Here is a 72089-nt window from a genome sequence, read left to right on the forward strand (position 1 = left end):
TATTGGCTGACCTTGTACAGAGCCATTTTGCCTATTTGAGTATTTCTATAAGATAAAAATCCTAGAACTATAACTTTTGGCCTGCATTTTAGATGTATTTTAAGTTTGCATTTTCATTGCCAAATTGCTGTCCATAGAAGTAGTACTAATTTACATTTTCCTAGCTATTTTTGCATTGCTTTTTAAATGAGGCCTTCAAAGCATTGACTTAGTTTATATCATTTGAATGCTGTATAGAATTAACCATAGATAGTCTTTGCCCTCAGGAACTAACATTTAAAAGATTAATTATTTTCTAAGCACATACACATTTTTAATAAGTTGTTTTGCTTATCATAATCCATTTGTCTACATTTCTGTACCTTGCCTTAGAAAAGTCAGGAAGAGTGAGTGTAATGAAGTCAGCATAAAAAGCTTAAAAGCTAGTTAACAAGTGATATTACTCCCTCTCCTTAGGGCCCATCATGTTGTCACAGATGTCTCTTGCCCAGGGATTTAAAGAGGATGCCTATTAATCCATCCACGACACCACACAGGAAATGAGGGTGGAGAGAGAAAATGAGCTGGAAGTCTAGTGTCTAAAAGTGGAAGCTTAAACACACCCTTGCTCAAAAACTCTCCAAACTACAAATTACTTGTAACGTAAAAAAAAAAAAAGCCATAAACAAAAACCAGAACAAACCTGTCCTCATGAGAGATTTCAATGTGAAAAAATAAAAAAGCAATTTACAAATAGCATCTTTTGCATTGTCTGGCAAGACCATAAAGAAGCATCTAGTTCAAAAGGATGGAGCAGCAATTGCTTTTGCCGCCACGTGGCTCTCAACACATTTCTGCCCAACTGACTTTACCTTTGAAATAAAAGGACAAATGTATTTTTCTCTTTGTGAAAATAGCATCACAGACTGATTACTTGTTTTCTTGGGGAATCATACAGTGGAAATGTGGCTAAGATTAAGCAGGAATTTGAAGGAATGAGCGCTGCTCACCCTCATTACAGGACTCAGAATACTGTTTTCACCCTCATTCTGAGAAGCCTGAATTCCACCTTGCAACCCAAGGCCTTTACTCCAAAAGTTGGCCTCATACTATTATTCTGGTTTATTCTCAGATTAATCCTTTTCATAGAACTCAAATCCAACACAAGAGAATTACTCATTCATCTGGAAATACACTATTCTTTCCCAACTCATGCCTTTATGTTTTTCCTGTGTGGGAAGGTTCTTTTCCCTATTACTACATGTCAAAATTCCAGTTATGGAGTGCTTTTGCTAAGTGTTGCTAACCCTGTTTTCATAAACTCCATGTTTTCTCTCCTCTTAGTCATGCCCATAGTACACTTTCTGGTACTTAGTTTGAATTCTGGGCAGTATTATTCTTGTCTATAAATTTGCTTTTCTTATTCTGTCCATTAGGTTGTAAACCCTTTTACAACACACAATTAGTCTTATATCCATTCCAGTGCCTGGCTCACTTCAGACACACACACACACACACACACACACACACACACACACACGCACGCACTTGGCATATGTATAAAAGTAACTATGATTGAAGTACATGAATGAATAAATGTAACTTTCCTCAATAGGTTGAATGGTATAATACATTTATCACAAGTGATATTTGCAACTAGAAGTAATGGTTTCTTTTATGTATAAGAAGCCAGTAGTTTTCAGAGGTATCGGAATCACCTGGATATTTGTTAAAACACAGGTTGCTACCCCTGCCCCTATGATTGATTCAGAAGGGTTGAGGTTGAACAGTTCTAATAAATCCACTGAGCCACAACCCCAGCTCCAGATGATAGTCATTTTTAATACAAACACTTTCCCTACCATCTCTTTAGAGGGTGGAAAGAAACCTGTGTTTCTAAAGAAATGTTGATGTTACAGGTTCAGGTTTTGAGGCCTATTATAGTTGTACAGTAATATCTAGTAATCATGTGTATATAGTAAGAGAACTATACCCCATCCCCTTAGTCCCCTTTACCCTCATTTGCTTACCCAGGAGGATGTTTGGCAGACCCTAAGAACAGTTCTAACTGGACTAGTGTATCAATGGACTGTGACTGAAGGGAGAGCAACCTTTCTAACTGGCACTGTGTTGGAAATTATTGGTTCTTTGAGTCTTCGATGGGATCCAAAGGAATCCCTTTATCATGGTCCTTACCTCACATAGGAGAATTGTTGCACTTGAAGGTCAGTCACTATTTTGTCTTCAGTATGCTTTTATGGTAATGCCTGGGATGAAAATACCTTATGGGAGTTGGACACTGTGCTAATATGGAAACTGTACAATCTTGATCTTAGATTTCAAGAGTCTGAGGCCACAAGAACATCATTTATGATTCCTGTGCAAAATTAAAAAAATGAGAAATCCTTTGTTAAAAATTAACTATTTTCATATGACAGACAGAGGACATTTAACCAAGTATGAGGCCCATTTAAGAGCAGAACTTGTGTCTGTCCAGGTCACATGTCTGTAAAGTTATTTGTGGAAGAGAAAGTAAATTCCAGGAATGAGCATGGGTGAGGTACAAGTTGCCGTGTGATGCATACGTGGATGTTGTGGCAGGTCACTGATGCTAGAAAGAGATGACTTTCCTAGCCATTATTTCTCTATATATTGTTAGAGTGTTGCTTTTACGGGGAGGGGGACATCTGAAAATCTGGTGCCTGAACCTATACCATCAGCATTGCCTGGGAAGTTGGGAGTTTTCTGGAACACAGAAAGCAGAGAATGTCTGGTTTGTTCCTCAGAATGTATATGGACTATGATGGGTTAAAAAAGAATGCCAAGAATTCAGTTAATAATCTTTAATACTCTCTAAAGCAGTGAAGAGCTCTGTAAAGCACCAGGCTGGTGGGAAGCCACCCAGGGAGAGGTACTAGAACTTAGGGTCACTGCTGTTCTCTTCCTTTACAGCATCTCTGTTTTCAGGAGCTTTCCCTTAACTTTTTAAAAACACATGCATTATTTTTCTGTGGAAAAAAATTCTCTCAAGAAAATCTTGTATTTGTTTTTTAAAACAAAGGAATATGTAGGTTTTCCAGTAATTGCTACTAGATGACAAGCTCCTCAGGAGTCTAGATCTGCTTCATTTGTCTTTCTGTCCCAGCACAGTATCAGGAACACAGACAAACCATGATACATGTGTGTGGAAAACGGAATGGAATTATTTTTTATATTTGCTCCAAAGTGTCAACTTTTCTCCATAGTATGAAGCACAGTGTTATTGCTTAAATATTAAAAAAGAAAACAGCTAATTAGAAGCCCACATTTGCATTATGTAATAAGTCATTGCCAGTCTTATTGTAGAATTTTTCTTGTTATAATAAAATTCTTTGCTAGATTATATATTCAAAAAATATTTGAAGGATTTTGGGGAGATTTACTTTGTCACAAAGCAGCTGTTCCAAAGTCAATTAACAAGTCTGGGTCTCACTTTCCTTATGCATTAATTTATCATTTAATTTAGTAATGAATGAATTGATGCCCATTTATTGAGTCAGTATAACAAAGTACCATAGACTGGGTGACTTATGAACAACATAAATTTATTTTGCAAAGTCCTGAGACCTAGAAGGTGAGACCAAGGTGGCAGCATGGTTGCATTTTGGTGAGGGCCCTATTCTGGGTTTCAGATTGCCACCTTCTTCTTGTATGGCAGAAAGAGGGTTAGAGAACTCTTCAGAGTTTTTTTCATAAGGGCACTAATCCCGTTGATGGGAGCTCCACCACAGTGTCCCTGCATCCTTACATGACCACATGGAAGTTAGGATTTCAATGTATGAATTTGGGGGAGAGGATGTAACATATCAGTCCAGTTTAGTACATGAGTATCTGGTTCTTACTTTCTTATCATTTGGTATCCATTTGCATGTAAAGAAATGATATTGCAATTGTGACATGTGCCAACATAGTGGTAGAAAGAGGAGCTCTGTGAACATAATGGAGAGCCCCTCTAGCCCTGCCTGGGCAGTTGAGACAGAGTAGTGTTTGAGGAGCCTCAAACTTGTTCTTGGTGTGTCAGTCAGTCAGAAGAGTCTGTCATCCCCTTCAGAACTAGCATATAAAAATACAGGGATTAAGGGATTGTCTTAAGAAATGTCTGAGAGCAGCACATGTTTCTACTTCCCCTATTTTTTTCCCCTCAGATACTCAGCTATCTCTCATTGCAAGACATAACTGTTCTGGCAAATGGTTCTGTTTTTCATGGATAACAGATTGCTCCTTAATATTTCTATTTAGGAGCACAATTTCTGCACTTACCACTACCATGTACTGATTTCTTCTTTTTCCCCACTTTCTGTTTATTTTTAAACACTCTAGGAAAATTCTTGTTTCACAGAACACTCTTGAAATAGAATTAATTCGCTTTAATTCATGAGCCTTTCCCTAACCCTGATTTCTTGAATTTCTAGTGAAATTCCCTTATCTTCTGAACATGTTTGATGCTAGTCATTTTTTATACCTTTATTTATTGATTTATATGTGGTGCTGAAGATTGAACCCAGGGCCTCACACATGCTAGGCAAGTACTCTACCACTGAGCCACAACCCCAGCTCCAGATGATAGTCATTTTTAATACAAACACTTTCCCTACCATCTCTTTAGAGGGTAGAAAGAAACCTGTGTTTCTAAAGAAATCAAGTAATATGGAATATTTTATGATGATTTTATTTTAGGAAACATTTTAATTTGAGCTGTTTGTTGTTTTTGTTTTTTAAAGAAAAGCTGTAGAGTTTCATCCTATCAATTTTCCAGAACTTGTTGAAGACAGAGGTTCCCTAAGATCCAGAATTTCCACAATAAGCAGGCTAAACCCTGAGCAGCATTCCTATGTTCTGAAAGTCACTGTAAGGAACCTGTAAAGGCTTGAACCTTTGTGGGCTTGAAAAACAACAGCGGTCTCTTAGAACCTTTGTTTCTCTATGTCAAAACATCAATTCCCATCTCATGATGATGTTGCTTCAGTTTTATTTCCTCCACATTGGGGGTGGGTAGGTGGAGGTTGGGAATATCACTGAATGGGTGATTTTGTTTTTTTCTTTTACAGAGTGACACATGTCAGTATTTCATAAGGCTCTCTTGGCATTGCATGTGGCATTATAGAAAAAAGAAGGGAACCTGCTGAGTTTTATTTTTCTCTCTTTGTGCAAAAATTCTTGGACCTTTATGCAAATTTTGTTCTGTTTTTTGAGGATGTGAGTGGGCTGGGCAGACTGTATAGAGATAAGTTTGATGGGGGGCAAGCACTCAAAAGCTTGCTGTCTGTCCTTAGTCTTTATACTATTCTTAGACTGCATACTTCATACTATTTGGTAAAGACTAATTTTTGTCTATTTTATGACATCAGTCTGATTCCCTCCTTCCCTGTTACTTTCCCCTGAAAATTCTGAACTCTATGGTATAAAAAGATGCTGCAACTGGCACTCAGCAGTTTCAGGAATGCTGAGAAGAATGAAATATTTGAGTTTCATTCTCTCCCCAGCATGTTTGTCCATGGATTTAAAAAACAAAACAATCCAATTGCTGAAACAGTATTTATTGGGTAACTATTATAACTGCTAGAACATTATTATTCTCTCAATTTACCTTTCCCTGTGTAGAAATTGTTTCTTTAAAATATTGCTTCAGTTGCTAAATCACAGGCAAATAAAGATGAAATATGATGACAAATTCCTAAGATATGCTCCACTACTTGCTCATTCAGTAGAAGGTACAGCCAATCACTTAGAAAAAATTACCTCCTCAGCAGAATTTGCTTCTGTTTCCTCCCTATAATTTACTACTTGGTTTTAGTTTAATAACAAAATAAACTCTAGTTCACGGTCCTCATAAAACCTGCAGGCAGGGAAACAGCTACATAAGTCAGAAACATTCTGAACTTTGAGAAATGAAGATTTTGAAGTTGGATCTTGGTGGAAATGGAACTGTGAAATTAAAAGGCATACTGAGTTTACCAGTCATTTTTGCTGAGATCAGGATACCAGACTCAACTTGCAAACCTCCTGGGGGCCTGTTTCATCAGCACACTCAACTGCTCTTGCTCAGTTTAATTTCAGAACATTTATTTGTGTTGACTGTTATTGCCAAGTGATATTATATTGCAAGGGTTCTAAGGTGAATTTAATAGTGCTTCTGGAACTTTCCTAAAGAAAAGAAAACACTCTTAAATATCAGATGAGGTTAAATCTACACAAATTTTGGCATATTTTTGATTTCTGTTTTTTTTTTTTTTAGCAAACATTTCATTTAGTAGTGAGGAGAAGGAGATGTAGAATTATTGAACATGGAATGCATCGGTTTAGGTGCCTGTTACACATGGGGATTTTTATGACTCAGGAACAGATATATGAATAGGTATTTGCATAACTGAGGAAATGGCATCTTTGTTTCCTTTTTCTTTTCTTTCTTTTTTTTTCAGTTCTAAGAATGGAACTTAGGGTCTTATATATGGTAGGAATATGCTTTGGCCATTTAATTAACATTGCATAAGAATGGAACTTAGGGTCTTATATATGGTAGGAATATGCTTTGGCCATTTAATTAACATTGCATAACTGTTGGAATGTATAATTTCAGCCTGAGGGTTGTTTGCATGGCAAATTAACCAATGCTTAAAAACCCAAACAAATGGGACAAGTAAAAGGAGACAAGAACAGTATGTTATATAAGTAGAATTTAGTAGAACTAATTGGAGCTAGTGATCAAGAGTCCAGATCTTGTTATCTAGCATGCCTGGTCTCATTTCCCAGCTTTACTACTTATCCCTGTGTAATGTAGTTACTACTTCTTGTGCTCCAGTTTCCTATCTGTAATGTAATAGTATCCACTTCTTAGGTTTATTAACAGGACCTATTTAATACATGTAAAGCAAGAGAACAACTTGTGACACATGGTGATCGCTGTATAATTGTGTTATGACTATTTACTATTATCATTTATTCCAAGTCCTCTGGATTTTAATCCAGTACTTTATTTTTTAATATACTAATATTACCTATAAAATAAGGAAAAGAACCTAATCTGTAGGCTCAAATATATTATTCTAGTAAAAAATTATGTATACACGTATGTGTGAGTGGATCCCTAAATAGTCTATATTTCAAATAATGGTAGAACAAGAAACTTCAAATAAATATCTGTCTTCTTCTAGACTATTGTAGGTGCCTCCTAAGTAGTATCTCTTTAGTCACCACTCTTACATGGAGTTTCTTTTCAAAGAAACATTGGAGCTTCTTATACTTGTAGAATTTTTAAGGTCACCAGTGATAAAGCCAGATGTTTTTTTAAAAGATGTTTCTCAAAGAAACGTTTCAAAAAGCAAGCTTATTATAGACTGTTGACATCAATTATATGTAGGGGACTTTAGATTTGACAGCTTATTAGTAGGAGTCACCGATACAAATATTAGCCCCAAGATCAGGAACATACCTACAAAAGCTATGTATTTTTTTAAGGGATGTCAGGTTTTCATCACTGAGCACAATCAGCATTGAATTTATTGTTTTAGTTTTCAAGAATCTTGCTCTGTTCAGAAAACCAAAAAAAGTGCCTTCACCTAAAGGCCAAAATGTAAATGTGTGACACATATTTCCCCTCAGGCAAGTGACTCACTGCAGATGCAATGACAAGCTATCTTTCTGTTTGATAGTTGATCAGTGACCTGAATGTGTAACTGCAGCAAATCTGCAATGCTAGGAGATTAGATAAGCAAGATTATCTCTAAAATAAACCTCTATTTTTAAAAATGATCTGTTAGTCCAGCCAGTTTAATGGCTATCAAAATTTGGAAAGAGCATATTCATAAATTCACTTCATTCTCTCAGCATTAATTTTATGGCACCCATTAACTACAGTCCCTGTGCAAGGGGTGAGAATATGAAGACCAAGAGATATTGTCCTTGCCTTTAGGGCATTTTCAGTCTTTGACTGAGATGGACCCTAAACAAATATTTGCCAAAATAGAGTTGAAGCAAAGTGTTATAGGAGCATGGAAATTTGGGGAAAACCTTGCCAAGAAGATTACTCACTTAAAATAAGTCTTATAAAGAAAAAGAGAATTTCTGGGGAGAGAAGAGAGGGAAGGGTATTCTATAAACCTCGATAGAGCTTACATAGGAATAGAGAAGGACTAACGGCATGGTTTGAACAAGTACCTAAATATTCATATGTTGGAAACGTAATCCTCAAATCCATATGATAACAGTAAAGGGAGACTTTTGGGAGGTACTAAGGGTTAAATGAAGGCATCAATGTAATGGGACATGATGGTTCTATTGGCTTTATAAAAACAGGAAGAGAGACATGAGCTAGCACCCTTGCTCTGTTCTCTGCTACGTTATGATATAGTAAGAAGGACCTTACCAGATTCCAATGACCATGCTCTTGGACTTCTCAGTCTCCAGAACTGTGAGCTAAATAAACCTCTATACTTTTTACAAATGACCAGGTCTTAGGTATTTTGATATAGCAATGAAAAATGGTTTATGACAGATATATTTGCAGCATTGATTAGAGAGAACATTTCATAGAAAAGTGTGGTCAGAATTGAACATGATGGTACAGAGCTTTGAATACCCTCTGGGAAGTTATGAACCCCATCCTCAGCCAAAAAAGTACCATCACACTTTATTTTATTTTATTTTTGCAGTGCTGGTGATTGAACCCAAGGCATAGTGCATACTAGGCAAATGTAATGCCACTGAGGTACACCTCTACCCCGTACTTTAACTTCTGCCTTACCAGTCTAGTCATAACCCATGTGGTTTTTCAAAGGTGGCCATGAAAAAAATGGAAGCCCCAAGATCATCTACCCTTACTATGTGATTTGTAATGCTCTGGAAGGACATGGAACATCTTTTGAAATAAATCTTGATCTGTCTATTTTGAGCTTCCCATGAGTTAATGAACTTTTGGGGTGGAATTGGGCTTCACTTAGAATAGAGGATCATAGCTGAGTCTAATTTACATTTTTGGTACAATTTAGGATTTTTAAACAAGGTCTGAGAAGTCTTTAGGCTTGCACAAACTCCCTCAACTTGGACCCCCTCCTCTGTGTTGGGCTAAGTTCTTAAATTCTTTGTACCTCACTTTTTTCATCCATAGAATGGGGATAATAATTTTACCTACCTCATGGAAAAATTGTGAAAAGTAAAATGTGATAAGGCATATAAAACACTAGCAGGGGTGCTCTATAAATATTACCCCTTCCCCACCCCCCATGGTTGCCGTCTCTCTCTCTCTCTCTCTCTCTCTCTCTCTCTCTCACTCTCTCTGGATATAGTCTTCATTCTCCCTTGACTGAGTAGCCCTTGGTTTACCTTAAAGGCATCTCTCTCTTTGAGATCACCCCCACTCCCCATTCTCCCTTGAATATATATCTATTTCCCTAAATAAGCCTCTGCCTATGCCTAAAAAAACCCCCAAAAAACAAAAAAACTCGTCTTTCAGTAAAACTCTGAATAAAATACTATCTACAAATAATAAAATAGTATTTTATTACCTATATAATGAATAGTGTGACCAGCAATTTAGAGCTTTTTTCAAATTGTTAACATCTGAAAGTATAGGAATCAATGATTTGTGTTGAAAGCTATTAGGTGATTTTAAAATTTATTTATTTGTTTTTATTCTGTTGTTCTGTATTGAACCCAGGTCCTCTCTCATGCCAGGTAAGTGCTCTACCACAGAGCTTCATCCAAGCTCCATATTTTTATTTATATAGACAGTCATGAGTTTGCCCCATTATCTTTAGTTCCTGATAGACTCATAGGGTTCATTCTAGTTCTCTCCTTTTCTGTATTTGTAACTCTTTGAGGAATGAGAAACCAGGCTTCCATTATCCTTAATATATTTGCTTATCTGATCACCTTCCTGTACATAACCAATCTTTCATGGCCACTTCTGCCCCTTTCCCCTGCACATGCCCTCTTCAGCTCACTGAGGGTCTGACTTAAAAAACCCAGGTCTCTCCATCTCCCTCTGCTGCCCCCAGGGGTGTTCTCTTAATCCCACTCTGGATCTGACATTCTGCATCAGGCCAACCCTCTCACCCCATGGGAGATCTTGTCTCCTTCATTTCTGGTGACCCTTACCAACAGCCCTATCCCCTATACTCCTTTGGATACCTACTTTGTTAGTTGTACCCAATAGCTCTAAGACTGTATTGTTCCAGAAGGAGATGAGCAGCGTAAGTGTTTGGGGTTTTCTTAGGGCATTTTGCTGGTACTATTTCTGACATCTCTTGTAATGACATTTTACCTAGGTCAAGAACTGATCAGAACCACTCAGCACACCCAGCCATGTGGCCAAACTGCAAGATGCATGCAGACATGAATTCTTGCTTAGCAAGAATTCTCTTCCTGTTCATTAGCACAACAGGAAACCAAGCAGTGGGTAATTAGATAGGTTTTCCTTTCACTTCTAATGAGCATTAAGTTAGTGGTAATGACTAAGAGAAGGGCTACTTACCTCAGATTTTCAGTTTGTGTTTTAAAGTTCTATGTATCTAACTGGGTTTCCATTGCAAATTCACTCATGTATAAGATTGGAATTTGGCTTCTTAATGAGCTTCTTTGTTGCTCCAGCTACCTTAAACTTCTTCTCATTAGTTCCAGGGTGCAATATAGAAATATATCATTTCTGCCCAAGAGATGCTTGTATTAATAAAGGACATTTGGGGCTTTTGTACATATCATTGTAATTTCCTTCTGTTGACACAGAAAATCTTAACCACACCATGCACAAGCCTTTGAAAATACAACTACAAGAAATAATGGTTGTAGCTCCTCTGTTTTGAAGACTTAGAAGCAGCAAGGTATGCATTTTCTTTTCTTTTTTTTTCCCTGCTAGGTAATAGCAATGGACATTCATACACTTTGACATTTCCTTGTTATGAATTTTGCTGAGACTGGCTTTTTGATGTAAGGAAGGCACTGCTGTATTCAGGTTCTAATGATTTGACTTGTTCCCATAGTTTTTGCTGTTTGTCTTTTAGAATAAAGACAACTAAGATGATTCTTGATTCAGTACAAAACTTGCACTGCCTCTCTTGGCTATTTCTGTGGTCCATCAGTGTGGAGAAATAGACTACAAGTCCATTAGACAGAAGATCTTGTGTGACAAAAATAAAAACTAGAAACCTAGTTGGAGACGGTCTCATGTCATGGGAGCTCTGGAAATAGAATCAGGAGATTTTGTGATTTTGTCCTTATCTCTGGGACTAACAGTGCAGAATGTTTGAAAGTTTCTTAAGTGACTTAGGCCACCTGAGGTATTAAAGTAGATAAGCAATTTTAAACTGTGCTTTGTAGGCACCCAGGGCGCTGTAGGTCCCTCAGATCTGCCTCAATGGCTTCTGGTGGCAGGTCAGTAAACTGGGAGGATAGTCACTGAGAGGGATATGAAGGGGTCCTTGCCCTAGGAATCTCCCTTGTCTTTTAAATAAAGCAGCAGCTTTGTTTTCATATGTATTATGTATTAGTTGGTCCTGAAGGATGTTCTTTTAAGAAAGGCCTCTGTAATAAGAAAATCAAATTGAACCAGTTCAGAACCACAGACTCTGAAAGACCCCTCTAGCTCTAGTTAGTGGTTTCCTGTGATATTTATATATCTCACATGCTGGTTTATTTTGTCCTATGAGATGAGACCAAAGCGTCAATCTGGAACATGAATTCTTTCCATTTTGATGAAAAGCAGTGGTTCCCTGTAGGATGTGGGAATATTGCCCCATATGTGGTTCACACCAGTTATGAAGATGAGAAGAGACAGAAGCAGCTAAAGAAATGTGGTTTTGCATGTCACTAGTTCTACTCTCCTGCATTTTCTTTTAAGTGTAGCAAACTTCTTTGATCTCTCTGTAGAGTAGCAGCAGCAGCAACAGCAGTACAAGGGGACCCCACATTTTTCTGTTGCTTTTGTGCAGAACAGTTTGGAAGTAAGAGTAGAGGGAAACTTAGCAGGAGGTCCAGATGCTGCCTCTTCTAACTTCAGAGCTATCTAATCAGGACTGCAAGGAACAAACACACCCACAGTGAGACTGCCAGCAGTTTAGTTGTTTACCCAGTGAGACCTGGAGAGTTTTGGAGCTCTTCTAACATCACAGACTACCTACATTTGTTTCAAGGGAATGTGTGCTTTGAGCTGGTGGTGGTGATGAATAGTATCTTTCTGACACAGACTAACTCTCTTATGTATGTCCTTTGTGCGGTGGAGATAAGGAGGAGTAAGAGATGAACATGGCAAACATTCAGTGTGAACAACCTTTGATAATTCACCTAAAATTTTTTGGTATTGAATCTACTTAGAGCAGTATATTCATTACTTTTTATATAAAACTAGAATTCAAATTAATTTAGTATTGAACATGAGAAAAAAAATCAGATAAATGTCTTATTTGTCTTTGTTAATGAAGAACTGTTAAAAAATAACAAGAAGCCCTGTTAGAATATATAAAAAAAATCCAGGGTACTATGAGTCTGTTGAATACATTTCCTTCTTTAAAGATTATAAAGTCTGCTGGAGGGTGTGGGGAGTGCTGCTTAGAGACAGATGTCTAAAATAAATAATGCCAGATCTGTGGTTTACAGACTTGTCAAATTCATGGAGTATTAAAGTTGAAAGGAGAGACTCACTGTCATGGTCAATTTTATGTGTCATGTGGACTATGCTGTGGTGCTGCCTGTTTGGTCAAACACCAGTCTAGATGTGCATGGAAGTATTTTTAAAAGCCATGATTAACATTTAAGTCAGTAGACTTAGTAAAGCAGATTTCCCTCCACAATATATGTGAGCCTCATCTAGTTGGTTGGAGACCTCGAGAGAAAAAAACTGAGGTCCCTAAGCAGGAAGGAATTCTGCCTCCAAACTCTGTTTTGGACTCAGTATTGCAACATTAATGCTTGCTAGAATCTCCATCTTGCCTGCAGATTTGAGACTTGCCATATGAACCTCTCTTCCTCGATATATATGTGTATATATGTATATGGTGTGTGAGTATGTACACACACATACACACACACAAACACACACACACACACACACACACAGTCTGTTTCTTTGAAAATTCCTGACACATAGGATCGTGCTTTTAATTTGACCAAGGACTTAAAATTTAAAAAAAATCTAAAACACCAAATAATAAACCAAATAAAAAAATATGAAGACCTATCATCCATTGTCATCTTCCCCTTAATAGGAAAGATGTAATCTCAGAATAAAGGAAAACTCTGATTAAATAAAGTATGTTCTAGTAAACAGCTTACCACACCACCTTCACACTTCTCATTTTCCGTGCACAGGTGGAAATGTCACTGTCATTAGGAATTGTGTTCTTGGGTACCCATCTTCTGATGGTGTGTCAGAACCATCCATGCCACTGTTACTCCTGAGAGAGCATCACTCCAAATAGTTTCCCCTGATATAAGAATGTGGAAGAATAACAAGTTGTCAAAACTTTTATAGTGCTTTTCCTTCCCTTTCTGCAACCTACGTGCTCAAAAATAGTATGTGGAGAATTGTGTAGCTTATGTACTAGGTTGACCCAGCTGTCTTTTTTGCTATAGCTGATAATAGAAAGATCTTGCTGTAACAAGCTTCTTCAAGGAAACCACACTTCCTTTGTGCCTTAGTGGCTCAGTACTGCTGTTTCTGCAGGTGCTGGGGTGATTTTCCACTGCAAATTTCTTAACCTTCATATTATCTGTAGAATGTGATTGCCGGAAGTTCCCCTAAGGATCAAGTTCACTTCCATTTTCAGTAGATGAGAGCACAGAAGTGAAAAGAGGTAGAAAGGTGCCCAGTGTGGCAGAGAAGGACTAGAACTGAACTTCCTGAGTGTGAGGCTGGCAATCCCCTTGCTCATTAGAACTTCCTCTTCTGCCTTCCTTACTTTTCAATTCAATTGCTCTTTTCCCCTAAAATGGCTTGCCTCCTTTTACATTGCCTTTTCTTTGCTTTGAAGTTATAGATCTGAAACTCTGAGGTTGGCTGTGTCTTGGCTTTCATCCACATTCTGTATGCTGACCTATAATCTTCTCCAATTTAGGTCAAGTTTTTCCAGAATTTATTTTGGTAAATCTTGATACTTAACTAACCTATAAGGGCTTGGCCTTTGAAACAGTCTTAGTTCACTTTTGTCTCTATAGCGGGCAAATGAAATTATTACTTGAAAAGAATTAAGTTAAAGCTACAGAATTCTAATTTTTCTCCACACACCATTTATACTAGCTCTTCAAATTTCTTATTTTTCCAGCACTTGCAATTTCATCTATTGAGTAGGGTTTCTGTGGATATTCTTGAGCCACACATTTATCTGAGTTTCAGTTTGTTTTCAGTAGCACTCTCAGTTTAGTTTACTCCAGTTAAAAATATACAACAAAATATGAATGCAAATTTAGAGAACTTCATCCATTGGTGATTCATAGACCTCAGTTCCCACCTTTTCTGAACAGTCCAGCAAACTTCCTGTGGTAATCTGGGCTCCTCTCACTACTCTGGAAGAAACTGTGAAGCCCTTCACCATTTCCCTGAGCCTCTGACTCCATTAGCTCTTTCTTTTCTGCCACAGAAAATAAAGGCAATCAAGTAAGGATTTTCTCAACCTTCTCTCCAATGAATTTCCTTCAAATACACTCATCTGCAGTTTTACCTTTTTCTCAATGTCAAAGCCTGAGGTGATCTTAAACCTCATTCAAAGACAAGTCATTCTAGGGGGGGATGTCCTACTCCGGCTCTTCAGGTCTTGATTCTTTTTAACTATTGCGACCTCTTCATCTTTCTACTATATCTGTCATCTTAGTATTTACTCATGCTTAAGTACTTTCCAACTTAAACAAACAAACAAAAAACTTGGACCCACATCCTGACTGCCTGAACTTTACTTTGGCTAAACTTCTTAAAAGAGATCCTACCCCAAATCCAGAGAGATCACCTGTACCCACAATTAAAAAAAAAATAAGTAGTTGTAGATGAACAGCATGCCTTTATTTTATTTCCTTAGTTTTGGTGCTAAGGATTGAACCCAGTGCCTCACACTTGCTAGGCAAGTGTTCTGCTTTTGAATCCCAGCCCCAGCACCCACACTTCTATCCATTGTGATCCAATTTTGTTCCCAGAGATCTTTTAAACTGTTCTTAGTAAATTCTTGGTTGATAAATCCAATGTACATTTTTCAATTTTGATTTTTTTTATTTGTAATTTTTTGGCGGGATCCTTTAGTTGACCAACAGTCTTATTGGCTTCTATGTCCCCTGGATCCAAAGTTTGTAGGGTTTGGTGGAGTTCCTGGCACATAATGTTTTGATGAATCGAAATGGAAAAAAAAAATGGATCAGATGGCATAGGCTATAATATCTTGTTTGAAAGATCTTTGAATAGAAAAGCAGTATCACATTCTTTTGGAAAGTGAACTATAGGGCAATGGATGGTTTGAAGCACTGGTTTGCTAAGTGCTGTGTGGAACCAATTAAAGGAAAAATTCTTGGGCTTCACTCCTGATCTACTGATTCAGAAAATCTGGAGGTGAGGCCCACTAATGTGCGTATTTGATGAAACACAAAATTTAGGGAAACACTGGTTTAGAGGAGAAATGAAAACAGCTATCAAAAGCTATAAAGTCTGGAAGGTGAAATAGAGTGAGGTACGTGCAGAGAATATGTAGTAGTTAACCACTTACTGAATAGGGGGCTCAGACATTTTGGGGGATTAGGGTTGGGGAGCTACTGATTTAGAGGACAGACAGCCCCGGTACTGTCCATGAAATCTGTCATTCACTCATTCATTCAATAGATGATTACTGGAAGGCTTGGTATTACCAAAAACACAGGCCGACCCCTGCATGATCATCACTGTTCTATTAGACCACTCCTTCCAAGATCCTTGTAGATAGAAACTGAGCCATTTTAGTTATTAGTGGCAGACAGTGGGGTTTCTCTAAGACACATCTCTGTGAACACAGAATACTCAACAATCAAACTTAACATATGCCATTACCAAGAGGTTTAATTTTTCTTCACAAAAAGTTTCAGCTGATCCAATAGGCAGTCATGAGGCCCTGAAGGAGTTTAGATATCCAGTGGCTCTCAGTAGTACAGTTCTACAAACCGGTTTCCTAAGATCTCCGAGGTAGGAGTGTACTAGATATAGAACTCTTGATTGTAAGCTAGAGAAAGCCAACTAGTTGATTTAGGCTGAAAAGAAATGTAATCACGGACAAAAATCAATCAGAAAGCTGGGAAACCACAGGAACAATGGCAACTAATTAGTTAGGTTCATGTCAAATATACACATAGCAATGGCTACTATTCAACACCACATGCCAGCTCACCTATGGCCTCACTGAATGTGGGTAGTGGCTATTGTGCCCTATTGATAATTAGAACTGATGCTTTCAACATGAACTCCCGCTTATCCAGTTTTTTTTTTCTTTCCCTCTTCACTAGACAGAGAAGGATGTCCCGTATGCAAAGGAGGTTGGGATATGAAATTTTTGCTTCTAGAGGTGGTTTGGTGGATTGTGACATCCAAACTCTGGGATGGGATTCATATGTGGAGGAATGATTATTATTATTATTTTTAATTAAGAAAGAAAATCCACTGACGTAAACCTGCAGGTCATAAGCAATTTTCAAGTTAGAAGGAACTTAACACATCATTTAGATTAGACTCCAAAAGTAAACCCCCTTAAAATGTTTTTTAAAAACCAATATCAATAAATTATATAAAAGGGCATTTTTTTCTGTCTATAGCTGCCCCTCCTATTTTATTCAAACTTACACTTGCTTGTCAACCTCTAAGATACCTACAAAAAAATATTGAGTTCTATTGTGACATTAAACAAACAAAAAAAAAACAAACTATTTTAATAGTTTTAAAAATTTCTAGAAGACTGAGCAACTGAGCAGGAACAAAATTTAGTGAATCCAAGATTAGAAAAGTCAAGCTGAATTTACTTTAATGTCACAGAGTAGTTAGAGCTAAACAGGAGAACTTTGTGGTCTGCTATCAACATTTTTTTTTTTTCAAACCAGACTCTTTAGTCTCCATTTCCTGAAAATCAAAGTACTACGACTTAAAAGTTTGAAGAGTTTTTCCAGGGTTAAGATTATTCTAGCAAGAAAACGTAGGGGAAACACTTGATTGGCACAGGTAATGATTAACTGGATAGGAACTTTTGGGCAGGCACAGTGTGTCTGGAGGTGGATCACTGGGGGCATCCCTTTGGGGTTTATATTTTGTCTATGGTGAGCAAAGCTGTTTCTTGGTGGCCATGTCCTGAGCTGCTTTCATCCCCCATGCCCTTCTGCCTTGATCTGTCCCAGAGCAGTGGAGTTGGCCCTCTAGGGACTGAGATCTCTGAAACTATGAGCCCTTAATAAACTTTTCTCCTCTAATTGTTCCTGTCAAGTCTTTTGGTCACAGTAATGAAAAAGCTTACTAAAACATGATCTGAACAGATACTTCTCAAAAGTATAAATGGTCAATAAAAATATATAAAAAAATGCTCCATATTTTTAGCTGTCAGGGAATGTGAGTCAAAAACTGTACTGAGATTCCAACCTACTACAGTTAGAATGGCTATTACCAGAACTAGAACTGCCCCCCAACCCCCAAATCACAAATGCTGATAAGGGTGTGGAGAAAAATGCTTATATACTGTTGGTGAGAATGGGAGTATGATAATTAGTACATGCACTATGGGGAACAGTATTGGGGTTCCTCAAAAACTAAAAGTATAACTACCACATGATCCAGTTATTCTACTACCTGGTTACATATCCAAAGGAAATGAAGTCAGCATATAAAAGCAATACCTATAGGGGCCGGGGATGTGGCTCAAGCAGTAGCGCACTCGCCTGGCATGCGTGCGGCCCGGGTTCGATCCTCAGCACCACATACAAAGATGTTGTGTCCGCCGAAAACTAAAAAATAAATATTAAAAAATTCTCTCTCTCTTAAAAAAAATAAAAATAAAAGCAATACCCATATACCCATGTTTATTGTGTTACTATTCACAGTGGCCAAGATCAGCAATCAGCCTTCTTGCCCATTAGATGAACAAATAAAGAAAATAAGGTATATATAAACAATGATGTACAACTCATCATAAAGAATGAAATCCTGCCATTTGCAGGCAAATGGATAGAATTGGAAGACATATTAAGTGAAATAAACCAGGGCGAGTTTTGCATGTTTTCTTTCCCAAAACAACAATCAATTAATCAAAAAGACCTGAAAGCAGCAAAGGGACTCTTAGGTTAGGAAAGGGGTATAGGAGAGGGTAGAAACGAAAAAAACATGATATATGCTTGTATGGAAATGCCACAGTTAAACCTATTAATTTGTATAATTAATCTGTGTGTTAATTACAAATTATTTTTTCTATTAAATGTTTCAATTCTCAAATATTTATTCATAATCTGCCTCTGATCTTTTGAAGATTTACCTCATTTTAAATTGTTACCACAAACACATCATATAAAAATAACTTTAAGTATTATTAAAAGGGCAATTTGTTATATCCAGATTCATAATGCTAATACCACACAAAGAATATTAAAAATAGATCAAGATCTCAAATATTTTATTTTCCTATTTTTAATATTCTTTAAAAATCCAGTTAAAAAAAATTCCTAACAGTTTTATTCTTAGTAGTTCAAAGTGGAAACAACCCAAACACACCCATGAACTTCAGAGTGGAGAGAGGATAAACAGACTGATTTCAATACATTCATACAAAGGAACACCAGTCAGCAAAAAATGGGAATGCTCTATTGATCTAACATGCACTACACTGAGCTAATATGAATGAATTTCAAAAGCATACAGATGAGCGAAAAAAGTCAGAGGCAAAAGAGTACATACTGTATGAGTACACTTAAAATTCTAAGGCAGGCACAGGAAAATTATGGTGATAGAGATCAGAACTATAGGCGGAGATAGAGTGAAACAATTAGAAAGGGGAGCAAAGGTAGTAATAACTGAATACCTAGATACATTTGTTAAAACTCAAAACAATGTCCTTTAAACAATACACACTAATTTATTTATTTTGCAGTTTGTACTTGCCTAACACATTATTAGGCAAATACTCTCCACTGAACTTCTCCCCTAGCCCTGCACTCCAATTTAAAAAATTACACATATATCCAGTAAGTCACAGGAATCCTTTGAATCTTTAATTCCTGCTTCTGGAATCTTGGGACACAGGGACTATCAAGTATCAAAGACAATGTAGAAAGAAAAAAATAATGTAAGAGTCTCATAAGCCTTATTTTTTGGGCACAGTGTTGGGGATGGAGCCCATGGCCTTGCACATGCCAGACAAGTACTCTAATGTTGAACTATGTCTCCAGCAAGACAATTCTAAGTGAGACTCCCTAAACATGAAACATAACTCTCATTACAAGTCAACTTTTAAAAAAACAGGCACTCTTAAATACATGCGCTGAAGGTAGCAGATAACAAAATATTTATTTTATTGTAAAATTAAAAATAGTAGACAAGCATATATACAGTTCCAAAGCAGAATACAAATATATAAATTATTGCAATTTTCAAAGAAAATATAACAAATAATGTCTAAATAAACTTTTTTGAAACAAACCTAGTTTTGACCATAGCAGTTTCATTTTCTTTTTTCAAATGTCTTAGCACAATTTTGTAAAATATATTTGTAACATCAAGCAAGATTAGCTCAATGATCATAGTATATGTTACTCAGATTTAAAGCAAGATTTATACATACAGACACATTATAAAAGTAGAAATGGCATTCAACAGCAATTACTACCAAATACTTTCTAAATTGCCTCTTTTGAAAGTAGTAGGATAGGGAAAAAAATTAGACAAGTTTAAACGAATCTAAAACACTCTTTAGTGCACTTGGGGGAAATTCAATTAACACTTTTTTGGGGGAAAGGGTAGTATTCATCTCCATGATTTTTTGTTGTTGCACTTTGGTAAGTTTAAAATTCAAAATCAATGAGATGCACTTCTAATATGAACTAAACTAAAAACAGCAGAGAAAGATATGTTATAAACTAGGTGTTAAAAAAAATTAATGGTACCAACTTGCAATAATATGATTCACAGCAAAGTAATCATATAACCATAGCCTGAAGTTACTTAATACGTTAGCCTACACCATAACAATGACAAACGTGAAAAGCAAATATGGAGATGCAAGATGGAACCTCAATATCCCAAACACAGAAATGTAGCCCTCCTCCTTTGTGCCAAATCCCATTATCTTATTACTCTGCTAAATAAATGCTCCTTTAACCCATTACCACTTAACTTCGCAAGCATAACTTTTTGAGAGCTTTATCTCTTACTAATTTTTACCACAGATTTCCTCAAATAATCATTTCCACAAATCTGAAGTGAAAAATGCAATCATATACTGAAATCAAATCAGTTATGTTTGCTTTACAGTCACATCTGAACAGATGGTATCTGAAAATCTTATAGAATATTCAACTTAATATGTACTTAAAATACTCAAATATCTTATTTTAGCATAAGCAATAATAACATGTCTATAAATGAACTGGCAAAAGTCATAAAATATAACACTACAAGGATTTTACACAATATTCCATTTAAAAGTTTTCATGTACATCTAACTTTACAGTTATTAATCTGAACCTAATAGACTATACAAATAGTTTAAAATTTCTACTTAACTTTAGAGCTCAAACATTTTTTATGACATTTTACAATGTTAACAATGAAAGCAGACTTCCTCTAAAATAAAACAATAAAATCAAAATAGGTAAACTTTAACACAAAAATAGATCTAAAAAACTTATTTAAAAAAACTAGCAAAAACTGATAAGTCTCAACAGTGTAAACACCAAGGTAAACAATTATTTAAAAAAACCCAAAACACTTTAAACCATTTTCAATGGCAGAAATACTGTAAAACAAAACCAAGAAATCTATCAAGATGACAATAAAATATATTTCGATTATATTTTTGTAATAATTTTCCAACATGAACTTTCTATTTAAAAATAACTCTTAAATGCATATAAAAATGGGCACTTTATGGTAAAATGAACATGTACTTTGAAAAACTAAGAACATCTCTTTGCTCTGATATCAGCATATGGGAAAGAAACTACATAATGGAATAGAACATCATTTGGCTGCCTGAATCATGTTACTGGTATCTCAAGTGCATGTCTTTTTAAGGACTTAGATATTAATACCAGGATCAATGGATAAGATGATGAATCTCAAAAGTAAATATTACAACAATTTAAACACTTTATTTAGTTACTTATCTTTTTGTGATGCTGGGTATCAAATCCAAGGCCTTACCACATTTGACTTCCAGTTTTCTAAAACTCAATTTGTCTAATTACAAAACTAATACCCCCTCAAAAAAAAGCTCTGAAAATGTCAGTAGTGTCTCACTAGCAGTGTTTTTTTTTTTTTTTGCCATTTTTGAAACTGAAGCCATACGTGAGATATTTTTCTAAACTTTCTCAAAATGTACTAACAACTGTACAAAACAGCCAAATATGGAATTTATGATTTCATGTTCTCTCAAGTTATAATTCAACTCTGTTCCTGAACCTTATTTTAGCATACAATACTTGCATATTCAATCAACAAAGGATGAGAATATATACGTTTACCAAATATTTGGATAGACTGCTATGCAAAATATTTCAAAATTTTTTTCCTAGAAGTTCATCTGAGTAAGTACTAGTGTGAATACCAGCACCATAGACAGTTTAGGAGCACCTTTCCCTTGAAAACAAGCTTAAGCAGAACTATCTAAATGGAATAAATAGAAGTCCTCAATTAAACCTTAGTACATGCACAATCCTACCCAATCATTCTGAACTCATTAGTAAAAGCTATGTATTTGCCAAAAAACTCTAAGGGATAAGCAAACATTTCCTTTGGATAACACTACTGTATTTAGGACTGTACCATATGGCTCATATTCTGGAAATATGCTACTACTGATATGAAATGCAACACATCCCAAACTTTTATGACTGTCCCAAAGTTATCTAAACAGAAGCCCAAATATGTGCAACTACTCAGGCTGGTAACATTCTTAATGAATTATGCTAAAAAAGAGTAAAGTCAAATTTGAAAATGTAACCATAACAACTAAGCACTAAAATACTAACTGGCATAATCAGCACAACTCTTTAGTCAACGTATACATTTGGATATTTTCATATTGCACGTATTCAATTTAAAGCTTATTAAAACTAAGGCAATGCATCCACATTCCTACTCCCTGGATTTTAAATTCATTCTGGATGACTCAAAGAATTGAGAGAAACTGAAAGAATATTTCAAGAGCTCCCTATAAAAAGCTTGACAGTTATGTCATATTTTAAAGAAAAATAAAATCAACGAGATTAGCAATTATTATCCTCAGTCCAGTTTCATACATCTTAGCATTATAGAAAGTTCCCTTCAATGAGACTGAAGAATATCTTTGTGTACTTAAATACTGTTTGTGTTTAAGACTAAAATCTGACCCAACCTAGGATAAGCTGCCAAATTTAAGCAGAAGTCATTCATATCTTTATGTATGAGGCTGCTGAGTGAATAGACAGACTTCTCTGTAGATTCTTTCAACCAAAGGATCTACCTCATAAATACATTCTAAGCACCAGCAGAAAACAGAATTTAGAATCCACTGGTATTTTGCATTGATTATAGTATTTGCTGTAATACATTATTAAAACTATCTAACTGCTTGATAGTTTTAACTTAACATCTATTAGTTAACAACTCTTTGGAAACATCATAGGCAGCTTATAAGCATAACCTTCTAAACATGGGATTATTGAATTAGAAGCTTTATTTTTCTAATGTCAAGCAATGTTATCTTAGATTCTAAAATTTAGAAAAACACCTTACAAAGCTTTCTTGGAACACTAATTTCAATGACACCGATAACAGAATTCGGACAATTTAAGAATTCTTGAAATTATGTGAAGTGGAAAATAAGTTTTTTCCAAAATAGGACACTTTCAAACTGAAGATATTACTTTGACTTGGAAGTGAGGCTTGACTTACTCTATCTAAATTTTAACACAACGAAGTCATTAGAATGAAAGTAATAATAAAGTAGAAAAGGTTTTCACTTCTATGGAGGCAAAATTAGGTTAGTATTTTCTTCCTAAGCCATCTCAGAACTACTTTTGTTAGAAAATAATAATGTATTTTATATACTTGGATATTTACTTTAAAAAGTTATTCTTATTTTCATAAGTTATTAGAAGTTAAAACAACTCAATTAGATAGATTTCTACTCCAAAATACATTTATCTTTGGAAGGAAAGATAACAAATGTAAAAACATCATATTTAAGAGAATAAAATGAAGTGATCTGAAATATAGGTGAGCATATTCACACATATAAGTGTAAATATACAAAGCCATTCAAATACACATTTACAAAGAGAATGAAAAGGTACCTAAAATAGCATTTTTATATATAAAATTTTTTATATTAAAATATTGCTCATAGTAAATAAGAGGTGCTTATTATGAATTCCATTTCCCTTTTAAAATTATCTTTAGTAATTCAGGCTAATATATGGAGTTTGTTAATCTATTGTTTTGACAATAAAATAACACTGTAACAGTATATTTAAACATACACGTGATAAAAGTTAGGAAGAGGCATTTAGTGATTATGAGAAAGATTCCCAAAATGAAGCCAAATGATTATCCTAGAAGACTAGGGTATAATGATCTGCTTTATTAGACAAAGATGTTAAATACTGTGCCTTAAGCTTTGCAAATTTAATGACCATAAAAAAATGGACCGTAACCTTCTTTAAAACTTCTTCAAGTTGCATTCTTGGCAGACTGATAAAAAATAATTAGTTCAGTTGTTTATGGGTAGGTGTGTCTTCATTCCTGTTCGTCCTACTTGTAGGCATGGTAACTTGGAATAGTTCTTGAGAAGCTGTTCAATGGCGACATGACGGACATGGAGCTCTGAAGATAAAGAATCTTTTTCTTGTACTTGATGTGTTAACTCTTCAAATACTTCTGTAGAGATTTTAAAAAATTGCCTTTTTAGTACACAGAAAACTAAAGCTAATCCTATGACTTATATTTTCAAAATATATAAGTACTCTGAAAGGAATGCATTGGGAAAATTTAAGCAATTAAATTGAATTGACTTCCAGGAAAGAGCTGGGTTCTCAAAGATTATTTAGTTCTGATCATCCTTGGAAGTCTCTGTAGTTTGAAATTTAAAAGAGTCACAAGCAATAACTACAGACCCACACAGTAGAAATGGTGGTTACCATTATAGCTGAGCCACTTCTCAATTAGGATCTCTAAATAGGTTTCACCAATACACAATAAAATTTATGTGTGCATAGAAAGTGCCCATTAATGTATACGGGGTAAAAATGGGAGTTCATAACCCACTTGAATCAATCTGTGAAATATGGTATATTAAGAACTATGTAATGTTTTGAACAACCAACAATAAAATAAAAAAAAAAAAAAAAAAAAAAAAAAGAAAGTGCCCATTAATAACCAGGTCTGGAAACTTCTCTAAGAGGCTTTGGAATCAGATTATCTAAATTTTCAAATTCTTAGTCCTACTATTATGTACCTTAAGCAAGTAATTTACAGCTTCTATTCCAAATTTCTTTTATGTTTAAGATTGAAAATAATAGTGCTGGGGCACTGTGGCTTATGCCTGTAATCCTAGCAGCTCAGTAGACTGAGACAGGAACATTGCAAGTTCAAAGCCAGCCTCACCAACTTAGTGAGACCCTGTATCAAAATAAAAAATAAAATGGGCTGGGGATGGTTAAGTGCCCTTGGTTCAATTCCTCATACAAAAAAAGAAAAAAAAAAAAAAAGAAAGTAAACACTAAACAGGGTTACTGCCAGGATGAAATGAGATCATATTTGTAAAATACCCAGAATAAGTACTTGATGAATACAAATTGCTATTACTATCATCATCATCATAATCACTCTCAGTCTATAGTTAAGACTATTAGCTTTGGAGTTAAAAATGGTGTAGAATCCTTGCTCTGTTACTGATTGAATGGCATAACTTTGTAAAAAATGGCTGAAAGTCTCCAAAGTGCAATATCCTCACCTAAATGGGAACAAATTATAAAGAAAAAAAGAGGGAGATAATTGGGTAATTAGAGCTTTATTAACTCTTGGTGTTAACATCATATTTGATGATGGTAAGGAATTATTAGCATTTTAAAAGGTATGAGATAATAAGATTGTAGGGTTTTTCTTCTTTAATAAAAGTCATCTTTTAGGGAAAATCCTGGAGTGTTTATGGACAAAACAATATGTTTTCTGGGACTTGTTTTTAAAATAATCCACGCTGGAGAGGAAGTGGGGCAAGAGGAATGGATACAAGTAGAAATGAAGAAAAATTAGCTATGCATTGATAATACTGAAGCTGGTAAAGATGGGTAAAATTTCACTATGTTGGTGTCACTACATTTATATGTTTTAAAAATTGTTCATAATTAAAATAAAACAAGCAAGGCACTGTGGCACATTTCTGTAATCTCAGGGGCTTGGGAGGCTGAGACAGGAGAATTGCTAGTTCAAAGCCAGCTTAAACAACATAGGAGGGCCCTAAGCAACTTGGTGAGATCCTATCTCCAAAAAAGGGAAGGGGATGTGGCTGAGTGGTTAAGCACCCTGGGTTCAATCCCTGGTATCCAAAACAAAACAAAAATCAGGGCTAATATTATCTGCCTTAAAGAACTATCAGGGAGCACATCCACAATCCCTGGCACAGTAGTTCATAATCAGTAAAATGTTAGTAACAGGTTAACTCTAGTATCCATTTTTAATTAGAAAAGAAAAGGACCTATTTCCCCTGCAGTTCATAAAGAAGTTGTTTTCTTATTCTCTTTGCTCTGTAAACTAAAAAATTCAAATTTCTATTTTCCAAATATAAATGCTGCTAAAGCCAATGGTGTCTTGTCACAGAGGATTTCTGATTCAAAATTTTCATGTGAAAAAACATTTAAGAATGATTCTTTACCCTGGATTTGTTGCCGGAGCTTTGCATTCAGTTGCTCTACCTCACCAAGAGTCATCAAATTCACTGAAACATGAAAATACATTCATTGTTACCACTACAATATAATTTGCCTAATATAATAATATTAGTTGCCTAATAAGGTATCCTATTTTAAAAGATTGCAGTTATCTGCCAACGTAACATTAAAGAGTACCCCAGAATTCATTCATTAGCTCTTATAATATGGAGAACTTTTCAAATACACCTACCAGCAAAAACCACATTTGACATTTCTAGCAGTAACAACCCCTCCAGCAGAAGCAAAAGTTTCACAAAAAATATTTAATAGTAGGTCTGTTGAATTGTGGTATCTCCAATTCTATTTTAGGTTTTAAAAAGTGCTAGTCTTTACCCATCAAGTCCCTTCTGACTCTAAGTATCTGATTCAAAGTCAATTAATATTACCTTAGTTTCTGTGATTTTTATTCATATAAATAGACAGTTACTTTTTCTAAGTTTTAAATAAATGCATACATTATTTTTTAGCCTTTAGTAAAAATGTCAGATTTTTGCTTTTAAATGCCACCCCCAGTCAGTCTGGTATTGATTAGCAATGTGACAATGTGTATTAGCCAATAGTTGAGGCTATATTTCTGAACTATATGAACCCTGAACTTGCCAATTGAGTTTGCTGATTCCATTCAATTTAATCATTAAAATAGCAAAACAAATGATAGAGAACTCCCAAACATCAACACGTGAGACATACACATGATTATTCTAAAACATAGTGTTTTATAAGCTGCTTTAAATACAAATCATTTTTGCTAAGGTGAATCTTTTATTAAATACTAGGCTTAATCAATCTGTGGTTCTAAATCAAAATTCTTGACACATCCCTCATTTATAAAACTGCAAAAACCCAAACAAAACCCCTCCAAAACAACCAAACAATACATCCACCCCAAACTTCTGTTTACCTCTCTTCCCATTTCACTTACATTCCTCTCTGCTGTAATGTAGACTCTGGGTCTGGCCATTAGCGTCTGGACTTGAGAGAGTCTCTTCTTTTTTTTGTGCCTGGTTGTGACTGTGAGGCCATAACACGCTGTCATGGCATAAGGTGGCACCTGAATCTTGTAACACAGCAATGCCAAAGTCTGTATTTTCCCTCTGCTCCAAAATTGTTTGTGTACAGTTTGAGATGGCACCTGTACTTCCATCTATCCATTTTGCAGAATATTTTGGTACTTGAGAGTCAAACTGTGGGAGTAATTTTTTATCTGTTTTATGCCTAAAATTAAACAGATGATGTTGGGGATTTTTAGAACATTCGGAATCTGATTCCAGGTCTTTATTCTGTGCATACTGTACAATCCAGTTTATCTTCTTACTCAAAATAGTTTTAACTCCTTCATAAGTACTTTTGGTAAGTTTAGATCGAGAACAATCCTGGTTTGCAATTAAATGGTATTTTTCAAAGCAGTCTTTATGGCCCCTTAATGACTTGGTGTGCAAAAGATTAGATTTTGGTACTCCTATAGGAAAAAAAGAAAGAAACGTTTATGTTTATAAGCTACTTTAAATACAAATCTTAGTAAAATAGTCCCTTATAGCTTATAAATTAGAGGAAAAATGCTACAGAATATTGGCATTAATAATATAAAATGTGGCCTAATAACTTGTGTTTCAATTTAACTATATATTCAGTAATATTCTTAAAAAAAAAAAACAATGCCTTCCTAAGAACTTAATGATTCAATTTTAATCCTAGTCCATCAAGAGTCATTACAAAAAACATTACTGAACCCAGAAGTTTATTCTTCTTTTGGGTGTAGGGTACTGGAGATTGAACTCAGGGGTACTTAACCACTGAGCCACATCCCTAGCACTTTTCTGTATTTTATTTAGAGATAGGGCCTTGCTGAGTTGCTTAGGGCCTCTTTAAGTTGCTGAGGCTGGTTTTGAACTAGTGATCCTCCTGCCTCAGCCTCCTGAGCTGCTGGGATTACAGGTGTGTGCCACTGTGCATGGCCAGAACTTTATTGACTCCTGGCCTTTTCATCAATGCTTTCCTTATAAATCTTCCTGAAGTGCACACCTGCAAAAGTTTCTTTTATAAGGCTCAATATCAGAAATGCTCAAGCCCCTCCTCCCCCAAACAAAAGGTAAATCATGTTCTTAAATTACTAGTTCTGTTTTTATTGGAGAGATAACCAGATCCAGAAAATATACAATAAAAGTCTTAAAAAGTTAATAAACTGTTTGTCCAGTTAAAAAAAAGAAAGAAAAATGAAAGCATCTAATATTTTCATTTTATAGTAAAACTTTCAAGATAATTTTATCTTCAAGAAGAAATGCATTATACACAATTATTATTTATATAGCTGTAAGCTCAATCAGCCAAGATTGAGTAACCAGTACAATTCAATTCACAAAAATTCATTATATACCATAAATAATGAAATTATTTATATTCCACTTTATATTTCCTGATTTCCTAATAAACTATTCTAACTTGATTTTTTAAAATTTAGAATACATTTTCAAACATATAACAAATACATAATCATATGCTAAATTATCTATCAGTTCCTTCAAAAGTTATCTTAAGCTATGTGAGCATACCTCCTGAACATTAATATTATAGCCACATATGAACAACTGTTCTCATGAGGTACATTCAAACATCCGAACTTTGTTTTTTCCAACGTGCATAAAAATTGTTAAATAATTTCATAAGACTTTCCTACTTACATGGTAAGTACAAGTTTTATTTACTACTTTGCTGGTGACAATGTGGGGAAAAAGATACACTCATACACTGCTGGTAGGACTACAAATTAATACAACCACACTCCATAAAGCTGTATGAGGATTCCTCAAAAGATTAGGAATAGAACCACCATATGATCCAGCTATCCCACTTGTGGGTATTTATCCAAAAGAACTAAAATGAGCATACTACAGTGATACAGGCACATCAATGTTTAAAGCAGTGCAATTCATAATAGCCAAGTCATGGAACCAGCCCATGTATCTATCAACAGATGAATGGATTATGAAAATGTGGCATATATACACAATGGATTTTTATTAGCCATAAAGAAGAATAAAATTATAGCATTTGCTAGTAAATGGATGGAAAAGGAGAACATCATGCAGTGAAACAAACCAGATCCAGAAAGTTAAGGGTTGAATGTTTTCTCTATTATGGGAAAGCTAGAACAAAATAAGGGAAAACAGTGGGGGCAGGAAGGACAGAGCCCAAAGAAATCAGAAGGGAGATCAGTGAGGCAGAGGAAGGGGACCCAAGGGAGGCATGAGGTATAGGAAAAAATGAGCACTTGTGAAATGAAACTGACCAACTTGTTGTACTCTGTTATCTATATGAACGTACCACAGTGAATTCCACGTTATGTCTCTAGAGGAAGAAGAATAGGGTGTGGGAAGTGAGGCAAGTATTGAGGACAGAAATGGAGCAATTATATTCCACAAATACATGATTATGTCCAAATGATCCCCACTATATGACTATAATGCATCAATAAACTTTTTTCTGAGGGAAGATGGGAGGGGAGGAGAGCGGAGGGGGGATAGTAGGGGATAGGAAAGGTAGCAGAATACAACAGTCACTAATATGCCATTATGTAATAATGTGAGTATGTAACAGATGTGATTCTGCAATCTGTATTTGGGGTAAAAATGGGAGTTCAAAACCCAATTGAGTCTAATGTATGAAAGATGATATATCATGAGCTCTGTAATGTTTTGAACAATCAATAAAAAAATATACATGAATTAAAAAAAACTTTTTTCTATTTTTTAAAAATTTTATTTATTCTAATTTTTTATATATGAATGCAATTCAATTCATAGTACACACACATACAGAGGACAATTTTTCATGTCTCTGGTTGTACACAAAGTAGAGTCACACCACTCGTATCTTCATACATGTACTTGGGGTAATGACGTCCATTTCATTCCACCAACTTTCCTACACCCATGCCCCCTCCCTTCTCCTCCTTTCCCTTTGCACTATTTAAAGTTCCTCCATTCCTCTGATCCAACCCCCCCAATCCCATTATGGATCAGTATCCTCATATCAGAGAAAACACTCAGCATTTGGTTTTTTGAGATTGGCTTACTTTACTTGGCATTATATTCTCCAGTTCCACCCATTTATCTGCAAATGCCATGATTTTATTCTTTTAATGCTGAATAATATTCCATTGTGTATAAATACCACATTTTCTTTATCCATTAATCTACTGAAGGGCAATGGTACAGAATAGAGAACACAGAGACTAACCTATATAATTATAGTTATCTTATATTAGACAAAGGCACTAAAAATGCTCATTGGAGAAAAGATAGCCTCTTTAACAAATGGTGCTGGAAAACTGGAAATCCATATGCAACAAAATGAAATTAAGCCCCTGTCTCTCACCATACACAAAACTCAACTCAAACTGGACCAAGGACCTAGGAATTAAACCAGAGATCCTGCATCTAATAGAAGGAAAAGTAGGTCCAAATCTCCATCATGTCGGATTGGGCCCTGACATCCTTAATAAGACTCCTATAGTGCAAGAATTAAAATCAAGAATCAATAAGTGGGATGGATTCAAACTAAAAAGCTTCTCAGAAAAAGAAACAATCAGTGAGGTGAACAGAAAGCCTACAGAATGGGAGCAAATTTTTACCACATGCACATCAGATAGAACACTAATCTCTAGGATATATAAAGAACTCAAAAAACACCAAAAAAAAATCAATAAATGGGCCAAACAATCCCTAAAAAACAAATACCAAATGTCTTCTTTGATATAATGAGAGCAACTATGAACAGAGCAGGGAGGAAGAGCAGGAAGAAAAGATTAACATTAAACAGAGACATGAGATGGGAGGGAAAGGGATAGAAAAGGGAAATTGCATGGAAATGAAGGGAGACCCTCATTGCTATACAAAATTACATATAAGAGGTTGTGAGGGGAATGGGAAAATAAACAAGGAGAGAAATGAATTACAGTAGATGGGGTAGAGAGAGAAGAGGGGAGGGGAGGGGAGGGGAGGGGGGATAGTAGGGGATAGGAAAGGTAGCAGAATACAACAATTACTAATAGGGCATTATGTAAAATTGTGGATGTGTAACCGACGTGATTCTGCAATCTGCATTTGGGGTAAAATTGGGGGTTCATAACCCACTTCAATCTAATGTATGAAATATGATATGTCAAGAGCTTTGTAATGTTGTGAACAACCAATAAAAAAAATTAAAAAAAAATGGGCCAAAGAACTGAACAGACACTTCTCAAAAGATGATATACAATCAACAAATATATGAAAAAATGTTTAACATCTTTAGCAATTAGAGAAACGCAAATCAAAACTACTCTAAGATTTTATTTCACTCCAGTCAGAATGGCAGCTATTAAGAATACGAACAACAATAAGTGTTGGCGAGGATGTGGGGAAAAAGGCACTCTCATACATTGCTGGTGGGACTGCAAACTGGTGCAGCCAATATGGAAAGAAGTATGGAGATTCCTTGGAAAACTGGGAATGGAACCATCATTTGACCCAGCTATCCTACTCCTTGGTCTATACCCAAAGGAGCATACTACAGGGATGCAGTACATCAATGTTTATAGCAGCACAATTCACACTAGCTAAATTGTAGGTCCAATATAAACATTTTAAAAGATGTTTTTCTATCTACCTTAATAGATTTTTCTCCCATAAACCTAGCAATTACAACATCTTAAATCATTCATTTCCCTCCATTCACTGCAAATTGGAGTCATCATCATCATCATCATCTGTCTAGTTCTCACCTTCTCTAAGAATCCTTCTCTAACCAATATATCTTGGATAGTTTATTTAACAATTGCCTCTTTATTAGAGGTTATCTCTTGATACTAGGAAAGCTCTGTTTAAGAGGGGACCATATCTATTTTCCACATATGCATTCTCAGTGTTATTGTGTCTGGCACATAGCAGGTACTCAAGAAAAAGCAACTGTATTAGAAAAAAATTAAAACTATGTCTTAAAAAATCCCAAACAAACCTTATTACCAATTATCATTTACAGTCTACTACAATGAAGTTTTGCCAGTACTAGGAAGAATGTGCAGTTCTACCAGGCTGCTCAGAGAATAATTAAGAGCTTCTTTAAGTAAAGGTACACCTATATTTAATCTGACATATTTTTAAATATAAATTTACAGACAGTGCAAATATAAAGAGGGCTGTTTTACTATGTACACTGTAATTCATTCTTTGAGATTTGCACCTCTAACTTCTTTAGCTATATCAATTATACTAACATTTTCAAACAACTTAATTTTAAAGTTCAATTTGGACATGTTTGTTTTCTAAATATACTTTAAAATATCCCATGCAGTAGAGAAAACAAAAGAAAAAATTTTTAAAATACACTACTTCATATAACAAATTACTTTTTAGTCTAAAAAAAATAATGTAAGTAGTTCAAATTTACAACAGTAATATAAATGTCACTTTTTAAATTGAATTCTTGAAGCTATATTTTTTCCACTTCATCATTTCAAATTAATATGGGAGAAACAACCATTGCTATTATTAGAGATCTCAGTGAGTTTCTCAACTCACTTTTCTATTTTAATTGCATTTACAAGTGTAAATAGCTCTCAGCACTAATTTGTTTCTTAACCAGCTTTTGAAAAGGAATGAATTTAAATGTAATTAAATGAATGGATACTTTTGAGGAACTGAATTATAAGGAATTTCCAAACCAGTTCAAAGATTTCTTTACAATAAAAATTCTGAAGGCCAATGTCACATAGTAATTATTATGAAAATTTCCTTAAAACATGCCTGAAAGATACCCATGTCACTTTTTTGGTGAAAAGGTCATTACTATTAGAGAACCAATACCTTACTTGGCAACCATACTGATGTATTTTTTTTTTTAAAGTACTAGGTTCTTCTGGATAAAAATTTTAGAAATTTCTGTATGAACAGTGGCATTTTACAAAGTTAAGCTGTTCATATTGAACAGTTATTTTTTCTCAGATTTTTTTATATAAACCACTTATATACTTTGAAAACCCTCCCACTAACCCATCTGGCATGCTATCCCCACATTGGTATTCTTTAACTCTTTAAGGTAATTCTTTTATGTAAACTTAGTTAAACCCAGAGAAACTCAAAGGCTACTAAAATGTAAATATTTATCTTTAATTACCACTGTTACTCTTAAAATTAAGAGTATTTCTATACCTATATTTAATATGCCTATTGCAGTAATGCAACTTTTTTTTCCTAATAAAGATGATACTCCAAATAGCACAAAAAAGTCATAAATACCAAAACACTTAAAAACTTTTATCAGATATCCTATTATCCTCTGCCTTTTATCCCTAATCTCCCAAAGATCTTATTTAAAATATGGAGGTAATGAAGTAAGCAAAAGTAATCTTTCCTGATGGTTCACCAGCTAGTCCTATCAATGGCACTCTCAGCACTGTCTCTACACTGATGCTGCATAGTTTTATACTTCACATTCCTGAATCACACCATCTGACTGCCTTATGCATGTTTAGTTGTTATCAACCAGACTTTATTTTGAATTTAATTATTCTATCTTACAATCAAAGGAATGGTCTTATATACTTTGGTGCTCCATAGGTAGACTGAATATGAACAGTAGCTGGTTGTAAAGTTGTAAGATACATGTATCACAGCATGTCAACTTTAACCTCAAACTCTGAGCAGAATTAGAGAATTGGCAGCATGGGTTTTCCAAATGGTGAGTTTGTATGTTCTTCCTTGATGTTTAAACATGGCAAGAAAATTAAGTTATGATTTAAGTTCCAGGTTGTTAACATGCTGTGAAAAAGTTTTAAGTATACTGCCATCAAATATCATACATTTGTACAATTTATGTAGAAATAAACTGCTTCAAAATCTTTTATATGGAAATTCACATTTTACCCAGCTGAAATAATTTCCCAAGATGTGAGGTGTTTTTCTTTTTGTGATAATCTTAGTTCCTAAGAAAGGGAATACAAGCATCTGCATTTATAGGAGTTGCCCATATTAAGAAGTATTATTGTGCTTCTTTAAACAAGCATTGTTTATAAAAATGGGACGAGGGCCAAACAGTTACAGTAGGAAAGACTAAAAGCACTAAAAGATTACTTTATTCTCTTGAGCAAATAACCATTTCTTATAAAAGGAATATAGGAAAAGCACTATTAGGTACAGGTGGCACACTCACAGCCTATGGATTGGATCCATACTGCAGACAAGTTTTGTTTGGCCTCCACGTGTCTTAAAGAAAATAAACATTAGGTTCATATACAATTCTCAGTTTTTTTGTTTTATCTTTATAATCAAAATCAGAGATCTGGCATCCAATAGGTTGTACTAAAGAGCGCTACCAAAAGAAAACAGAGAAGTGTTCTTCAATTCAAAACAGTTCTTATCACTCTCTTAATAAATGTCATATAACTAATTTCATGGGCTCTTGAGCCACGCCAGGCCACCTGTCCTGTACTAGGACTATATACTGATATCTCTATGGATTGCTGCAGTTAAATACTGCTTGTATGAGTGATGCTTTGATACCCAGTTTGACTAAACTACTATGCATCTGATGAGCAAGCAATAGCCATGCCATGATTCAGGAAAAGCTATCACCATCTTATCTATTGCCAATAACTAACTGTTAGTGGGATGATGTTCAAATTGTCTATCCTATCATGGAACTAAATATGGTAGACCAAAAGTGGGAAGGCAAGATTAGAATGCCTACTTCTGAATCCAAAATAGGATAGATTTATGCTTCTTGGAAAAATTTATCAGCTGTTCTATGAAATTTAGAGAGTACTACAGTAAAGGAGTGCCACATTCTTTCCCCTCCAGACCTTTACTAACTCAAGAGCCACTTAAATGACTAAATAGAGTCTGCCATGTTCAAGTACCCAACATACTGTTTGAAAGTAAAAGGTAATTGTTTATTTCTGCCCTAGTAGCAGATGGAATCATTGGCAAGCACACCAAGCCAATAAACAGACGGGTCCAGCAACTGGCTTTTCCACATGTGAGAAGTATTGCCTTAAAGAAAGATATGCCAACAAGTGGTCACTAGACAGAAGATTTCAGCTTAGGGATGTCTGTAGGGATGTTCAAGTTTCTGTATATGTTATGAGAAGGATCAAGTAGTTAATCAAATCAGCTTAATCCAATAAATGAACTGGAAGGGCCACTGTCAGTGAACTAAGAATTCAGACAGATAATATTAAAAAGAAAAACCTTAATCTCAAATAACCAAGAAAGCCGTAGAAATGGGTTGTTTTATTGACAGGATATATAAACTTCAAATGACTTGTTAAAACAATAACAACAAAAAACATCTATCTCAGTGATTTCTACTTTTTCATTCTAACAGTTGGAAAGTTGAGGAAACAAACCTACATAACAACTGTTTATTATTAAAACGGTACAAAAAAATAACAATTCATACTCAAGTCTACTCCCTAAATTTAGCTACCTGTTTTTAAACCAGCAATATCCAAAAGAGCTTTATGTGATGATGGACATGACATATTCTATATCTGAGCTAACCAATAAAGTAGCTGGCAGTCACAAGTGACTATTAGCATTTGAAATACAGTGCATATGACTTAGGAACTCAAGTTTTAATTTAATTTAAATAACCACATCCTGGCTAGGCTACTAAATCGGACAGGGCAGCTCGTATATAGTTAACTGATAAACAAAAGGCTATTGGAAATCGAACATGGATGTAAACCATTACCATGTCTTTAATATAAGATTAATATAAGATACTAAGCTCTTAGCAACACAGAATATAAAAGGCTAAATATTTTTTGCAGTATTAAAATACATCAAATTTAGACTATAATTTTTTAAGTAGCACAATAATTTAAATTATACTACAAAAATTTTAAGCCAATAATTCAATTGACCTAAGTAACCTTCTCCATAATTCACTTTTCCATTACGCAGCTTTAATTCAGTGCACTGACAATTATTCTAAAATAATTTTAACATGAAGTTGTCATAAAAGACTCCTAAAAAAGCTACTCAAATTAACTATGATAGGATTGATTTATTAGTTATAAATATCCACTTAAATGTGACATACAGAGACACTAACTACACTGTAGTCAAAGACAAATGTTATTTAAACAAAACATAGCCCTAAAAATACCTCATAATAATATGATGAATGGAGGTGAACCATTATGACAATGTAAATTTACGGGTTCCAAATCAAGAAATGTAATAATTGGATGAATTCTTTGCCTTTCATCTCCTCAACTGCTATCTGCTCAGTTAATATTCTGAGAAACTGATTTTCTTTAGATAAGAGAAACAAAAGGAAAAGCTGATCCAAAACTATTAATTCAAATTCTTCACATATATTTGAACCACTTATCCTGAAATTCTAGGTAAATGTTCTTCAGGATAAGTATTTTATAACAGCATTTAATAAAGAGACTAGTGAATTTTAGCTAGTGAAGTTGAGGTACTTCTAATTCAATTACTATTCTAGGTAATAAATAGTAAAAATTAAAGCTAATTTGAAAAAAATAATTACAACTTACCAATCACTAGTAAGAAAATTAAAGCTAAAACGAGAAAAAGAAATAACTGAGGAATCATTGCAAAAAGATAAAATAGAAATAAGAAATGGCAGTGCAGGCCAAACTACATAAATGTAATGATATAACAACATACACTTTAGCTGATCTTTATTTCAATCATATTTTTATAAGCATTTCTTTTAATTACACTAACTATACACAAAGACAAGGATTTGAAACTATTATTGGGGCAAGAATATACTGATTCATAACCAGGAATCTGAATTCTACTTTTAATTGGCATTAATATCCTTAAATACTATGACTCTTGTCATAAATATCATAGCAATTCTAGAGTAAAAAGAACTTTGATCTAAATACGGGGATTACAAAAAATTAAGATGAAGTATTTCTGATAACAGAATAGCTTTTTTTTTCTAATTTTTTTACTGTTATATTACAATTATACATAAAAGTGAATTCATTATGCCATACTTGTAAATGCACATAATTTTATCCCTCTCCTTCTCCCTCCCCTATCCACTCTGTTTTCCCTTCTATTATTATTATTATTATTATTATTATTTCAATTAGTGCTTAATTTTATGTGTGTGTATATATATGTATGCATGCAAGATTCATTGTGCTATATTCATATGTGGACAAAGATAATTAATTAGTAGATTTGCAATGAATCCTTTGGTAAACAACAGATTACATGCTATCAATTTAGTAGTAATAGAAGACATTAAAACAAATGATGCTTGTAAAATGGGACATGACTGACCTATAAGCTTAGTTGTGGATAAGCCACAACACAATAGGAATTTAACCAGACAAGCAAAAAAAATACCATGTAAGAAAGTTTTAGTACTGGTAAATTGGAAGTATAAACTAAACAGTCATCACCAATGATATACTGTTAAACGAATTATGAATGAGATTCAACCTTAAAAAAAAAAAACTGATGTAAAATTTTACCTACTGACATGAAAAAGATGTTCCTTAGATATTAAATGAAAAAGCTGGTTATTTCATGGCATAAATGCTTAATTTTATTTTTTAAATACAATTTACCTCCTCTTTACATGCCCTATTGCCAAAAATTTAGAAGCAGAACACACCAAAAATATTGAGATCATTAGTAAGTATGTATGATTAGAAGTCTCTATATTCATTTTGCATCCTATATTTTGATTGTCATGTAATAGGTATACTTTGTGTTTTCAATGAAATAAAGAAACTTTATTTTGGGAAAACAAAATTTTTATCATTTTAAGTAGTGAAAGTGAAAATTTAAAACATTACTAAGGTGCCCATGAAGAAATACATTTTGGTTTGGAAAAAAACAAATTGTTCCTTAGTCCAAGAGAAACTAGACTTTAGGTACTATACTGTATGTTCCAGTGAATTAAGTGAACAAAAAATTAAGAAACTGAATCAGAGAAGATTCACCCTAAAAAAACTTAAAATATCTTAAAAATCTGCATTTTTTTTGATTGTGAAAATTTGTTTAGACTAACAATGTGTCTAGCAAAGAAAAGTATTTAACCCTCAAATGAAAGCTGTCCCCCTCCTTCAAAGTAAACTCATATAAACACAGTAGGGCTTTATTTGCCAATTCTTGTTGGATACACAAATACTGTAGGAGTATTAGAGAACGCTTTTTGCTGTAGTAAAGAAGAAACAGGAAAACTGAGGGAATTTCCCCCATTTAATAAAGTACATCAGTAGCGGCTGATTGAACACACAAACTGGTAATGGTAATCTTTTAAATAAATTCCTCAGTAAAGTCCAGAGTACGCAAGGAACTGAATCTCAAGGGTTTCTCTCATTTGTGGGTATGCCTGTGTAGGGGAAAGATGTTAAATGAACACAATGCATTGTACGATTAAAAAAATGGTGAAAGCACTTGGTAGGTACCTGGTACAGGAGGAAAATGAAGGAAGCCAGAGCAGAAAAACCTACTGAAAACCACAGAAGGGCTAACTCAACATCAATTTAAACCTCCTCAGTGTCTAATACTTGTTAATGGAGAAGTTGTTCAATATATCATCCAAATAATAGCAATACTTTCAGTAATATTTCACCTTTTCAGACAAGATGAAAAGCCTCTGTACTTCGATTTGAATACTAACATTTGCCTCACATCATATATATATATATATATATATATATATATGTATATTTATATAGTTCCTATAGTCATCATTTTTTCTTATCTCTACAGCGGCCCTGTGACATAGGCAATGGTCTTATTTATGATTCTTTCTTTTTCAATAACATACTCCAAAAGCAAGCAGTTGTATATGAGGAGGAAGGAAAAGAGAGGGAACTAGATAATCAAAGTAGAGAAGTCAGAACGAAGGGAAAGGAAAGAGCAGAGCATGAATGGCTTGTAGAGCGTCTTTCTAGGGGATGATAAATAATGAAGATGGTCTCTTTAGGGAGCTAATAGCTTAAACTGAAGAAAATGGTAAGAAAAATAAATGTCATGATTAGATTTTTATTCTAAGACCTTTCTGATTACAGTGAGAGGACCTAAATATGTGACGTAGGGATAAGGGATAGAGGATAAAGTCAGTGAAAGCAATAAGCAGTTTTGTAGGAAGGAATAACCCTGTACTGAGGTATAGCAGAAGGAATAACAAACAAGGAACAGATTGGAGAGAATCAAGAGTCAGAGACAGATTAGATGGAGAGGGTAAGGGGGAAGGAAAGAGTGAGGGTGACAGGGCTGCCGCTAGTCCATATCATTTTGCAAACTGGAAAACTATCCTCTGTCAACGTACACGGCTTGAAAAGCACAGCTTAGACTAGATTTCAGTGCTACTCAACTCATCACTACACCTACACAACTCAACATGTTAAGTCTTTAAGAACCTGGTCCATATATCACCTGCATTTAAGTGTCTGCTGGGATTCCTGTTAAAATGTAAATTCCTAAAGTTAACTCTAGATTTCAAATGAATCAAAATCTCTGGGAGATGGGGCTCCATGTGAACTGATAATAATGGAAATAAAAAATGAGAGCAGGTATAGAAGGAGATACATTTAGTTTAAGAAACTTAAATTTAAGATAACTACAAAATATCTACTTGGAGAGGTCTAGCAGTATGTTGTATATAAAACTCTGGTGCCTAGATGAACTATTTGCCTGGCAAAACAAGTTTGTGGCATTTCAGCTAACTTCACCAAGCTTGCAAATGTATAGTTGAAGACATGACAGTAAAAGAAATATATTACTACAGGATAGGGACAGAATTCAAAGAAGGACCTAAAGTAGGAAATGAATGTAGGAAAACAACAGAAAAGTGAGAAGAAATAGAGTTTAGAGTTATTTTACCATGGAACCCATGGAGTCCAGTATTTCAAGAAAGAGCAAAATGTTAAATGTCAGACTTTGAAAACTGCAAGAACATGAAAAGTATTTATGGTGTTGATAGCTAGGAGATTACCAAAGCAAGAGGCTGGCAAATTATAGGAGGCTGATGACTAAGTTGGAAGGAGAGAAAGAAGATACTGAACAATGCTCTTTCAAGTTTTATGGTTTGAGGGAGGAAAAGGAAGATTTTTTTCTTTTCTTTTAAATATGGGATACGTGAGCATTTTTGCTACTCTAATCATCCTTTTGAGCAACATGCTAGGTTATATAGAAGATTCTCGCAGATAACTGTTTACTTAGATTATAATCTATATGGAAACCACATCACACCACTCTCTTGAGGTCATTCAAAACAAATTTTTTTGGATATTCCATAGAATGTATATTAATTAAATAACTGCACAGGTAGAATTATTTTAAAATTATCTCTAATGATCCAAATTTTGTTCCTTACTTCACTGTAATTCATTTTCAATTTTGCCTAGACTTTATTTCTGAAATTCTTGAGAGTCCATGAAATTTTCTTTGGGAACAGAAATGATTTAAGTCCTTTGGCTTTCTGCAATCAAGAGACTCTGAGTTTGAACATCTAAACTATAATTTTGGACTAGTTCTACATTTTCCTTATTCATGAAACTGGGATAACATAGCACCTGTCTCATACAATTGTATTAAAAATGAAATAAAATAATGCATATAAAGTATATAATACATGGCCAACAATACCTCACTATGATTTGGATAAGGCATTTATCTAAAGTACAAATTCCTTCAGTATTTATTTAGAACAGATTAGAAGTACCTTCTCCCAACTAGAGGGTGGGACCTCACTTCTATAAGAGATAAACCTCTTTGTCTTCTTTCTTCAGGGGCCATTGTCATTTACATGTGCTTGAGAAATTACTTTTTACTCCTGAGCAGCTTATTTCTCTTTGTCAATTCTCCAGGAACAGTATTATAAATCATTTCAATCATGAAAAATGTATCCTTTGCTGGGAATAATTCCGTCTCAAGTATTAAAGCCTTTCAATCTTGATATAATCTGTTTTCATATTTCACAAAACAGTTTTTTTCATTTTCTGTCATTTACTGGGATGAATAAACTGTGACTTTGAACCAGAATGTCATTTTTATACATTCAAATAAATCCTTTATTTAAAATTATGATATTCTTATTAACACCTATCCTGGGTTATATGTTCTGCATACTTATTTTAACTTTATACTACTCTACTGTGGTGTCCAGAAATAGTTACAGTGTATCAAATGAATCTAGAAAACTCATTCTAAAGATAGCCCTGCCAAAATTATTTGCTCTATGTTTGGGGCAAAATGCTGTTTTTTATTCTCCTGATTAAATAAGGTAACCAGATATCACTACTGGTATCATTACTGGCTATTAGTATATTTCTCTTCTGATTATGAGATAAAACTCTTACACTAGTAAAGTTCACAAAACTTAACAGATTCTAGAAAGATCTCATGGGATTTGGTGAATGAATGAAAGAATTTCACAGTGGACAAGTTTAAAGGAAGAAACTCAAAATGGCAGTTCTCTAAAGTCTCCTTTAGATTAATTCATTTATCAAATAGTCTTTCATTACTCTCTGACAGTCCTAGCACCATGGCTGGTCATATACTAGTAAATAAAATAAACTCTAATCCATAGTCTTATGGAACTGCAAACACCAGAGGGGACAGTGTATTAAATGAACATGTAAGAAAATTACTATGTGTTAGATAGCCCTTTACCTTCTCTTCTCCATATATCATTTTTAACCTCAATACGGAATGAGTAGAATAATAATGTCTATTTAGATATGCAGTTTGAAGTACTCATGGACTACACAAGATGTCTACATCTTGATAGCTTGAGAAGGAGATGAAGTAGAAGGTGATCTACTAGATACTATATAGACAGGGTCACAAAAGACCAGGGAGAGTGAGTCTGGAAGACCCAGGACAGAACATGCCATGCCAATATTACCTTTTCTTTCTTTCTTTTTTATTTTATTTTTTTTGGAAACCAGGAGTAATCAGAGGCATTGGGAAAACCAAGGTGGATGCCACCATCATAGAGGGAGTGGTCTACAACTTTATTTTTCTGAGTGCCTTCATTTTACCATATATAAATGAGGATGATAATATTCTTTCTTACTTCTTATCCCTGATGGGAGAGCTCTATATATTAGCTATAATAAATGATCAATTATACTTAAAAATCACTTTATAAGGTAAGGTTTTCAACCTTCCTGTTTATCTCTACAGGCATTTTTGCTATGTTATCATTTCCTGTTGAAAACTTAGATGGGCCAACCTGACTGAATAATACATGTAAGTAACTTGCTCAACATCACACAGTAAATGGGGAACCAAATAGGAGAGCTCTGTATATTAGCTATGAAGAGATTTTCTAATTTTATAAAATATGAGAACTTAATTATGCTTAATTACACAAGTTTCTGACAATAAAGAAAGGGGGTTCTCTTTATGGGCAGTAGCATTAATCATTACATTTATGTACTGAGATGGGTTAAAAATTCAAAATTTGACCCAACTTTCTGGCAACAAGTCCACTCAAGGTCTGTTTGCATGCTCTTTCTCAGAATATAATCCCTTATTTTGCTAAGATCGCTTTCCGTTCAAACAGTAAAAATAAAGATTCATCAGAGCATTTATTGTTGGTCTTAATTGTAGCTCAAATAGTTTGCCTCCAATGTAAGATATCCTTTAATTACTAAAAAGGCCTATTTGTCGCCAATTTCATGAGTGCCCTACTCAGTATCCATTGTTCCTTTCTTAGTAAAATACTGATTTAATTTGGAGCAGCTTCTCTTGTATTAAGAGCAGTGAAATGGGGAATTACAAGGGACTTTAAGGAAAAGCTTCTTTTAGATACAGGAGTGAATGCTAACATCTCCTTTTTTTTTTTTTTTTTGGAATAAGGAAGCAATGGCTAGAGTTCCAGTAGCCAGTAACCTGAAAGATCGAAATTGGGTATTAAAGGAAGGTAGAATAGAAAAAAAATATGTATTTCTTACATAAGAAATACAAATATTCATTTATTTTTTCATTATATTTGGATTTCCTATTACATACAGACCTAATTCCTAACAGGTATATCTTCAAAACCAAAATTTGTGTATGATTTCAACTTGTTTTTAACAGATTTTGTTAGCTTATTTTCAATTACTTTTCTTTTAAAATATTTTAATTTAATAATTTAAACTTATCATCAATTCAGCCCACGTTCCACTTTTATCCCTTCTGTCCAAATAATCAAGTTTTACTATTAGAACCATTTAAAAAGTACTCAAATGTATTTAAAGTGACAATCAGAGGCATTTAAGGAGAAAAATAAACCTTTCAGTATTTAATTCCAAGTATATAAAAGAAAACCAAGATAAAGGTCAGAATTTATGTTAGGCTTCATATTTAAAATGCTACTTTAAGTTAAAATATGATGTCATTATATGATGAGAAACAAGAGAAAGACTGAATTTGCTATTTACAGTTTAGGGTGGGCCCTTTTACTTACATGCAAAGATGATATGTCAGAAGTAGGACACAGAGAAAGACTCACAGATCTTAATCAGTAAATAACCAGTTCTGACTTCCAAACTAAGTCAAATTTAACACTAAGATTCAAACTGATTCCTGACTATTAACCATGACCAGTATCCAGTCAAAATCAGAGAAGTAAGGAAGAATAGAAGCCACTAGGTGCGGTGGTGCATACCAGTATTCCCAGAGACTCAGGAGGCTGAGGCAGAAAGATCACAAGTTGCAGATCAGCCTTAACTTATATCTCAAAATAAAAAAAAATAAAAGAATGAGGACACAGCTTAGTGGTAAAGTGCCCCTGGGTTCAATCCACAGCACTGCCAAAAAAATAAAATAAAAAAAAAGTAATAATAAAAAGTGTATTTACCTGTGCCTTAAACAAGAGAAAACACCTACAAATTTGTATTGCTGAAAAGATTACTAAGGAGCTGAATTTGCTTCTGCTTCCTGGAAAGAACACTTAGAATAGAAAGAAGTCCAAGATGGACAATACAGAGAGTAGCCAGAAATATGCTTGCTCATCAACTAGCAAGGTCAACTTACACTGAAAACTTTGTTTGCTTGGTATAATAGGAATTAGTCCAATCTTCTAAAAGAGATTTTCTCCATAGAAAAGAAAGCAAGTTAATTATCAGAAAAAGTAAAAATGATCTTAGAACTATTTGCATAATTTTCTGACACAAGATGAAAGTAGAAAATATGAAGTTACAGTATTGAACCCTGGATTTTCCCCCTCTGGTCTCATTTCTGACTGTTACATTATATTTGAGTTTTATTATTGGCTGCTGACTATTCTAGGCTGCCTTGCTCTCTGCCTCAGCTAAGGGAATAGTAGTGAATAGCTTCAGAGATTTTACCACGGTGATCTAGATGTGTATATGGTCATTAACATGTATGAAAAAAATGTGGTGTCTCAAGTCAAGGTTAGCCCATAGGTAATAGGAAGTTTATAGTGTCTTAGTGCCAAGGTTAGGCCACAGGGATTAGAAAGTTCATGCATCTGTCTCCTCATCTTAAAAGTTGACAAATTACGCTAATAATGAATTATAGGCTTAAAAAAAATCAACTTTGAGAACATTTAAAAACATTTGTCAAAATCCATTTTCTAGATCCTTGAAGCATATCATCTATGGCTGGAAGTACATAAAAGTTAGATACCCCATTCCTTTTAACTACTGTGAAGTCACAGAAAAAAAAGACAACTTAGAGCCATGCCCAGAATACAGAATCTCTGCAACAAGATCAGACCGTCTTTTGTTGTTACTCTTTTCTTCCTTTGTTTTGGCTTCATAAACCTATGCAAACACATAGCTTTTAAACAAGAAGCCAGTAGATTAGTAGGAGACTGGTGTAATTTGATGTAAATCCAAAAAGTATAAAGTATTATTTTTATTTATTACAAATGTGTGGATCAAAACTATCTTAACTGTTAACATTCCTCAAAAGAATTTATTTTTACTAAGCCTCATTGTGGAAAAAATGAAAAGCAGAATTATTTAGCTCAAACTTAGCAGTTATTAAACCACAAAACCAGGTGACTATGGTATTACCATACTACAAAGAAAATTATATTAACTAATTACTAGTTAAATGTCATGTTTTAAGAGTGAGAGTGACTTTTGACTGGCATTGTGTTGAGAATTTAGCAGATGAAAAAACTCTTTGAAAAGGTTTTCTAGGAGCGTTTTTTTGTTTTTGTTTTGTTTTGTGGTGCTGGAGCCTTGAGCAAGCTAGGCAAATGCTCTACCACTGAGCCACATTCCAAGCCCCCCAAAAGTTTTCCTAATGAAGAATATAAGCAATAATAATCTGGTATGTGATTGCTTTACCACTCTTTTTCTAATTTTTAAAAACCTGTAAACTGATATAAAAAGTGAAAGTCCACAAAATATAGAGCTGGAAACAAACACTAGATACCTTGAGAAGAAATTTAAACTATTTTTTCCTCACTAAAGTTAAACTGGCATTTTAATACACAATATGTAAAATACACATAGAATATCAAATGAAGTAGTTTAAGTTCAAAATGAGAATGGTTTTTGTCTTTCAAACTGTAACACAGTATTACTTCAAAAACATAGGACTTATGCTTACATATCAAAAGCTGAAATGTTTACAAAGATGACACCTGAGGATAGTTTGTATATTTTCTATATAATGATTGAGAACCAGTTAAAAGACATATTTAAAAAGGCTAGAAAATCAATTATGAAAATTTAGGTTTTGCAAAAAAAGTTTTAATATAATGTGAACCCCTCTAATGATGACTTAGCAGGAAGCACTGGTTAAGAAAAGCTGGCAGAACAAACAGCAAGTATAAGGAACTGTAATTCAGGAGGACAGGTTTCTAACATCAGTCTTAAAATTAAAATAACTATTGATAGTAAATAAATGGATTATATACACTAGAACCAGATGGCCATGAATCAAAGCCCAGGACTGTCAATTATTAGCTGTATGACTTCAAAGTCCATTTCTTAGGTCTCTAAGGTTCAGTTCCATCACATTTAAAAAGAATAATCACAGTAGTCATTCCAGAGCTATTCTGAGCAAGATAATCCTTGTAAGGTGCTTAGTATAATGCCTGGTACAGAAGTTTTCAAAGTAAATGCCTGGCATAAAACAATAGCCTACCATCACCACTACAATAATCTTTAGCAGTTCCAACTGTCTTGCCCTCAGTTTCCTCAGATGTAAAACACGGGGTTTGGGCTGGATAATTTCTAATGTCTCTGCTTATCTAAATGTGAAATTCTACAACACATTGGTATATCCAGGGCCAACTCTATTTCCAAAGAATATTAATTTTATATCTTTTACTCTAGTATGATTAAGAAAATAGTAATTTAAATGCTATAGAACACTACTTTTACACCATCCTTTTGAAATTAGTTATAATTACTACATTCATTAAAGCCAAAGTTATAGGTATTCTATATAACTCACAGGAAATCCATGATGCTCATCACACACTATTTGGTGACTACACCATTTCTGAATAACAAGTCCTAACAGGAATTTCAAGGCACATAATCATAGTGTGTATGCGTGTGGTTTGTGTTCACTATAAGAACATTTCAGGGTTGGGATTGCGGAACACTTGTCTAGCATGTGTGAGGCACTGGGTTCGATTCTTAGCACCACATAAAAATAAAAAGTTCAGCAACAACTAATAAAATATTTTTTTAAAAAAAGAGAGAGATAGGGAATTTTAATATTTATTTTTTTTTTTCAGTTTTTGGAGGACACAACATGTTTATTTGTATGTGATGCTGAGGACCCAACCCAGGCTGCACGCATGCCAGGTGAGCGCACTACCGCTTGAGCCACATCCCCAGCCCCTAATAAAATATTTTAAAAAATTTCATATCTCTTAATAAAACAGAATAAAGATTAGGAAAAATTTCAACAGTCCAGGAAAAAGGAACTGCTAATATTTAGAAATAGTTCACACACAATCTAAAGGTCTAATAAAAATCCTCCTACTGATAACCTATCGGTTAAAAGTCAAAATTTAAATTTTAGGGAAATTTTTATTTTTGCAGGAATATTAATTTTTTTTAGTGCAACTCAAAAATATCTAAAAGGATTGAAAGTTTTAATATAACAATGTCAAGATTAAGGAAACATATCTCACGTTTCCTGGAAGCAAATGATTGATATCCATAGACACATTAATTGTGCACCAACACAAATACCTTCAATAAGAGATTTTTTAAATCTCTAGAAAACTTTTTTCTCAGGTATCTAAGTAATATTATTAAGAAATTGTATAAACCTTCTTAATTTTTAAAAATTACCAAGTGTGTGTGTGTGTGATCACTGAAAAGAGTTTATCAAAAATTTCAGAAACAGAGGCTGGGGATGTGGCTCAAGTGGTAGCACGCTCGCCTGGGATGCGTGCGGCCCGGGTTCGATCCTCAGCACCACATACCAACAAAGATGTTGTGTCCCCCGAGAACTAAAAAATAAATATTAAAAATTCTCTCTCTCTCTCTCACTCTCTCTTAAAAAAAAAAATTTCAGAAACAGGGTGCATGAATACAAATGGCAACAAACTAAAAAAAAAAAAAAAAAAAGAAAGTAACATTTTTCCAGATGATGGAAACACTAAGGGAAAAGAGTTGGAGCTCACTTCATTCAGGTACTAGCATGGTAGGACCTAATTACATTTGCTCATCAATTAAATGGTATGCTAGTTCTTAATACACACAAGGGATGCACACATACATTTAATAAGATCTCAACCAGAAAACATGTTTAGGAGGCAACATCCATACCTTGCTTTTATATTGACAAAAAGGGGACTGGTATGTAGGTGTTTAAAAACAAAGCTCTCTCTTATATTCATCATTTCAGCTTCATTTCCCTTTTAATCTCCACACTTCATACTTAGCACAATTTCCAATCATTCAATAAATGTTAATTTTACCTTATAACCAGTTCAGCATAAAGTAGTTGTGTAAAATTCATGTCACAAAGTTAAATCTATACTATGTTCTTACCTTCAATATTTAGCTCAAAACAAATGTGGCAAAAGGAGAGTGTTTCTTTGTCTGTTCCCAGTTTACAAACGCTGCAAATATTGTCATCATCCAAATCAATGTTTACAAACTGCTCCTCTTCGTTCATACTGCCCCTATTAAGAAACAGGAAAGTTATACAATTTCGAGAACTTGACATTATGGCATGCAATATCTGACAACTTCTAGGAAACAAGAAAGGTGCTCTTCCCAACGGCCCCATCACACAAGCATCGCCATACTTGTAGTTCAATATCATACTTTTAATGTGGAAAACCACAAAGCCAAGTAAAAGCCTGGCCACACACCGGTGACACTACATCCATCCATCCACCCACCCCCTTCCCATATTTCACTGGGCTATGGGGATCTAAAGGCAAAAGCTCTGCGGGTATTCTAGTCCTCCCTCTTCGTCCCCAGACCTTGAATAATTATACACAAGGAGCTTAGCGCGGCCTTTCAGCCCGGGTTCTGTCAACCAACTTAACCCTGTTAAAAGCAGAAAAAGGACCCTGCTCCAGGGACTGCTTTGCTAACTTCATTGTGGGAACCTTAGAGGCGTTTTGCTAACTCGGCATAGCGAGGTTTCTGCGGCAGGGAAAGGCACGTGGGAAGGTGAATACCCGGGGAACACGGCCCCGTCCCGGATGCTCGCACCCAAAGTCTGACGGCGACCGGTGAGGCACGGCAGAAGGGACCCTAGCTGGGGTCAGGGCGGGAGAAGGGTACCGGAGCCCGGCTGCCGGGAGCGCCCGTCCACTCGCCCCGGGTTTCCTCCCACTCGGAAGGCTTCCGAGGGCCACAGCAGCCCGTCCGTCAGTCTCAGCGTCTCGGGAACCGGGTCACCATCCGGCCTCCAGCACTGTGGGCGCACGCCCGTCCCTCAAACAGGCTGGACCCGCGTCCGTCTTTCGGTCCTTAGGGGCACTCGGCGCGCAGCAGCGATAGGGGCTATGGGACGTGGGGCTCGAAGGAGGCAGGAAGACCTGGGAGGGGGCGCGGGCGGGACAGGGACTGGACTGCGGGGTCTTTACCGTCCGGTTCCGTGGGCCGCCGCAGCCGTTCTGCGCGGCTCGGGCTCCTCCACTATTGTTTCCGGCCGTAGCGGAGGCGGCCGCAGCACAGGCTGCCGCTGCGCGCCGGGCTCCGCCCCCCTCCCGCCGGCGCCATGCGGGGCATGCTGCGGGGAAGAACGGCGTGACTCGGGGTAAAGCCGTGCGTTCGCACGAGGGCCGCTGGCCAGCTGCTCCCACGCTACACCGACGACAAACCTTTGACTCGATTTTTTTAGTGGTCGTAGGTCTGCTCGCCCGGGTTCCTTACCGTTCAAAGGAAAGTGGCTCCTCACACACCCCTCCTCGAAGTGCATAGATAGATGAGCCCGTTACTACCTCCCCCTTTAGCGTAGTGGAAACTACTGCCCTGGGGCGCGGGCTGCTGCGGTGGGGGCCTGGAAAGTGACGGGTGAGTGGGAGAAAGGGACCGAGATGCGTGGGTTGTGGCACTTGATTTGAAATCAGAAGACTAAAGCAAAATACTACCACTGGACTTCCAATTAGATGCCCGTTAACTTACATAACGAAGGAAAACTTCATATTTTATATATCTCGATTTAAGCGTAGTTTAAGTACAGAAGCTTCTTTGTTGAATATTATTTTTGATGGGGCGCCCCTTTCCCGTAATATGGTACATTCCTTTCAAACCCCGGGAGTAATCTCTAAGCCCCAACTCTGTCTTGTTTAGGTCCTGCCTCTTTCTCAAACTCTGCTGGACTTTTAAATTCTTTCTTTCTTCCCTTTTTTTTTTTTTTAAAGGTTACCGTTCTTGTAATACTTTGGCGTACATTTTCTATTGTGTGTTCACAACAGCCTAGGAAGGAAAAAACGGGAACTGTTTTCTCATTTTGCAGCCTACAGTGACTAACCCAAGTCGTCACGGTTACAAACTGAGCTAGGATTTGAACTCAAACTCAAGACCACTGCTTTCCACAGCATCATAAGCACCTGTTTCGTTTACATTCACCAAAGGAAAGGGAGCTGGGTTGACAATTTACATGTAAATATTCTTGAACTGGTAGAGAGTGGATTCCATACATCTTAGAAACTTATGGACTAAACAGCGCTTGATGGCAGGGCTCCAATACCTCAGGAAATGATCTGCTACTAGAGTGTAGTCAATAAAACAACGTGGACATCACCAGATATCCTGTTACAAATGCAGAATCTTAGGTCCTACCCCAAATTTCTTCAATCAGAACCTTCAGTTTAACAAGATTCCCAGGTTATTCCTATGCTTATTGAAGTCTGAAATACACTAACTGAAAGAGAAACATCTATGTTATTTTTATTTGAATTTCTCATTGTAGGTTAGTGTGACTATAAATCTTTCATGGTTTTAAAAAAAGTGATTCAGTAAAAATTTTCCAAAATTATTAGTAATTTACTTCTATTGAAGTTGTTTTTGATTCTTAGTTATGTTTGTACAGTTTACTTGCTGTCTTTAAAACTCTTTTTTTAAAAAAGCATCTAATAAATTTACAGAAATAAAATATTCACATTTTGAAAACACAGTTTGATGAGTTTTGACAAAAGAATACACTACTGTAATCACAACCACAATCAAAATATAGAACATTTATACAATCCAGAAATTCCTTTCTCCCCCTTCCTATCAAACTCCCCCAACAGAGAATCTAATTTGTATCACTAAAATTTTTTAACCTGTTCTAAAATTTCATATATATAAAAGTTGAACTGTGGGTGGGGGCAGGGAGAGGGAGTCGGAGCAGGATTGAGAAAGTAAGTTTTTGGACTAGAACTGCTATGAACTTTCATGTACAAATCTTTTTATGTACTTAATTTCTTTTTCTCTTGGTAAATAACTAGGAGAGCTATTGATAGGTCATGTGGTAAGTTTATGTTTAATTTTACCTTCTTTTTTTACAATGCTGGGTGTTAAACTCAGGGTTTCCCATTTGCTAGACAATGGCTTTGCCCAACCCTATATGTTCACTTTCAAACTGCCAAACTCTTTTCTAAAGTGGTTATATCATTTTATACATTGATTGTTAATGTCTTCCCAATTAATTGATCTGTTGTTCCTAAAAAAGAAAAATAAATTATCTCTGGTAACATTCCTTCTCCTGAAATCTACTTTCTCTGATATTAATATAGATACTTCTGCTTTCTTATGATTGGTGTTTACTTATGTATTTTCCTATTCTTTTTAGCTTTACCCCCAGGTGTCCTTTCATTAATGTATATATTTTTGTAGACAACATAGTTTCATCTTGTTTTTTGTTTGTTTATTTGTTTGTTTTCTCAGTGCTGGGAATCCAACCCTAGGGCCTCACACATACTAGGCAAGTGCTCTAAGTACTGTTCCACTGAGCTACACATCCAGATCTGATTTTTTTTTTTTTAAAGAATGGGTCATACCCCTCATTGCTATACAAAATTACATATAAGAGGTTGTGAGGGGAATGGGAAAATAAACAAGGAGAGAAATGAATTACAGTAGATGGGGTAGAGAGAGAAGATGGGAGGGGAGGGGAGGGGGGATAGTAGGGGATAGGAAAGGTAGCAGAATACAACAATTACTAATAGGGCATTATGTAAAATTGTGGATGTGTAACCGACGTGATTCTGCAATCTGCATTTGGGGTAAAATTGGGGGTTCATAACCCACTTCAATCTAATGTATGAAATATGATATGTCAAGAGCTTTGTAATGTTGTGAACAACCAATAAAAAAAAAAAAAAAAGAATGGGTCATACGGGGCTGGGACTGTAGCTCAGTGGTAGAAAGCTTGTCTTGCAGGTGTGAAGCCCTAGGTTTGATCTTTGGCACCACATGAAAATATTAAATAAATAAAGATATTATGTCCATCTACAACTGAAAAAAAAAAGGGGGGTCTTATTTCAGCTGCCAAGGATGGCCTTGAACTAAAGACTCAAGTGATACTTCTGCCTCAGGCTCCCAGGTAACTGGAGACTATAGGCATTTTGTTTTATTTTGGTTTTGTTTGTTTTTTAGGCAGTACTGGGAATTTTATCAAGGGTCAATTTACTACAGAGCCATATCCCCAGTTGTTTTTTGAAAAAAATATTTTGGAAAGGGTCTATGTTATTGAGGCTGGCCTCAAATTTATGATCTTCCTTCCTTAGACTCCCCAGTTGCTGAGATTACAAGAGTGTGCCACTGTGCCTGGCTTCTTTCCTCTCTTTGTCTTCTTTAGATTAGCTGAGATTTTTTCTTCTTAGTATTTTCTCTCCTTTTTAAAGTCTTATATATACATATTATATATATATATATATATATATATATATGATACTATATATAATATACATGTATAAATGTATGTATAAATTTATCCATTTATTTTTGGTTTATTATAGGGTTTAATCCATTTAAAAAAATTTTTATCACAGCTTACCTGAAATAATACGACACTTCATGTAAAACATAATAACATTCTTATTTTCTCCACTCTCCTCATTTATTGTCATGTTTCACTTTACATATTATAGACTCCAAATATATTATATTTTCTTAGTTGACTGTATTTTAAGTAAATTTTAAAAGAGAATGAAGTATCTTTTATATTTGCCCATATATTACCAGTTCCAGTGTTCTTCATTCCTTTATGTATATTCAGATTGATCTGTTATCATTTTCTTTCACTCAAAGGGCTTCCTTTATCATTTCTTGTATCATCAAGGTTTTCTCAGATAAGCAGAAACTGAAATAAATTATTACTAGTGGAAATAATAATTTCTTTTAGCTTCTGTTATCTGAAAGACCTTGATTTCACCTTTGTTTTCAAAGGCTACGTCATCTAATTATAGAATTCTAGAAATATAGTCCCCACCCCTTTAACTTTTTAATGATGTCATTCCATCTTTTTGGGATTTGCACTGTTTCTGATGAGAAATCAACAGTAGTTCTTAACTTTTCCCCTTGTATTTGTCCCCCCCCCTTTTTTTTTTGTCTGTCTACTTGAAGATTTTCCTTTTTATCATTATTATTGCTAATTTCATTATGAAGCATTTTGGTTTGTTTTCTAGTATTTATCTTATTTGGGGTTTATTGAACATCTTAGATATAGGCTATTTTTTACTTTTTTAATTTAATTTTATTTTTTTTTAAATTTTTTTATTGATTATTTAAAGCATTACATAGCTCATGATATATCATCTTTTATACATTTGACTCAAATTGTGTTTTGAACTCCCATTTTCACCCCTAATACATATATGAAGCATTTTGGTTTGTTTTCTAGTATTTATCTTATTTGGGGTTTATTGAACATCTTAGATATAGGCTATTTTTTTTAAATCAAGCCTAAGAATATTTTTATTTTACTTTATTTTAGTTTGGGATTTCGGTTACACATACGTTTGTGACCAACTCAGAGATTACTCAAGATTTGTTTTATTTCTCAGTATTTCCTCTCTATACTTCAGTGACTGATCTTTAATTCAGTAGTGTCTAACCTGTTACTAAACCCATCCAGTGAAAATATCATTTCAATTATTATACTTTTCAAAAATAGAAATTCCATTTAGTTCTATTTGTTAGTTTTAATTTCTTTCTTCAGCACCTTCATGTTTTTCTTTAAACCATGACATACATTTAAAATAGCTATTTTGGAATCCTTATCTGCAAATTCCATCATCTTCAATGCTGTTGCCTATTTCTGTGGATAGATTTGTTTTACCTACTGGTTACTGGTATATTTTCCTGCTGCTTATCTGGTATGCTTTGATGGATACTCACGTTGTAAATGTGACATTGGTGTCCAAAAAGATCATACCCCATCTCTGCTTCCTGTGAATATTTTTTATAACATATTAAAAGGTAGGTGAAAGCCCAGTCTAATCATATGAATTCTTAAAGGCAGAGATTTTTTTTTCTCTAACCAAGCTCAGAGAGCAGCAGTAGAAGACTAAGTCAAAGCAACTGGAAACATTAGAGGGAATTGACCCTTTATTACTCTGTGACAAAGATTAGCCTCTACCTTGGAGAAAGACTTGCATCTACACCTTAGGCAAAGACTGACTCTACCCAACAGTCAGAAAAGTTCGACCTCAGTTCTAAAACTGCAAGGAAATGAATTCAATCCACAATGTGAAAGGGGTAGGAAACTAATTCCAACACTCTTCCAACACCTTGATTTTGGCCTTGTGAAATTCTGTTTATTTTATTTATTTTTTGATACTGGGGATTGAACTCAGGGGCACACAACCACTGAATCACATCCTCAGCCCTATTTTGTATTTTATTTAGAGACAGGGTCTCACTGATTGCTTAGAGCCTTGCTTTTTGCTGAGGCTGGCTTTGAATTCAATCCTCCTGCCCCAGCCTCCCAAGCTGCTGGGATTACAGGAGTAAAATGCCTTGTGAAATTCTGAACATAAAATTAAACTTAACCACTATGCCTTGTGAAATTCTGAACATAAAATTAAACTTAATCACTCTATACTACACTTCTTAGCTACAGAACTGTGAAATAATAAGCAGGTTGTTTTAAGTCATTAAATTTGTGTTTGTTATGGCAGCATTAAAAGAGGGCTGGGCTTTGTTTTCGAGGCTATTATTCTACTAGTGATCAGCTTGAACCCTTCAAGGCTTGTTTTTATTTTTATTTTACTTATTTATTTATTCAAGGCTTGTTTTTATTTTTATTTTACTTATTTATTTATGCTAAGCGGTTCAGTCTACCACTGAGCCACATCCCCACTCCTTCAGGCTGTTTATAAATTTAGTTTGTAAAGATCTAGACTGTTGTTGTAAGGGTATTTTAGTCCTATCCTTAAGGAGTGGCTCCCTGGGCTCTCTATTGTGTGTCACAGATGTTCAATAAAGATTCTATGCAGATTCTACACTCCTGCTGAATAAAACTCAAGTGACTCATGCTCCTGTGGGTTTTAGTAGGTGTTCAGTTCACAGTTCCCCAGTAATTGTCCTTTCCCTTGTGGTTAATTTTTGCCTACTTTCTTGGAGTCTCTTACCCCACACATGCATAGTTCAGTCTTTCAGTGAAAGACTTAAAATTCTGAAAGTTTCTATATATAGTTCTTCCTTTCTAGTGCTGTGTATTGCAAATTCCATTTACTTCATATTCTCCAAGCTGAACCTTTTTGTCCTTAGCTCATATGTCCTTATATGGACCATAGTCTGAAAATACCTCCAGGCATAACAAAAAGGCAATTGTAAGATATATCTCATTTGTTCCTTTCTATTAAGAATCACATGTTCCTATGGCCTATGCTTTAGTGTCAAAAATAGGTGTTTCATATATTTTGACCAGTTTTCTTTTCTGGTACTCCTTACTCCATTCTGGCTGGAATCCCTTGATCTTATGTAAATTGATTTTTTATCTGTTTTTAAGTCCATCCCTCAGAGCCTGCATCTGAAACAAATGCAGATGACATACTCTTCTAAAAAAATCATGATGGCTTTGTGCCCTTCTCATAACAGTAATAACATGAATCTATTTAGCATCTAGGCAGTTACAGATAGCTTTCAAGTTTACTGTTGTTTTGGTGAAGCCTCATTTATTTACTTGTATAGTCAAAAATTGTATCTTTAACCACAGTCCTTTCTAATCTAATTATTCAGTGCAGTGTGCAAAAAAAAAAAGTGTGTTCTCAAAAAGTGAGGCAGTATACAGGGGCTGGGGATGTGGCTCAAGCGGTAGTGCGCTCGCCTGGCATGTGTGCAGCCTGGGTTCGATCCTCAGCACCACATACAAACAAAGATGTTGTGTCCGCTGAAAAACTAGAAAATAAATATTAAAAAAATATTCTCTCTCTCTCTCTCTCTCTCTCTCTCTCTCTCTCTCATACAAAGATTACAAAAATTAGTTCTTGACTTAAAAAAAACTTTACCTTACCTTTAGGTTTAATTCAGCTAGGAATCCTTTCAGATAGATGTAAGTCAACAGAAAAATCAGCAGTATCTGAATCAAATGAGGGTTTATCTGTTTCACAGAACAAGATCAAGGGAACCAAATGCTGTCAGTCGTCATTGTTGTCAAGACTACCCTCTCTGCAACCTATCTCGGCTTTCCTTCCAGGTCACTGTCCTACAATTAGGCAGCATATTTTCTTCCAGGGCAGAAAACAGGAATAGAAGATCTGAGAAAAGCAGGGAGGGGAAGCTGTATCTCCCCCTTTGCCAGGAAGGAAAGGCTTTCCTAAGAGACACTAGTAGATCTTTGCTTATATATGATCACTGAAACTGTTGTATGACCTTTGGTGACAATGGGCTTTGGGAAAATGAGTATCTTTTTCAGCCACCATGACAGAAAGCAAGAGATTTTGCAAATAAGCCAACTGTGTATGCTGGAGAGGTCATACAATTTTCATGTTTACTTGTGTGATGGTGAATATCATTTTCATCATCAAAAGTCCAAATCAAATGAATGAATGCTACAAAAATTTCTCCAACCTTCCTACTTTTCTGGATTTCCGTAACTTGCCGATGCTGCTACTATTTTGTCTTTTTTTTTTTTTATGGTAGGGTTCCATTTTAAATAAAAGACTTAAGTATATTCAATATCTCCATTTACTCATTTCTTTGCTTCATGTGTTATCTCATTCTTTTGTGTTGGGAGATGTACTGCTTCCATTTAGCTAGGAAGATTGGCATATACAGAACCAGGCTTACAGCTTTCAGTTACTATGACCTTAAAACTATGGGAAACTCAAGGTGTTTGGAAAATCAGTTGCATTATTATTTCCACTTCCTTACTCTCTATCATGTGATCTTATAGCACATTAAAGTGAAAAGAACATATTACCTTATTCTGAAGGGATAGTAAGTGACATAGTAACGAACAGAGACCTCAAATGTATTGTATAGTTTAGCTTGGATTCTTTTGCCCCAAGGTATTTGCTGGTCCAAGGCAGATGGGATATATGTGAGAAGGACCAGGGCCCAATCTGTAGCTTAAGGCTATGTAGACCTAGCTGACTTTTAGAGCCACAATAGATGTTTGCTGTTGAAGCACTGAATTGTGGGTTATTTTCTGCACCAACAACTGAATGATACAGTGAGTTTCTGAGTGGATAAATTAATTTATTTAATTCATATGTTTATCCCTGAATCAATTTTAGTGATTCCGACTTTAATTGGCCAGGTTTGATTATTTTTCCATCTCTGCCCCCGTCCCCAAATATCTGAAGTTGGATCAGGAATGGATGTATAGAGATTAAAATTCAATATTTTCATGTGGAAGAAGAGTGGACATTGTTACCAAAGGAAGTATGTTGGTTTGAAATGTAGTAAGTGGGAAAGAAAAAATCTATGTGTCATAATCTACACCAGTGGTGTAGCCACATTAATTTTCATTATTCAATTTTAAGTTGGATGTGCAACAATTGTGTTATTCATTTGCATTAATTTTAATACTTACTTAGTATCTCATAATTTTTGGTTGCATCATTAGGTTTTATGGTTTGCATCTGGAATTGCCCCAAAGGCTTATATATTGAAGGCTTTGTCCTCAATGTGGCAATATTCAAAGATGGAGTGATTGGACCATGAGGGTTGTGACCTCATCAGTGGATGAATTCATTGATAGCTAAATGGACTACTAGGCGACAGTGGATGCTTTGGAGAAGAGTCCCAGTTGGAGGAAGTAAGTCACCGGGGACATGTCCTGGAAGGGTATTTCTTGGGCCCTGCCCCTTCCTGACTGTCTCTGTGCTTCCTGGCTGTCATGAGCTGAGCAGCTTTCCTTCATGACACTGTTTAGTCATAATGTTCTGCTTTGTGATCAGTCCATCATGGATGGAAGCCTCTGAAAACATGAGGTAAAATAACTCTTTCCAGTTGAGTGTGGTGACACCTGTAATCGCAGTGGCTAGGGAGGCTAAGGCAGGAGGATGGTGAGTTCAAAGCCAGCCTCAGCAAAAGCAAGGCGATAGATAAGCAACTCAGCAAGACCCTGTCTCTAAATAAAGTACAAAATAGAGGTGGGAATAAAAAACAACAACAATTTTTTTCTCTTTGAGTCCCCCCCCCCCTCAGGTATTTATAACAGTGACAAAAATCTGACTAAAACATTAGGATTAGGTTTTGCTGCAATTAATATAAACCCCCCAAATAACAGTGACTTAAAGAGATAGGATTTATTTATTTGTTGTTCAGGGATCTAATCCAGGCGTGTTCTACCTCAGAGGTACATCTCCAGCCCTTTTTATTTCTTACTTTGAAACAGGTGTTGCTAATTTGCTGAGGCTGACCTCAGATTTGTGATCCTGTTGCTTCAGTCTCCTGAGAAGCTGGGATTACAGGCATGAAAAACTGTACCCATCCAAGTCGTTATTTTTTTCTCTTGCTTTAAGTCTAGGTGTGGGCAGTCTGGGCAGGTTTGCTCTGGTCCACAAAGTTCTCAGGTATGTTTGTTGCTTCTAGTTTACTCATGGCCATCCCTAGTTTTGTGAGTCTCATTTTTTTATGCAAGTAGTTCCTTTCATTAGAACTGTTTTCTTAACAGCAGTGGGGCGGGGGACTGGGAAACTGAGACTATATACCAGTTGCCTTTAAGGATATTTCTCATAAGCTTTCACATAATTTCTCTGGGTAGTTGAAAAGGAGACTTGAAGATCATGCCTTTATTCCAGGCATCCGTATGTCCAGCTAAAAATCATGGATATTGAAAGAGACTACAAGCAATCTCTGTTGTGGTGCTCGATAAATAGTTTTCAAATGAAGGTGTGAGTGATTGAATCAATATTAAAATTAAAATTGGTTAATAAAAAATGAAGACTTAATTTTCAATCATAGATTCAAAATCACCTTAATAAATTTGAGGTTAAAATACCTATTTAAACACTCTAATTTTTCATAAGCAAGAAGGCAGTAACTATTTGTTTTAGAATTTCTTTTTTATTTCCAGTTGACTTGAACAGTGTGGCAGGCTTATTTCAGTTTTGTTGATCCATTTTCTAAAAATCTAATCCTTTCAGGATTCTATACAGGGAGTCAAGTGCTGCTCTTTTGAAATCCTTAATGCTAAAGAAAATATCACTGTTAAAATTATGACTTTTGTTAAGCTTAGATAAGCATCGCTTGGAAAGTTAGGGATACAAATATTTGCATTAAAGGGACTTACCATCTATAGTTTTCATAATGCTGACATTATGAGTAGGCTGTCTGCTGATCCATTATTCTGTTGTATAAGCAGAACAAACCAAACCTATTTCCAGGCTCTGGATAAATTCTGTGTTGGCATTTCCAGGTAAAGATTGGGAGTTAACTGCCTTGCTATTGATTTCTTTCTTTTCCCACTGGGGACCAAATCCAGTCTTTAATAATGTGCACGATTTCCACTGTTCAATTCAAGGTGATAAAGGGAAGTTTAGGGTTGACGTAGCTGAAGTTAGAAGGGGGTCTGTTTCATAATATTTTACCAGAGGTTTATTTTCTATTTCTTTGTATAAATATCAAAGTCTGGGTGTGAATATTTAAACTAGAAATTGAAATCCAGACATATTTCAGAGTTAACTATTGGTGTGTGCCCATTGAGCTAGGCATAAAATTTAAGGTTTCATTGTAGTTCAGAAAGAGTTGTTGGTGAGAGAAGATAACATTAAAGGGTAAGTGAAAAAGAATACAATGTTTTTGTTTTTTGAATCTCTAGAACATATCATACCTTTTCAAAAATTAAATAAATTAAAATCTAAATAATTTCACTCAAGAAATCATATATTAAATGTATATAAAATGTGAGATATTGTGCCAGGTGTTATCTATAAAGTAAAAAGCAAAGCAGAATTTATTTTATAGAGAAATTTACCATTTTTTTGTGACAGGTATTAAGTAATGGCATTTGTAATGGAGTTTTTAATGGCACTGAAATACATTTGCATTTCAATTGTTGTACCACTGTAAATATGTCTAGTACCACATTGGCAAGTAACATTGTTATTTCCTGTTTTTTTTCAGTGTTTTGTTAAATCTTACATGTTAAGTATAGAAATAATTTATTATCTATAATATGGGAAGAGGTGATCAATGAATAGCATAGCTAAATAGAAGTAAGAAGTTCTGATGTGTTATTGCAGAGCAGCATGACTAAAGACAACAATATATTATATTTTAAAAAGCTAGAAGAAAGGATTTTTAAAGTTTCCATCATAAATAAAGAAGTGGTAAATGATTGAGGAGATAGGTATGTTTAACCTGACTTACCATTACACAGTGCATGTGTGTATCAAAGCATCACATGGTACTCCATGAATATGTACAATTTTCATGTTTTTATGTATGAGTTAAAATACATTTAATTTAAATTTTAAAGAGAGGGGTTCTATCATAATATTTTTAAAAAGCCTAGAAAAATGTAAGGTTTAAGAACTAAAATCTCTTAAGCTATTTTTTTGGAAAAAAAACTTTCTAAAGAGTATTTCTAAAGTGTATTATATTCTTCTTTTTTGCCATCTTTAAACATACAGAAGACAATTTTTACAGTAGCCAAATTTTATGTTAGAGTAAATATGTTTTTATAAACAAAGTCTTAGAAAATCAGTGACTTAATGAACAAGGAGATGATTTCTTGGTTAAGGACGGGTGCTCCAGGTTATTAGCAGCTCTATATGGTGATATAAGGGTTCATCCTTCAACTAGCTTGTGGCTCTTTTGTCTCCTAGGACTCTGGTCGCAAGTACAAGTCTTGGCCATTAGATTCATATTTCAGCCAGTGTAAAGGAGAAAAGTTGGAGGAGGCAAAATTCTCTTAAAGTTTTTAGTCTTGAAGAGGTGGGGCACATATCACATTCAGGTTTCATTGCTGAGCATTTAATCACATGATTACATAAGTCTACAAGGGAGACCAGGAAATGCTCCCTAATTATGTGCCAGGAATGAAAAGCAGATGAATTTTGGTGGATGTTCAGCTATCTCTTCCATTGTCTACAATTCTGGCCATCAAGTTTCTGTGTGTGTCTTTCTTCTTACACTTTTTTTTTTCTCCAAGCAAGACATAAATGGCACTTTCACCCTTTTCCCCAAAAGAGACAACTCAAAGTTCCGTCTCCTTGGTGTATCCAGCTCAAAGTCCACAATCCCTGGGTGATGTTCATTCCTCTCACTGAGGTTCCCGATGGAGCTCCTAGTTGTCTGGTAACCTATTAACTGAAGGTAAGATGCCTTCCCCTCCATGTCACTCCTCTCCCTCCACTAGAATAAATGGTGGATTAGGCACAGTATAATTATAACTAATGCTCTTATTCAGAAAAGGCAAGAATAAGAAATGTAGCACTCACTTGTCCATATCACTGATAGAAACCAGCTCTAGACATTAGTCTCAAAGACCTCCATCCTGGAAGTGGAAGACATTTCTTGAATGGATCCTGTTTCTGTTCTCTGAAAGGACATTTTTTTGTCTTAACCGCATTTGAAAAGGGGTTTGGGATTTGTTACCCTTAGGGGCTACATATTTTGCAGCTCTCTTTGCAGGCGTAGGGTCATTGCTATATGATTCTTAGGCTCTTAGAGTCTTTAACAACAGTTTCCTCAGTTATAGTATGTTCCTACTTATTTATTTCCATTGGACTTTTAAGTATAACCCAAATTCTTTCTTGATATCTTCTACACAGCATTTCAGTTTGTGACTTCATGTTCTTTTCCCATCATGCTCTTTCATTTTAATGGTGGCTATCTGAATAATTCAGCTTGGCTAATTAGCAATAGCCCAACTTTTCCTTATTCAGATTCCAGGCCCAGTCAGCTTTTTAGAGGGAGGAATACTTAATCTTTGGCATTTTCCTCTTCATTATCATTATTTTCTTAGGACATCTTTCCTTATCACTCCATATAAAACTTCCATTTGGATTCTTACCTTATCCTGATTTTCTTAAATGACACACACACACACACACACACACACACACACACACACTCACATACACACCCCTAATTATTTATTATCCTTAATGTGTATTATCTATCTTCCTCCTCTGGAATGTAAATTCACTGAGGTTTAGAAGTTTTATTTTATTTTCTGAAATCTCCCAAAGAAAGAGAACTGTGACTGTTGTGTAGAGTATGGTAGAGTCTCAACAAATATTTCTTGAATGAATGATTTCAGAAAGTGCTGACTTCACAATCTGCTACATATTGTGTAAGTTAACCATGCAAATACTGCAGGTTATAGCCTTTGATTTCTCTCCCTTGTAAACAGAATTCCCACTTTGTTCATTTTGTAGAGTAGGGCAAAGGAACTGCATCTTTTATACCTAGTACTAGAAAGGAAGTTGAATGTACCCAGCTCTTATTTATTTATTTATTGATTGATTGATAATTTAAGGTCAAGTGAAAAATGCTCAGGATGAATCTTAATCTCTTAAAAGTATGTCATTTAATATTAGATTCACTGGCCTCTTTTTAAATATTAGGTTTATCTAGAGAAAAGTTTTATCTAAAAAACTTAAGAAAAAGTAGTTACAAAGGGTAGTACTGTGATTTCTGACAAACTTACCAAGTACATGAATTTATATGTCCATTGAAACTGTTCAGGAGCAATTTTTTATTTGCTTTATGTATTTAAAGTTTGTGTCAAATACTTTTAACTCTGTCTCAAACTTTGTCTCTCTGTTGAAAAATGATTTTGGCATTTCCATTCTTTGTTTCTCTCTATGCTGTGATTACCAAGTTCTCTTATGGCATTTGAACATTTCCTTTGTTAGCTTTAGATTTGTGAAATTATGACATATGATAGCTACAGGGAATTAATCAGATAGAGGGGAGAAATTATGATTTTCACCTTTGATACATGTAAACTATTAGTTTAGAAAGGGTAACCATTTATGTATATATTTGTAGGGAAAACCCCCCAAAGATTGTGAAAAATGCAGAGGAAATAATTCTAGCAGCCCTACCTGTACTAAAGCATATTTTTTTTATTTTTGTAGTGCTTTCCTCTAAGGAGATCAAAGATACTTTAAATATTCCTTATGTTAATTCTTGCTATTGTATTAGAGCAGATGACATCTCCACTCTATACTGTGGCATTGAAAAGTGACTTAGAGTAACTCATCCATAGTGACAGAGATAAACATGACTCTAACAGCAGTGAATGTCCCATCAATCATGAAAGGCAAATTCATGCACTACCACTCTGTATTAGGCATTTGTGTTATGTACAGACTTATTGCAATGCCCAACAGGGTGTCTCTAAAAATTCTGACTCACAGGACTTCCATAGGGCATATTTGACATCAGATTCTATTAGAAGGTTATAGGGCAGCATCAGGCATTCCCCCTCAGCAAGACTTCATGCAGGAGTCCTCATGCCAGGTGGCTAATCTCTGGCTGCCAAGTGGACAGTTCAGGTGCAAGAAGATGAGACACATATATGTAGTCCATCTTTCTCAAACAGGAAAGTTTATGTCTTATAACAACATTTGAAGTGTCAATTCCAGAGTTCTTGCAAGCAGCCTTGCTATGAGGGTCATTGCATTCAGAGAGCCCAAAGCTATGATTTCCCACCAGGTATTTATAGTTCATATATAGCTTCTCTCCTGCCAGATACAATTTGTCATTTTTTATCATAAGAAATATTGGTGCCGAGTAGCACCACTTCCAACTTACCATTTTCAGGTTTCCAGGGAAACAGTGATATAAAGTTAACTCAAGGTCAAGTTTGTTCATAAAGGACAAAAGATTTTGTTGATCCTTTACCCACAGTTATTTGGTCTCTTCTATACTCTTGTGATGAGTTCTGAGATTTGGCAGATGAACTTACTCATCAAATGACACATTTTCTTTGGACCTTAAGAAAAATGAAGTGGGAGACATTTAATTCTACAACTAACAAAAATATTTCCAATATTGTTGTCTTAAAATAAAATTTGGTAATATTGTATTTTGTGTTGACAACTGTAGGTAGAGAAATAATTAATTCTTGGTAGTAGAGAAAAGAACCTCACTATTAGAAATTTCCATTGTATTAAAGCATTGTGGTCCTGAGTGCAACAATCCCATGTATAATCTTGACTCTGCACTTATACCTAAAAAGATAAAAGGACAGATCTTTCTTGGTAGACAGGAAATATGGCACACTCCAAGAGAATTTCTCTCAGTGTTTTTCCAGTAGAATGCATTATGATTTTTAAGTTTATAAAATGTACATCTCTCTCAACTTCTGTACATTTTAAAAACTCAAAATGGTGTGCATTTTTGAGGTAAAATTTGCATGTGATGAAACATACCAATTGCTAATATACTATTCAATAACAAATGAATACACTATTATTACAATCAATGGAAGCCATATCATTGCCAATACCAATGTGGACCACACTATTGTCAAGATATAAAGCATTTCTATCACTTTAGTAAAATCCTTGTTTCCTGCTTGGATCCCACCCGAGATAATTTTTCTGATTTATATCAATATAAATTAGTTTTACCTGTTTTGAATTTATGTAGATGGAGTCATTAAGTATGTATTTGCTATGGTTTGGATAAGGGTCTCCCAAATGTCCCGTGTTAAAGGCTTTATCACTAAGCTGTAATGCTGTGTCACGAGCCATCCATGTGCTGTGTGTGAATTGTGTTGCACATAGTAGCCTCTTGAGGGGACAGGCCTGGCTCTGCCAACTCCCAGTCAGGGATTGAACGCAAGATGCAGGTTCGCCTCCCTCTCTAGTTCTGCCTAAGTTTCCACACAGCACCTGAGATGGGTATGACTCACCAAGATGTCACTCAATCTGCTGACCATGGGACATCACAGAGCAAGACTCCACCTTTGAAGCTTTATCCCTCTCTGATGCCCCTGCTATAAATAAAGGGATTCTGGGTGCAAGCACTCTCTTCTTTCCTGTGTTCTTTCCAGTTTGGAAACTGACCCTTAAGGTTGAAGAGCTGTCTGTCCCTCCCTCGATCTGAAAAACTTATGTCTGTATTCCATGATTTTTCACCACTTTCTGAGCTTAATGTTGCAGCCAGCTCTTTTAAACCCAGTTCATCTGGTCTTTAAAAAGAGGTGGTAGAACCTTAAAGAGGTAGACCTAATGGAAGAAAGTTAAGCAACTAGGGGCAGGCTTTGGAAGGAGATATTGGAACACTGGCTCTTTCTGCTCTTTCACTTTCCAGCCACAGTGAGGTGAGGAGCTCCCTCTGCTAGTATTCCCACCAGGGTGTTCTTATATCTTGTGGAAGTCAAGCCCTTGTCCCAGAGTGGTGGATCCAGGCAAGCTGGAGTGCAGGTGGCAAGCACAGGCCATGTCAATGAGGAGCCCACCATGTTGGTATGGGCCTGAAGCACAGTGAGCCAGGGCTGAAGCAAGCCGGGGCACGTCTTCCTGTTGCACTGAGGCAGCCTGACCTGGCCAGGTGCGGACACCTGCTCTGCACAGCACCACCGTCCTGAACCCCTGAGCATCCATGATCCCATGACTTCAACCTCCTGCTTTCCCATGAGAGGTGAAAAAACGGAAATGAAGCAGACCAGGATGGAAGTTCAGACTCAAGAGTTAATCAATAGCAATAGTAATTTTCACAACCCTAGTTGGCATAAATTTTGAGCAATAATGTTAGCATTTTTCCAAACTCTAATTAGTAAAAATTTGGACCCAAGTGCTATGTAAACCCCTAGAATAGCATACTCAGGTGGCAACCCTTATGGGCTCCCCTTTGACATTGAAAGAGTCCCGTTTCCATTCTTCATGATTTAATAAATTCTATGCCTTTCACTATTGCCTTTTTTCAGTTTTTTTTACATGACAGTAGAGTATATTTTGAAATATTATACATAAATAGAATAAGTATAACTTGTTCCAGTTGGGATCCCATTATTGTGGTTGTACATGATGTAGAATTAGGTCATGTATTTATGAGGATAGGAAAGATATATCTGAGTCATTCTACTGTCTTTCTTATTACCATTCCTCCTCCCTTCCCTTCATTCCCTCTTGTCTAATCCAATGAACTTCTTATCTTCCCCTCCCTTGTTGTGGGTTAGCATCCATATATCAGAGAGAACATTCTGCCTTTGGTTTGGGGGGATTGGCTTATTTCATTTAGCATGATATTCTCCAGTTCCTATTTACTGGCAAATGCCATAATTTCATTCTTCTTCATGGCTAAGTAATATTACATTGTGTATACATATCACATTTTCTCTATCCATTCATCTATTGATGGGCATCTAGTTTGATTCCATTGTTTGGCTATTGTAAATTGAGCTGCTATTAACATTGAAGTGGCTGTGTCACTGTAGTATGCTGATTCTAAGTCCTCTGTGTATAAACTGAGGAGTGGGATAACAGGGTCAAATGGTGATTCTATTTTAAGTTTTCTGAGGAATCTCCATACTGCTTTCCAGAGTGGTTGTACCAATTTGCAGTCCTACCAGCAATGTATAAGTGAATCTCTTTCCCTAAATCCTCACCAACATTTATTGCTGCTTATGTTCTCCATCATTGCCATTCTGACTTGGGTGAGATGGAATCTCCATGTAGTTTTGATTCACATTTCTCTAATTGCTAGAGAGGTTAAGTTCCTTAGCCTTTTATTGCTTGGGCTGTTTTTTTTTTTTTTTTTTTTTTTTTTTTTGTGTGTGTGTGTGTGTGTGTGTGTGTGTGTGTGTGTTTTGTCACTCTTGCCTTCTGTTGTCCCACGAATCTTATTCTTCAGATTTTGGGAGAAAAAAACTTGGAAAGAAGTTGGCAGTGAGTAGCTGGGGTCTGTTGCAACATGGGAGGGCACAGCCCGCCATCTAGATCTGTAACATGCTGCTGGATAGCAGCGGAGAAGAACCTGGCCTTACCACCTGTGACCCTGGGAATGGTTGCCGGTAGGCCTGCTGTGACCAGCTGCCCACACAACAAGTGTCTTTCACTGTTGAAGAGGCCTCCAGATTACAAAGATCTCACCTACCAACAGAAGCAGAGATTGGAGTTTTGTCTCAAACTCCAGTTTCATTACTACAGTCTCAAAAGCAATGGAACCAGTTGACCTGGGATGGAAACTTCTAAAACTATGAGCCAAAATTATCCTCTTATCTTTTTTTTTTTAGTTTTGTTGATATTATTTTTTAAAATATATGACAGTGGAATGCACTACAATTCTTATTACACATATAGAGTACAATTTTTCATATATTTGTATATAGAGTATGTTTATGCCAATTCATGCCTTTATACATGTACTTTATTTTTTTTTGCATTACAATTCTTATTACACATATATACCACAATTTTTCATATCTCTGTTTATATATAAAGTGTGTTGACACCCAATTTGAGTCTTCATACATGTACTTTGGATAATAATGTCCATCACATTCCACCGTCCTTGCTAATCCCCTGCCCTCTTCCTTTTCCTCACACCCCTCTTCCCTATCTGCTCCCTCTCTCTACCCCACTATGAGTCAGTCTCCTTACATCAGAGAAAACATTGGGCATTTGTTTTTTGGGGATTGGCTAACTTCACTTAGCATCATCTTCTCCAATGCCATGCATTTACCTGCAAATGCCATGATTTTATTCTCTTTTAATGCTGAGTAAAATTCCATTGTGTATGTATGCCACAATTTTTTTATCCATTCATCCATTGAAGGGCATCTAGGTTGACTCCACAGATTAGCTACTGTGAATTGTGCTGCTATAAACATTGATGTGGCTGTAATATGCTGTTTTTAAGTCCTTTGGGTATAGTCCGAGGAGAGGGATAGCTGGGTCAAATGGTGGTTCCATTCCCAGTTTTCCAAGAAATCTCCATATTGATTTCCATATTGGCTATACCAATTTGCAGTCCCACCAGCAATGTATGAGTGTACCTTTTTCCCTACATCCTCACCAACACTTATAGTTGTTTATCTTCATAATAGCTGCCATTCTGATGGGAGTGAGATGATATCTTAGAGTAGTTTTGATTTGCATTTCTCTGATTGCTAGATATGATGAACATTTTTTCATATATTTTTTGATTGATTGTATATCCTCTTTTGAGAAATGTCTGTTCAGTTCCTTGGCCCATTTGTTGATTGGGTTATTTCTTTTTTCAGTGCTTAGCTTTTTGAGTTCTTTATATACCCTAGAGATTAGTGCTCTATCTGATGTGTGAGGAGTAAAAATTTGCTCCCAGGATGTAGGCTCTCTGTTCACCTCACAGATTGTTTCTTTGCTGAGAAAAAACTTTTTAGTTTGATTCCATCCCATTTATTGATTCTTGGTTTTAATTCTTGTACTAGAGGAGTCTTATTAAGAAAGTTGGGCCTAATCCCACATGATGAAGATTAGGGCCTACTTTTTCTTCTATTATGCACAGAGTCTTTGGTTTAATTCCTAGGTCTTTGATCTACACAGAGTCTCTGGTTTAATTCCTAGGTCCTTGAGTTACGTTTTGTGTATGGTGAGAGATAAGGGTTTAATTTCATTTTGTTGCATATGGATTTCCAGTTTTCCTAGCACCATTTGTTGAAGATGCTATCTTTTGTCCAGTGCATATTTTTGGCACCTTTGTCTAATATAAGATAATTGTAATTTTGTGGGTTAGTCTCTGTGTCCTTTATTCTGTACCATTGGTCTACCCATCTCTTTTGGTGCCAATACTATGCTGTTTTTGTTACTATTGCTCTATAATATAGCTTAAGGTCTAGTATAGCTATGCCACCTGCTTCACTCTTCCTGCTAATGATTGCTTTACCTATTTTGGGTCTCTTATTTTTCCAAATGAATTTCATGACTGCTTTTTCTATTTCTATGAGGAATGCCATTGGGATTTTGATGGGAATTGCATTAAATCTGTATAGTGCTTTTGGTAGTATGGTCATTTTGATAATATTAATTCTGCCTATCCAAGAGCAAGGTAGATCTTTCCATATTCTAAGGTCTTCTTTGATTTCTTTCTTTAGGGTTCTGTAGTTTTCATTATATAGATCTTTCACCTCTTTCGTTAAGTTGATTTCCAAGTATTTTATTTTATTTTATTTTAGGTTATTGTGAATGGGGTAGTTTTCCTCCTTCTCAGAGTCTTTGTCACTGATATACAGAAATGCCTGTGATTTATGAGTGTTGATTTTATATCCTGCTACTTTGCTGAATTCATTTACTAGTTCTAGAAGTTTTCTGGTGTAGTTTTTTGGGTATTCTCCATAGAATAGAATCATATCTTCAGCAAATAGTGATAATTTAAGTTCTTCTTTTCCTATATATATAATCCTTTTGTCTTTTGAAGTTGATCATCTCAGGTATTTTTGCTACAGTAGAAAAAAATAACAGTAAGCATTTGAGTCCATTTTTTTTTTGCTCAGTGTCAACATTTCTGTGGTTCATTTATGCTATTGTATGTATCAGTAGTTCATCCACCAGCATATAAATGTATTATAGTTTATTTGTTTGAAACTTGTTTTTGGATAGTGATGCTATTCCCAGTATGCTTTCTTGTGGGGGCTGTCTGTGCATTGGGGATGTTTAGCAGTATCTCTGGTTTCTACCTACTAAATGCTAGTGCATGTCCTCAAATTGTGACAACCCAAACTACTTCCAGCTACTGCTGACTGTCCCCTGAGTAACCGACTACGCTCCACATCCCCAATTAAGAAGGACTGATATAGAATTTATCCTAACAACACATCCATTTCAATAGTTAATGATCTTCTCTGAGTTCTCTAGACTTCAGCTGACACAAGAATGGATTGGAAATCTTTGAATTGCTGAAGAATATTGACTAGAATCACCTGATGACACAAACACAGATTAAATTAAAATTAGAACATGCTTCACAGGGGCAGTCCAGGGAGGAGAAAAATAGTAATTCACTTTGTTAATGTCAATTTAGTGTTGAATCATTTCAATCAATGATTTATTATGTTCTTTTCATTTTAAAATAACACACTCCATAGTTCCCCAAAGAGAGATCTTAATCCTTTAAAAATCCAGTAAACTTCTTTATAATTGTTAAAGTATCATTTTTATAGGTCCTAAAGTGATACATGCAAAACAGGCATTCTATTTTCCCTTAATTGAACTTAATTTCTATCATATGCCCTATTTCCTTGATGGTAGAAAACTAAATCTAGTTATTTCCAGGTGAACTTAGCTTTTATCATGCTTTCTTGATCACTTCAAGATTAAAACCATCTCACTTCTGAAGTTTACTTTTCTCTCTTCTTCAGGGTGTTAGTCCTGTTTCCAGTGTAATTTTTGAAAGGATGGAGATATGGGATTGAGGGTGGTCAGGTAGGAAGTTGGTCATGGCAGTTGTCATTCTTTCAAAATCTACTTCCTTAAATCTCTGAGATTATAAAAGTCTCATGCTTGCATTTGGGTTAAGAATTCAAGTCCCTTTCACCCTCAGCCATGTCTTCCAAGTAAATTCTAAGCCCTGTTTGTGGAAGCAAGGAAAGTTTATTTGTCCACTTCTGAGGTAGGGTCAGAGCTGTCATCAGAGCCTTTTTGTCCCTTGATGTCACACAGAATCACATCTAAATACTGGCCCAATATCATTATTATTTAGAGATCCATACTACAATTTCTGCCCTGATGCTGGAGTACCAAGTTAATGTACTATATCTAAAATACCAAACTCTCCTCCAACTTTTCTTCCCAGGCTACACACCTAGGGATAGGGTTAGTTTCTAGTTATCATTGCATATGCACATAAGCCTTTTGCTGCTACTCCATGAATTCTTTGCATCCTACTCAAAAGGCTCTTACCTGCTGGGTAGTGGAGCTTGCATGGGGAGAAGGATGTGATTTATTTCTGTGAGCACTCTTCCAATGTCTTTGCTGTCCTACAGCATTGCTTTTGAAGCTAATAGCAAAGAATATGTTATCCTTTTATTCTGTTCTGCAGCAATGTTTCCTGAGTTAGAGAATGCCTCAGAAAGAATAGGGATGAGGGAATGGTCTTAGGGCCACAAGAAAATTACCATTACAACAACAATTTAAAACAAATAAACTTCATCTTTTTGTTACTTGACATATGACACAGTTCTTCCATTCTTTTTTCCCCTAGAATTAATTAGATTCCAGATCTTAGTTTTATCACTTGCATCCAGCTCTTCTTTTCCATTGCCATGGATACCTTCTTCTATGTGCATACCCAGCACTTCACAAAAGCCTGCCAGCTAGGCTGTGTCTCACTCTCTGTTTTGCATCCCACACACTGACTCCATATGAGTCCTACTAATAAGTAGTACAAAAGCCTTCAATGGAACCATATTGTCTCTGAGATAAGTTACACTGACATGCTCCATAATCAGACACCAACCTATTTTATAAAATTAATCTCCCATTTCTTCCATAAGATCCCTACTTTATTTGTGTAGAAGCAAGACCTGAGGGCTTACTATGTTCCAGGCATCATGCCAGATACTAGGGAATGAATGAAAGATTTCAGTCACTGTGACTCAAGGATTCTTTGTGATGAGAACAGTGATCCAAGGACCTAAAGAAACAGTGGGAGTTCTAATGACTTTGCTAGGTTTCATGCATCTGTATGCATTTTATAATTTGGTCAGGACTGGTAAAAAGGGAATTCTGGAAATAGTTCTCAAGGGAGCTGAAGAAGGAGGTATTAAGACAGAGGAGGAGGAGGAGGAGGAGGAGGAGGAGGACTGTGTTTAAGGCATGGTTGTAAGCTATGGAGACAAACCATATTATGATACATGGAATAGTATTTGGTTTTTGTTTTGTTGACTTAGCTAGCATGAACATTTTGTATTGGAGAATTCTCTGTTTCATTGAATAGAACCCATCTGCACTGCAGAAAGTTAAGATGCCAATGTGAAGCTAGGGCTTGACTTAGGTTCCATCCATCAGACTTTAAATTGAGGTTAGTGATTCCAAATGTCATAGACCACAAAAAATTCATTCTGGTGCTCCTGGCGGTGGCAAAGGGTAGTACCATCCAGTGAGTCAGCAGTGCAAACTCAAGTTTTGCGGTTCAGAGGGAGGGTGATGGAGTTTCTACTAGGCAGGTTCTGTGGCTTGATTTGAGACATTATGTTTTTTAGATTTTACTGTAT

General features: G+C 35.4%; 1 protein-coding gene across 5 annotated transcripts; it reads right to left on the minus strand.

Annotated features, from left to right (window-relative positions):
• Window positions 1-19467: 19467 nt before the first annotated feature.
• LOC308652867 (protein EURL homolog) lies at window positions 19468-49534 on the minus strand. Of its 5 annotated transcripts, none has more exons than XM_081300951.1 (5): window positions 49424-49534; window positions 48083-48216; window positions 27029-27565; window positions 26049-26111; window positions 19468-24055 (listed from the first exon to the last, which is right to left on the minus strand). In XM_081300951.1, the coding sequence occupies exons 2-5, from the start codon at window positions 48207-48209 to the stop codon at window positions 23889-23891; spliced, it is 894 nt and encodes a 297-aa protein (XP_081157077.1). In that variant the 5' UTR covers window positions 48210-48216; window positions 49424-49534; the 3' UTR covers window positions 19468-23888. The 5 variants fall into 5 exon arrangements, with proteins under 5 accessions (XP_081157077.1, XP_081157073.1, XP_081157074.1 ...); XM_081300947.1 differs by lacking the exon at window positions 49424-49534 and adding an exon at window positions 49135-49243; XM_081300948.1 differs by lacking the exon at window positions 49424-49534 and adding an exon at window positions 48830-49128.
• Window positions 49535-72089: the final 22555 nt, after the last annotated feature.

This window comes from Spermophilus citellus (genome assembly GCF_964194105.1).
Source record: "Spermophilus citellus genome assembly, chromosome: 7".
Lineage (NCBI taxonomy): Eukaryota > Metazoa > Chordata > Mammalia > Rodentia > Sciuridae > Spermophilus > Spermophilus citellus.

Coding starts and splice junctions, on each gene's coding strand:
- LOC308652867 (XM_081300951.1), bottom strand. CDS start 48,209: ATGAACGAAGAGGAGCAGTTTGTAAACATTGATTTGGATGATGACAAT. Junction 26,112..27,028: donor ACATTACAGCAGAGAGGAAT/GTAAGTGAAATG, acceptor TTCATGTTTCAG/TGAATTTGATGACTCTTGGT. Junction 24,056..26,048: donor GCTCCGGCAACAAATCCAGG/GTAAAGAATCAT, acceptor AAATCTCTACAG/AAGTATTTGAAGAGTTAACA.